This window comes from Mesoplodon mirus (genome assembly GCF_964341445.2).
Source record: "Mesoplodon mirus genome assembly, chromosome: 4".
NCBI classification, from domain to species: domain Eukaryota; kingdom Metazoa; phylum Chordata; class Mammalia; order Artiodactyla; family Ziphiidae; genus Mesoplodon; species Mesoplodon mirus.
In genome coordinates, this window is record NC_138979.1 from 51,783,257 (window position 1) to 51,855,345 (window position 72,089).

General features: G+C 43.3%; 1 protein-coding gene across 1 annotated transcript; it reads right to left on the reverse strand.

The window, feature by feature from the left end:
- Positions 1-1,758: 1,758 nt before the first annotated feature.
- Positions 1,759-48,248, reverse strand: LOC309803509 (nuclear receptor ROR-alpha-like). Its single transcript, XM_082619830.1, has 3 exons — positions 48,081-48,248; positions 28,410-28,469; positions 1,759-2,011 (listed from the first exon to the last, which is right to left on the reverse strand). The coding sequence occupies exons 1-3, from the start codon at positions 48,244-48,246 to the stop codon at positions 1,998-2,000; spliced, it is 240 nt and encodes a 79-aa protein (XP_082475956.1). The 5' UTR covers positions 48,247-48,248; the 3' UTR covers positions 1,759-1,997.
- Positions 48,249-72,089: the final 23,841 nt, after the last annotated feature.

Consider the following 72,089-nt stretch of genomic DNA (forward strand, 5'->3'; position numbering starts at 1 on the left):
AATCAGACTCCCTGACTTCAGACTATACAACAAAGCTACAGTAATCAAGACAACATGGTACTGGCACAAAAACAGAAACATAGATCAATGGAACAGGATAGAGAGCCCAGAGATAAACCCACACAACTATGGTCAACTAATCTATGACAGAGGAGGCAAGGATATACAATAGAGAAAAGACAGTCTCTTCAATAAGTGGTGCTGGGAAAACTGGACAGCTACATGTAAAAGAATGAAATTAGAACCCTCCCTAACACCATTCACAAAAATAAACTCAAAATGAATTAGAGACCTAAATGTAAGACCTGACACTATAAAACTCTTAGAGGAAAACATAGGAAGAACACTCTTTGACATAAATCACAGCAAGATCTTTTTGATCCACCTCCTAGAGTAATGGAAATAAAAACAAAAATAAACAAATGGGACCTAATGAAACTTAAAAGATTTTGCACAGCAAAGGAAACCATAAACAAGACCAAAAGACAACCCTCAGAATGGGAGAATGATGAATCAACGGACAAAGGATTAATCTCCAAAATATACAAACAGCTCATGCAGCTCAATATTAAAAAAAACAAACAACCCAATCCAAAAATGGGCAGAAGACCTAAATAGACATTTCTCCAAAGAAGACATACAGATGGCCAAGAAGCACATGAAAAGCTGCTCAACATCACTAATTATTAGAGAAATGCAAATCAAAACTACAATGAGGTATCACCTCACACCAGTTAGAATGGGCATCATCAGAAAATCTACAAACAATGAATGCTGGAGAGGTTGTGGAGAAAAGGGAACCCTCTTGCACTGCTGGTGGGAATGTAAATTGATACAGCCACTACGGAGAACAGTATGGAGGTTCCTTAAAAAACTAAAAATAGAATTACCATATGACCCAGCAATCCCACTCCTGGGCATATACCCAGAGAAAACCATAATTCAAAAATTATGCACCCCTATGTTCACTGCAGCACTATTTACAATAGCCAGGATGGGGAAGCAACCTAACTGCCCATAGACAGACTAATGGATAAAGAAGATGTGGTACATATATACAATGGAATATTACTCAGCCATAAAAAGGAATGAAATTGGGTCATTTGTAGAGATGTGGACGGATCTAGAGTCTGTCATACAGAGTGAAGTAAGTCAGAAAGAGAAAAACAATATTGTATATTAATGCATATATGTGGAACCTAGAAAAATGGTACAGATGAACTGGTTTGCAGGGCAGAAATAGAGACACAGCTGTAGAGAACAAACGTATGGACACCAAGGGGGGAAAGTGGTGGCAGGGGTGGTGGTAGTGGTGTGATGAATTGGGAGATTGGGATTGACATGTATACACTAATATGTATAAAATGTATAACTAATAAGAATCTGCTGTATAAAAAAATTAAATTAAATTAAAAAAATTTTAAATGCTTTTACAGTAGCATTGGAAAGCTTCTTGATATTTTGATTAATTTAACTCTAAAATAAACCATCACCCCAAAATGTTCCTTAAAGATATAAGATACCCTCTAAGAAGAAACTACCAATGATGACACCCCTTTTACCAATACGCACACACCACCAGACAGGAGAAAATGGTTTATGAATTAGTTTAAATGGAAAACAACCCCACATATAACTGACAAACAGAAAACTGCCAAGAGACATCTGATAAACAGAAACATCACACCAATGGCACAGTCTTGAATAGCTAACTGCATAGAATACATGCAACTTCTGAAATATCTTTTGATGGGATGAAAATATTTTCGTATATCTGGCCCATTATTTAATGTTTTTCCATGACCCTCCCTCATCCATATACTTTGGCACAAAGAAAACCTAAATACAGGAGGTCTCTTTTCTTTTGTGGACTTAAACCCAGAGAAACACAGTCTCATGAAATATCCGTGGACTCCTCTTTTGACGTGTAGCGTAGGCTGGAGGCCACCAGTCTGCATTCGGCTTCCTCTGGTTCCTTTCAAGCCACCTCCAGTGTTTCAGCATCTCCACTCTAGGGAGAGTAAGGGCATCATTTAGCACAGCAGTTCCCACAGATACGGTCCTTGGACCCCTGTAGGTCCCCAAGAATGTTTCAAGGAAACCAATGAGGTCATAACTGTTTTCGTAATAATACTTATCACAAGAAGTAGAGTTTTCCAGAGGCTACATGATGTGTATGGCAACAGATTGAATGCAGAAGCAGAGTTGAGAATCCAGCTATCTTCTGCTAAGCCAGACATAAAAGAGATTATTTAAAAGAATGCCATTCTTCTGTTTTCGTTTTGGAAAATAGTTATTTTTACTATAATACGTTATTTATGGTAGGATACAATGGGTTTGTTTCTATTTTTAAATAAATGTATTTTTAAAACTTTCTCTATTTTCAGTTCTAATATGGCAAATATCATTCACATAAACAAAAGCTCTTGAAGGTCCTCAATAATTTTTAAGAGAGTAAATGGATACTGAAACCAAACAGTTTGACAACCAGTTATTAGCACGGTTCTTGACTTACAGTAAAGGCTCAATACATAAATGTGTGGCAAATTGACTGATTAAAGGGCATTAATTATTTTTAAATGGACAAGAGACTCCAGAGTTCAATACATGGATATGGCCAGTAAAGACCCTGGGATGACCATGTTCAGGCCTCTGTACCTGCTCACAACGTGATTTTTTTAAAAGATGGTAAGAACACAAAAGTGTAGAGCCAAAACAGAGACAGAAGATGCCTGGTAAGTACAGGCTAAAGACAGGTAAAGGCAAGTAAAGGAGTGTAGGTACTGGTGGCAATGGGTTCTGATTATCAGTGGATTTCCTTTATCCATCCTATCACCAGTTATTTCTCATTTCAGAGAAACAGTATGTTCTCTGAATTCAGAGAGCATGTCCTTCCAAAGGGGTTTATGAGGACTTTATACACAGGCTAATTAAACTATGTAACATCCTGAATGATTCAAGTGCTAAGAAGACCATGAAGTCATAGGGTAATCTGTGTGGACCAATTAGTTAACTTTCTTGGGTTCCATGGTGTTCATGTGCTTCTTCTAATCTTTCTTCTTGGAAATGTCTTCTTTATCTTGTAAAATCCATTTTGGACAATACCTCCTCCAAAAAGCTTTCCTTGCCTTCTTTCCCAGAAAAAATTAAAAATTCCTTCTTCTGACTTACCTCTGTACCTTGTACATACGTCTGTGGCAGCATGTAGCACATGATATTGAAATTCTTCATTTCCACTATCTCCTTAGTAGACCCTGAGCCACTTGCGGGCAGGGCCCACGCACTGCCTACCTTTGTGTTCCAGTACCTATCAGCACCAAAACACTGTAGGCATTTTAAAAACCCACACAAACTCTAGTCAGTCACCTTACAGACGCATAAGACAACTATGAGAATTAAGTACAATGCAAAAGAATAATAAGGAAGTTACTACTTGAAATTCTGCTTGTTTCCAGCCGGCTAGAAATCCAGTATGTGTGTCTTAGTGATGATGAGTTAGTCTTGCCATGTTTGAGAATGAAAAGCAGCCCACTTAAAGAAAGCCATCTCCTAAAAACGTATCTCCTGGAAGAAGCTTTAGCTTTTCATCCTTCTGAAAGGATACAAATTGCAAATGGTAGAGGCAAGTATTTCAAATGATAAATCAAACCAAGGTAAAAACTTCACAAGGCAAAAAACTGTAGTGAAGTGACAAACAGTCCATTAGCAGAAAAGGACTGGAGAAGAGGGGAAATCTAACTATCTGAATGCTTATATGACATCAAAGAAAGCTGGAAAGTCATGCTCTAAGATCAATCAGGCTTTGTTGCCACCTTTCAAGTGACATGCCCATCAGCAAAGAACGTACATTTGCATTAGGACAGCAAAGGAAGAATTTGTATGCCTAGGGTTAGTGTTGGCAAAGAAATGGGTAAAGTAGGTCGTTTCCATGTTTACCTTTAAGAATGTGGCCATATGGTAAGAATTAAGATGCTGCCCAGAATCTAATATGGAAGAGATGTCCACATGCCTCCAAAAGATGACAGCAATACCAGTAACACTCAAGTGGAAATTTGAGATAGGGTAACTAAAGGCCATCTAATCTTGTGAAAAGCTACAGAGAGCAAAGGTCTTGAAGCATAAAAGAGCTTGTCCATCCTCACAACGACCCTGTATAATTGGATTTGTATCCTTTTGTTAGACTTTGAAAATAGAAATTTATTTCTCATTCATTAGTCTGATTTCAAACCACCCTTTTTGGATGTCTCAATTATCCGAGACTCCAAGGTCAACTAACACCCAGACACGCTCCGTATCTCTTTTCTTTACTCCATTATAACTCAGTTTTCCTCGTTAGAGCTAGAGTCTTAGCCCAGGGGAAAATCTCATTGCAGAACCACAGAGTGTTAGAGGTGAAAGTCACCCCAGGAAGTGACTAATCTAACCCTATCCACTTTAGGAAAACTGAGGCCCAGAGAACTCAAATCCCTTACCTGGGGTCACACAGCTAAGGATTGTCAGAAACAGACAGCGCCTCAAGTTTCCTTTCCTGCAGTACAGTGCTGTTTCCATCATACCAAAGCAAAGAAGTACAGATACTCGTTTGGAAATGTGTGTTTGGACAAATCGCTAGTCCTGAGCGCCACTTCCTCCCTACATCAATAAAAGCAATGCTTTCCACCTGCCACCGCTACCCCGGGAATGTACACAGCATGTGTGTTTATTACCTCGAGCTGACTGAGGGATGATGGAAGACAGACTATCACCGTGAAGCAGCAGAGCTGATCCTACAAGGAGGCAGCGAGAGGGAGCTCAGGCCCAGGCTTGAAGAGCGGCCCACACTTCTGTATGTTTAAGAAGATGGGCTGTTTGCCTAGCCTCAAAGTGTCTCCCTGAAGTGTTCGTTGATTTCAAAGGGAAAAAGAGTGACTTTACAGTGGAGAAGCCTATTACACACCACCTTCACTAAGGGATGGAGGTCTACATCCCCCAAAATGGGAAACAGTGGGGTCCTGTTTCCCTGACATGATGTGCTGGGAAGGGCACTGCACCACTGTGGGCTTCCCCAGCAGCCCTGGCCTCCACTTAGCCATGAGGAAACACCAGATCACCCAACCTGGGGGACATTCTAGAAGGTACCTGACTAAAGCTCTTCACAAGGCTCAAGACTGTGAAAAACAAGGAAAAACCAAGGAACTGTCCTTGTTGCGGGAGACTAAGGAGACAAGACAACTCAATGCGATGTGGGATCCTGGATTCAATTTTGGAACAGAAAAAGGACACTGGTGGAAAGCCAGTGTGAAATCCAAATAAGGTGTGTAGTTTAGATGGTGGCATCTTGCTAAGGCTCATTTCTTAGTTTTGGTAACTGCAGCATGGGGATGCTGTGGAGGACACTAACTTTGGGTAGGCTGGTTGAGAAGTGGGCAGGAGTTCTTTGTACTGTCTTTGCAACAGTTCTGCATATCTAAAATTATTTCAAATTTTAAAAGTTAAAAAAAAGTCTCTCCTCCATCCTGAGGCAGGGCTCAAATCCCAGCCTCCGTCATCTCTTGCTTAGTCTGGGACAAGGGCCTCACTGGTTTCCCTACAGACCACCGCGACCTTAGGCAGAACAAAGATCTCAGCTCCTCCCATGGCTCTGGTGGCCTCACCAGAAGATGGTCTGCAGTCACCTTCCCCCTCTGGTCTCTTACCACACAAGCTCCGTGAAACACCGAGAGACTGAGACCTGCTCTGCTACCACTCGCCTTTCCTGGGATGCTCCACTCTCTTTCTCTAAGTAAAAAGCTCCTATACATCCTTTGCTGCCCAGCTCTAAAGTGCTCTGGTTAACCTTCACCCCAGGGAAGACACAACCACACTGAATTACTCAGTACTCCACACTGAAGCTCTCCCTGTGGCCGGACCCACCACACTGTGAAGAATGGCACATCTATGAATTGTCTACGGAATACAATTTGTCTGTTGCATTTAATCGCTTAACTCTTTGTCACTGATGTTTTCATGTGCACATGTGTTGTGTCTCTGACGAGACGGTGAGCTCCTCCCTCCCTCATATCTCCCAGCACAGCACTCAGCCTACATGGGTCATTTAAAAAGATGTGTTGGGGTGGTGAGTGACTGAAAAACCATCCTGTACCAGGAGAGGAAAGAATCTGGGATTATACCTGTGGTCCTCAGCCCCTGTGTGCATCGGAAGCAGCTGGGAAGCTTGTTAAAAATGCAAATGCTTTAGCACAGCACAGCCTCTGCAGATTTTGACTCAGAGGACTGGAGAGGGTTCTAGAAATCGGTATTTTCCACTAGGTCCTCCACCCCTGCTAGTTGACTGTGCTGCTCCCCAAACATGAGAACCACTCACTCTTTCACAGTGTGGGTTTGATGAGCTCAGGTCACCCGCTTGCCCTTCAAACTCCCTCCCTCTTGGGTCCGAGGTCAGAGGTGAAGTCAGAAGGAGTCACTAAAGGAGAGAAAGTTCGGGCCCTCTGTGCCAGCTTCCCTCAGGAACTGGCTCCTCATCTCGGAGGCAGCCGAGAGGTGACTGTATCTAGAGACCACACAAACTACTTCTCTGCTCTCTCCGAAATGCCAGCGAGTTTGAAAGGCACTTTGTCCAATTAGAAGTGTGGAGAAATATTCATCCTGTCCATGACAGAGATGAAGTGCCTCTTTCAAAAGCAGCAGTGGCAGCCTGCCAGGTTTAAGAAGTCCAACTCTTCCACACTGAGCCAGCAGTTATTAATTAGTTTTATTAGTGGCAGGTCTTTAATGCAAAATGACAGAGGGAGAGCACGAAGATCCCCGTTGCTACTAAAATACAAATTGTCCGGATTTAGGTTGTGTTGTTCCCCAACATGTATAGGCGGCCAGCCAGGCCCAAGTGGGGAATGGAGGATGCAGCCAAATGCCTTTCTGCAGAGTTCCGGACTATTAATGGCATGACAAAGAGGCTCAGACGCTTACCTCAGGTAGCTCTCTCGGGGAAAATCCACCACTTTGAACATTCAAGGAGGAAGAGCCTCCTAGGAGAGGACAGGGGCATCTGAGGGGAAAACCAGGAATGGGAGGATGGGGTGGGCACAGGCCGGGGGCCTGCGTCATCCACGCTGCTCAATGTGCCCCTGTAAGAAATGAGCACTTCCAGAGAACAGTGCGGGGGGACTTTGCGGAGAATTAGACTTACACTGTCAACCTGTTTTTTATGACCATTAATCACATTCGTATTTATAAGCGCTAAGACAGGATAATCAAATCTCATGCTTCAAAGCATATGTTTATCACCACAGGCATAGAAAGGAAGGAGAAAGAGTTTACGAGCCTGCACTGTTGGCAAGAGCTGCTGTTTATCTGGTCGCTTCCCCAGAAGCCCCCTGGGGGGCTCTGGAGAACATTCTGTGAGGGAGAAGACGGAACTGCCCAGTGTCTCGCTTTGTCAGTGTTTCTACTTCCCTCTCTGCTGGCCCTAAGGCAGGAATTTAAAGGCAGTCCCCTAACATCCTCTCCCGTGATTGATGCTCGCCTAATACAGCCCTGAGCTCTTTGCCTCGGGCCTTCCAGACCTTCCTCCTTTGCCCCATGAGAGGGAGGGTCCTGACAGGCTCTGGGCGGTGCCCTTCTCTGCCACACCTTTTCTTTTAACATCTTGTACATTCCCTGTGGTCCCCCCAACTAGCCTCGAGCTGCCTATGCTTTGAAGAGGATTCACATACCACCTACCTCAGTAGCCTTCCTCTAGACCAGGCCAGAGATGTGAGAACTTTTTCTGTCAAGGGCCAGATAGTAAATATTTTAGTCTTTTTAAAATTTTTTTTTTAATTGCGGTACACAGGCCTCTCACTGTTGTGGCCTCTCCTGTTGCGGAGCACAGGCTCCGGACACGCAGGCTCAGCGGCCATGGCTCACGGGCCCAGCCGCTCTGCGGCACGTGGGATCCTCCCAGACGGGGGCACGAACCCGTGTCCCCTGCATCGGCAGGCGGACTCTCAACCACTGCGCCACCAGGGAAGCCCCTCCCTTTTTTTTTAATTTAGAAAAGATATATTTTAAAAAATTTTATTGGAGTATAGTTGATTTACAATGTTGTGTTAGTTTCAGGTGTACAGCAAAGTGATTAAGTTATACACATACATATATTCGTTCTTTTTCAGATTCTTTTCCCATATAGGTTATTGCAGAATACTGAGTAGAGTTCCCTGTGTAATACAGTAGGTCCTTGTTGGTTATCTATCTTATATATAGTACTGTGGGCATGTTAATCCCAAGCTCCTAATTTATCCCTCCCCCCCAATATTTCAGTCTTTGCAGGCCCTACAGTGTCTGTGGCAACTACTCAACTTTGCCCTTGTAGTCTGAAAGCACATGTAGACGATATATATATAATGGGTACGGCTGTGTGCCAATAAAACTTTATTGCACAACTGAGCAGTACGTGGGCCGGGTTTCATCTGTGGATTGTAAGCTGTCTGGCTTTTACTCTAGAGCAGCAGTGCCCGATCCAGGGATCCAGGTGCTAAAGAGTTATGCAAAACTGGATGGAATAGTTCCAAAATTCTGACAGAAAAGGTGTATATGCGTTTGCAATACTAGCACAGACTAACCCAGATCTCCCGGCTGGAACTGTAGTAGCTACTTACTTTGATAATACATGCCTCCCATTGTCTGACTAACGAAAATTGGGCAATAACCATTAAATAGTTAGATGATCAAAATCTTTCAAAGCTTGAGGTCCGTGATTGGAAGAGGGCAGGTAATAAAAGTGGTCTTACTGCTTATACACAAACGGGGCATCTCAAAAGCATCTAAGGCCACATGTTTCTCTAGGAGATTCCCTCAAGTAGCTCAAAACACTTTTAATGAAGGAGGACATAGTCTCCTAACACATGAATAACACAAGTCAGTGTGAAAAAGCCTTACCACCGTTATCAATATTAAGAAGGAATATCTGGAGGACTCACTGAGAAAGGAAACATTTTACAAGCCTGTCAGAACCAAAGGCACTACAAACCCAGGCCCAGATTTTCTAGGACCGAATGGAAAATGAAAAAATACACAGCTCTGGGGAAAGAAAACAAGAGTAAAGAGACCTTGCGGGCTTTCCTGGTGGCGCAGTGGTTGAGAGTCTGCCTGCCGATGCAGGAGACACGGGTTCGTGCCCCGGTCCGGGAGGATCCCGCATGCCGCGGAGCGGCTGGGCCCGTGAGCCATGGCCGCTGAGCCTGAGCGTCCGGAGCCTGTGCTCCTCGACAGGAGAGGCCACAACAGTGAGAGGCCCGCATACCGCAAAAAAAAAAAAAAGAGACCTTGCTTCTCTTGATGACTTGGCTGGGTGATAAGTAGCAACTCACTGAGGATAAAAACCACGTCTTCGTCTTTGACTCTTCAGTGTTAACACAGTACGTAAATGTTTCTTGAATGAATGAATTTTTACCTCTATGCTTGATGTTATAAAAGATTCAGAATTGAATATGAGATGACCTTTGACCTCCCAGGGTTAATGGTCTAATAACAGAGAACATAAAAGGATGAAGACATAAATAATATACAGCATCTATATGTAGGCACTGTGTTTGCAGGTTCCTACTCAGCATCCTTGGCCTCTTGTCTTAGAAAAGATCTACTAGCCTTCTTACCTAGCTTCCCAGTTCCTAGTCGATCCAGAGTAGATGATTTAAAGGATGGTAGAAGAAGGAGCCATATGAGGCCAGTACAATATCAATGTCCCAGCAAGAAGGAGAGCAACAGCCTAAAAGGGGCCCCAGATGCTAAAGATAGAACTAATATCTGTACTTATTCCAGCATTGAGTGAAATGAAAAAAAAAGAAAAAAAAACACAACCCCCCCCCCACTGCAAACAATATACATATTCATCAACAGGGATGAATAAATTAACATGTGTCTACACTATGGGAAATTTTGCAATTCTTAATAAAAGGAATAAATTAGATTTGTATACAGTGACTTGAAGTCCATGATACATTTTGAAGTTTATCTGTTCCTCACTCCAAAAGCCTGTTGAAGCAAATTCTCATGTATATAAATAAGTTATTTTCTCCATCAGTTAGTACGTTGGCCAGAAAAAAAAAAATCAATGTGTCCTGCATTAAGAACATCAGTGTGCTCAGACCTAAAATGAGGAAACACACACAAAAAAGCTTTAACTCCTCAGTTTACAAAGGGTGGCCACTAATAAAAGGGACTCTAATAGGTTCCCTAAAATTGAGTATTTTACAGGGTGCATGGAAAGCATGATGTCTCGTGAAAATTAAACTGACTAAACTTTACAAAGACATCTTCTACATAAGGTAAAGCCTACCTTTAAATATCAGAAGAGGCTTTTGCTAAAAAATAAAGCCATGAAAAATAGGTTACATAAAGAATTCAAGGAAGAATCTATATGTCACCCAATGGATATATTAAAGAATGCTTGCAAATATGTATATATGTGTATATATATGTATAATTTCATATATTTTTCATATAAAGCATAAATACTTTTGTTTATATATAAGAATTCTATTTTTCTACTGTCTTCCTTTAAAAATACAAACACCCAATTGATCTTCAACAGCTCATAACAGCATAGTTTTGAGATTCCTAGCCTTTCAGCTGAGAACTTAATGGTCTATAAACAAAGACTAAATGCATCAGGGAGATATTTTGTATATTTGGGTTTTCACTGGGGAAGCAGTGTTGTGTAGTAGAAGGAACATAATCTTTAGAGTCGAAGAGAGGCTGGCCCCACTGCTGTGGCTTCGGGCAAAGCTCTGAACCTCTGTTTCCTCATCTAAAATTAGGAACAGCAGCCCTTCCCTTGCACAATCATCATGCAGGATGGAAACACTACAAACGAAGCCTGTGGTACCACTCCCAGCCGAGAGTACGCACTCCGTAACTGTTACCTACATTATTATTTAACAAATTGCTATTTGTGATATCATCATCAGAAAAAAAAAGAGAAATCCACTCTGATCAGGGTACACCTAACAGGTGAGAGTGAAAAGTGAAATGGGAAGTTGATACCACCACCCAGCCCCTTTCAAGTTCATGCTGATGTGCACCAGGACACTAAAAGGCTGGCTACTGGGTTTCTCAGGCTGTGTCCAAACCACTTTAGTCAAAACCAGAGCTTCGCAGATGAACACACTGTCAAGCTTTAAAATATTCATCTTCCCCTTCTACCCTTCCTTCCAGTGGAATAGAGAGAGTGACTGCAGATCTAGGCTCTCTCTCTCTAAATGATAAACACAATAAAGTGGCACTCAGGCAACCAAAACCCATGCACTAACCCAAGGACACACCCTCATAACCTCAAGTACAGTTCTGTCCATCAAGGCACCTTCAGCAAGACCCAAGCTGCCAATGGGCTCATCCTTGAATTCTGCTTCCCTGCGTTCTGTAGTCTGGCTTCTGTTCTGAAAACCTGGTGGCAACAGGAATATTTAAAAATCAGGTCTGCAGAGTGCTATAAGGTCTGAATGCCAACGACTATTGCCATTCAAGCTTCACTTCTCACAGAAAAGGCTGCCCGGAATGAAGATGACAACTGCAGGCCAGGTTCAATCTCAACCTTGTTTAATGGTGCACAAGGTACTTAGGTGGACAGCCAAGGGAGATGCGCAGCTTTTGTGGGGGGTAGCTCTCCATAAAGCATGTTGTGTGCAGACGACACCAGTCGTCCCTAACCAACACATGGCTATTTAAGTTAAGTGCTAATCTGTGGTTTCGGCCATGGTGATTTATTGAGGAGGATGGTGTGAATAATGCAGAGGACCTGACCGTTGGCCCTTAATTTCCCTCATTTAGGCAGGCTGCTCTTCACCATAAAATAGTCATCCTGTAAATTAATGTGTTTTATTTCAAAAGTGACATGTTGTATGGCTTGTGCTTCAAAGCAAATTACTCTGGATTGCTGGTTTCCCAACCAGGGTACAAGGGTTCCAGCCCACTCGACCCATGGTCCAAGAGAAAATCTAAATGGGAGGGAAAGGATGACAGATCTACCATTCCTACCAGGGGCCTACAGATATTCCATTCACCAGCAAAGGCAGACGTGCTACAAAATATGGGGAACCGTGCTCGGAAACCGGGCCTCATCTGCAGCTCTGGGCTGGGCCCAGTCTCAGCTACCTGGAAGCATCCCAAATACAGGTGCCTGCAGGACCCAAGGTGGCTCTTCACTTTGCTAAGACTCAAAGCCAGTTGGGCAGTGAGTCAGTCTATTGCTTTTCCTTGCTTAGCACTCAACAGTGAGTCAGGGAATGAATGAATGATTGACACCTGCGGCTCCCAGTTTACATCCAAACGCACTGTGTCCCTCACCCGGGACACGTGATTTGGTGAGCAGAGCACCTCCCAGCTCCGAGCCTCTGGCTCTCAGAGAGCTCCAGCAAGCCCCTTAATATCTCAGAGTACTTACTTTCTCATCTGTAAAAGAGACACAGCCTCCCAGGGCTGCTGTGAGGTCCAACAGACAAGGTATGTATGGCAGTGACTGGTAAATGCAGAAGAAGTGTCTGCAAATATTAGTTGTTGTTATTACTATTATAACTCCTTAGTGCTGAAACCTTCAGCAACTCTCTTTCACCAAGAGAATAACAAAAACCCCAGAAGTCAAGACCCACTGCAGCCCATATTCCCTCTCCCACCTTACATCTCCCTCCCTTCCAGGATAAACCATCTATTCCAAACATAACGTCTTTTGATTAATCCTGCCACACATGATGTCAGTTCCCATCCCTTTTACTTTTGTTGGTATCATCCTGAAATACTCCTGTCTTTCTCTCAGCTCAGCCTAGCTAAATTCTATCCTCTCATCAAACAATAATGTATTTGTAGAATCCACTGTGCTCTCCACAAGGCCAGGCACAAGATTCAGGATGGCCGTGGAGGGTCATACAGCCCTGACTAGAGGTGGTTAAGGGTGCAGGGTGGGGTCACATGACCCAGCCTGAGCCAATGAGTATGTTTTTAAGGATTCACATAGCCCCAAGGGGAGAAGACAATTGTACTTTTCCCTTGGATCTCTTACTGGAGAAGAAATGCCTGAGAACAGAGAAAGGCCAACTCAGAAGCTCTTTGGCTGTCCGGACCTTCCCCTTAAACTTTCTAGTTACATGAGCCCATTCATTTCCTCTTTTGGCTAGTCTGAGTTTGGTTTTTCTCATTTGAACTCAGAAGAATTGTGACCAATACCAATATCAATAGTAGCTCCATTTGAATGTGAAAAACATTATGTGAATTGCTTTACATGTACGATAGCTTTTAAATTCTCCACTTTTACAGTGGTAGATCTGCTGAGAACCAGAGAGGTTTGATAATTTTCCCAGGATCACACAATAGTGCCAGTATCAAAGGCCAAGACTCCCGGCTTAATGCTCCATTACCACCATAAGCCACCGGAGGCACTCACCTAAGTGGATGGCTCTGAGGCATAGGAAGGGTTACTGGTCTTCTAAGGCCCCATTTTCAAGAACTGCCTTAGTTGAAAGGGGCTCCATAGCAATTCTCTACAGCCCCGAGGAGGGCACTGTTACAAAGCTCACCTCCTGCTGCCCTTCACTCACCCTTGCAGCCAGGCCAGACGCATAATGAATGGCCAGTGAGAAGTACACTGAAGTCCAACATGAATCAATAAGAGCACTAATGAAATTGCTTCAAGTTCTAGAGCAGAAGGTAAGTTGAATGCCTTTCAGAGATGTACGACCCTGCGCCCTTCCAAGTTCCCAGAGAAGAAAAGAAAATGCGCATGGTGGGGGCAGGGGGAGTAGGCACAAAGCAACACATAGTTCTTACCTTGACTTAAAATGTGTGATACTCTCTCAGACCGTATTGTTGGAGAAAGCAACAGAACTGATTTCATAGATAACAGAAACTCAGTTTATTTTTTCACTGTTCGTATTTTTGAATGAAACACTGGACATTTCAGTGTGCTATTAAAAGAGTTTCCTGAATATTATTTTAAAATGACTAAAGGTTTGGAGGTTATTAGGAAGTAGAGAGTCTTTGTTAAAAACATAGGTAGAGCCACACTGCCTGGGTTTGTATCCTAGTTATACAATTTTCCAACTGTTGTGACCTTGGGCAAGTTAATTAACCTCTCTAAGCTCCATTTTCCACATCTGTAACACAGGACCATTCTCATTTAAGTGCCGTGAGAATTAAGTAAGTAAAATGCTTAGCACTGTGCCAGTAAAAAAAAAAAAAAAGCCCTTTTTTTGTCATTATAAGTAACATTGTTAAGGTTGTTACTTTATGTCATCAATTATTTTTTTTTTGTAAAGCAGTGGTTTCTTTACGATCAACAGTGGTATACAGGTGGGTTTGTGCCATCCCTAAATGATCCCAGGCTGTTTTATAATTTTTTTCTCTGCCTTCTGTAGTTCTTTTGACACTGTGAGATTTCAGACTGTGAGCCATTACTGCTGTCAGCCTGGATATTATTTACACTCTGCTTCCAACTTACAATATAGCCAAGCTTGTGAAAATTACACGTGAAGCAAGATTCGTATCTTTAGACTTTGCAGTAACTCTCTCAGCCACTAGAGGTCTACTTGCCATCCCGTGGTTCACTGCCCTGTTGGGTTTCCCAGAGGTCTGCTGGTCTATCCTGAGTTCCATGGTTAAACAAGCCAAACCACATTAGATAATGCAATGATTTCCTTGGTATTCAGAGCTCTCCACAGTGGGGTTCAGATCTACATTTCTTACCTCCTACTCCACTGTTTACCATATACAAACCATCGCTCCCAGACAAAGCATATTCTACTGTTTCCCATATCGACCTTGGGCCTCTTCATCACTGTGCATTTTCACACACTATTCGCCCCCGCTGATAAGCAACTGAAACCCCCTACACACACACACACACACACACACACACACACACACACACACAATCCCCAGTGAGCTTTCCATCTACCTAAATTCTTTTCGTCCCTCAAAGACTCATCAAGGTACACCTGCACTTCAACTTCCTAGTGATCTAGCCCCTCCTTTAGGTGAACTTTAGGTCTATACCAATCCCTAGCCAATGAGTCCCAGACTATTTGTGACGGATCTCTAACGATTACTTTGTACCTTGATTTAACTCAGTACACATTGATGCTTTGCCTCTCCAAGGAGACAATAATCTCCTGAGGCCACAGATGTCTTTCTATTCCACATGAGTGTCCAAGAGCAATAAAAGGAAGGTCTGACCATTTAGTGAGCATCTCATATGCGCCAAGCACATTGCTGGCCGTTTTATAATCTTGATCGGTATGCTATTAGATGGATATTTCTACTGCCTTTGTAGAAACTGAGCCTTAAGGACATAAAATTACTTGTCCAAGGCCACACTGTAGGTAAGCCAAAAGCCAGAATTCAAAGCCAGGTCTGACCCTGAAAGCCATGTATTTTTGCCCCATCAAATCATGTCTATTTAGCATCGCGAGCAGTACCTCCTCAATAAATATTTAGGGCTTGCTTGAATAGCTAAGGAGCAGCTTGTGCTGAATACCTGGCAAGATTAGACCATCAACCAACCAGTAACATGTGTCACCAGTCCTCAGACCCCCGAGTCTCTGTGTGACAACTCAAGCAGCTCAGCAGTCCCCCAACAAGCCAAGGCTGCTTCAAGATGGAAAAGCCTCCTTTTCTGGCTGCAGCAGCTCTTAAGACACTATGCCTGGCCCACCGGCCCACTACAGGTTGCAAGGGATCTAATGATCTTCTCAGAGGAAAAGTGGGGAGGTGAGAGCCACAGAGAAGTAACACAACAGCACACAAGGCTATGATCAAAGAGTACATGGGGGCTCGCATGCACATTTTCCCTGAGAGGAGCCTCACAATTCCAGCAGCACTCCTATTCAGTTAGCCATAATATTATGAAAGACGCTGCAAACAACTGGATTTCATTTCAAACAGCATAAATTAACAAATTGCACATGTGCACACAGCATCTGCTAACCTAATAATTAAGATATTTTAAAAAGTCACCTAATGGCACCCAAGTCAGGATAATGGGATAATTGTTACAGTGTTTAAAAAAATTCAAAGACGTATAAGCCAGTCACCCATGGAGCGCACCAAACGGAAGGCTGCGTTTTCATGGTCTCTTTGAGCCCCATGTTTGGATTAGCACGATGTGAAAGGCAGCAACTGCTGTTATGTAACTAAACCCTGCATATACAGTTGTCAGTCGGGGTAAATTTAACTCTGCAGGTTTAAGGCAGAGCTGGCTTGCCAGAGCAGAACTTAGGAAACAACGAAAATTTAAAGCCACACTGCCCCGTGGACCACAGGCGCTGGTTCAGGAGCTGCTGGAGAAGGCCAGACCGGCCAGCCTGTGCCACGTTAGGGCACTAGCCCCCTGTAATAGCTGCTTGGACGACACCAAGGGCTGACAAGAGCATGGTTGTTCAACTACCAAGCTGTCTGCATTTTCTCTCTCCCCACATGGCAATAAAGGCACTTAGGGGGCCTAATGCAGTCCGGAAGGAAAGGCACTGAAACCTAGAATCAGGGCAAGGCTTTAATAACCAGTTGCTTTCCAGCGAGAACAAAGTGGATCCCCATGCCCAGGAGAGGGCTCCACCATGGCCACAGCGTGGCGAAGGCTACCCGGGGAGGAACTGTGGCCTGGGTTCTAGGCCTGGCCCTGCACTGCCAGCCGCGGGGCTAAGGAGGAGCCCCATCACGTCCCTGTGCCTCAGGTTTGTCAACTGCAAAATAAGGACGAGGGTTAACTCTCCAGGAGGCCCGCCCAAGTCTATCATTTCTCCCTCTGGTTTTATTGGCAAATCTTTGTTCATTTCAGACAAGGAGTAACTCTGCAGGGAACCTCTCATTCTAAACTGGGTTATGTCAGGTAAGGCCAAGAGAAGGACATTCACTGTCAAAATGTCAAAAGAGATAAATCCACTGGACCATGTTGCCCATCCTCTTCACTCCCCAGCAGAACTCATTATGAAGTGGGTTTGTCCTGGACCCCATCCAAAGAGCCCTGGTGAACTCAATCTCGACAAAGAGGTGTCCATGGATAAGATGTTCTTCCCCTGCATATCTCAAAACCTGATGGGGAGGAGGGGTGGCCAGGAAAGAAGCCATCACCACTAGAGACCCCCAGGGAGTTCATGGAGGCTGGAGAGCTGTGTTGGTTTATTTGTTGTTTGTTTCGTGTGGTGTGAGGGGCATATTTTACAAGGACAGAGCAGACTGGAAGAGATGCTGAAAAAAATTCGCAGCATGGAGAAGATTTTCCACTCTGTTTTGTAAACTCAATGGGGCCAGACTAAGCAAGCAAGCGAGATACCTCAGACACAAAATTTAAAGGGGGCCAAAAAACTCAGGGATCAAGATAAATAATATTTTAATACACCACTTTAAAAGTTAACATTCATGAAAAGAAATCATGATGAGCAAAAGAACAGAATCTTGAACAGAAAGCGGAGCAGTCCAGTAATGACCAGACAGCCAGATTCTTCTAAAAGAGAAAGTCTAGCTTGTGTGAAATAAACCATCATAACGTCTTCCCATCCCGCTTTAAATTTAGATCTAAGAAAATAACCAGGGGAAATTACCGCCGATGACTGATCCACATTTTCATCCTTGTCACATCCACATCTGCACTTGCTAAACATTCTGATCATGGATATTTGGGAATGAGTACTATTCTGCAGAATCACACTGGTGGGATATGCCAATGAGTGGGATCTGGCTTCTGTGTGCTAAGACCAGACTGCAGAAATTCTCAAGGATGACTCCCAGGAAAGTTTGTGTCCTGGAAGGAAATATTCTCCAAAAAAGGTTTATGCTAGAATGACAGTTCTTTAAAATAATTACTATTCAAGCATTGATAAAGCTTTGGCCTGCATTATATTTTCCTCTAAAAGGAAAAGACAACTCTGTATGCAGCTGTTATGTTTACTTTGCTGGAAGCATAATTCTGATGATGCCACCCCTCGCTCAAAAACCTTCCATGTCTCCCAAGTGCCCACAGACTTAAATTCAAACTCCAAAGCCCAAAGTAATCAAGAACCTTACTCTCTTTGCTAATTCCTATGACTCGCCTTTATTCCCCCTTCCTCCACCCACATACCAGGAGGCCTGTCCCTTTCCCCACCCTGGCTTTCCAGCTTTCCTGCCTTTGCTGAGGGTGTGGCCCCCTAGAAGCAGAAACACCTGTCTCTCACCTGCCCAACCACCAGTCCTTCTCTAAATCTTATTCATTCTTCCAATCTCAATTCTACAACTACCTTCTCCATGAAGCCTTAGAGCTCTTCTGGGTGCTAAATTGTAGGACAAATTAATGTTAGTAAGAAAGATTTCCAAGTAGCTTCTGTATTTCAGATTAACCCCATAATTAACCAAAACACTTAACTGACCAAAAATGCCCCATTGTCAAAGCATACTGATTCCTCCTTCTTTGCCCTCAGGAGCAGCACCACTGGGGGGGAGGGGAGAAAAGAAAAAGAGAAAAATGGAAAAAATAAAGCTCCTTTTCCTCACTGTTCCTCCTGGAACAAAAAATAAAACCAAACACATCCAACTTCTAAGAAAGATGAAGTATGGAAAAGAGGTCTGTCCAGTGGTCCCAGGTACAGATACAACATGAATATTCTCTGGATGCTGAAGAACACACACACAGAAACACACACCACTGTTGGCCCGAGCAGGGGAGGAAAGAAAATTCCATTTCGAGTCCTGAAGCTTAACCGAAGCCCCCAGCTATCCCAGGCCTGTGCCACCTGCCCCAGGTGATTTGCTTCCGCAGCTAAGGGCCTGGTGCTCGAAGCCTGATTTTCCCTGAGCAGAGCAATTGAAAACCATCTTAGTCACACAGATAGAAGGTGAAAGTATATTCCAAGCAAACTACTGGACTGAGGTTGAGTTTACCCAACCAATTACACTGAGATGTTATGGGAAGGGGGGGAATGTAATCAAATATGACAGGGATGATCAAAACTGCTTACACAGTAAATCAGGAAACTGATAATGGGCTGACAACGGCATATACCTGACTGAGGAGTTTCAGGCTCAGATTCCCCAGGCTTGTAAAACAGAAATAACAACACTGAACCAGCTGTGCAGCACTGCTGGGCACCTGGGCGCCTCTGGGGTGAAGGATGGAGGGTGAGGAAGGCCTGGTACTGGGGGTGGGGATGGGCAAAGGAGCCCCTCTGATAGGCCCACCTCCAAGACCGTGGTTTGCAGGAAGCAATTTCTCTCGTTGCCCTACTCAAAAACATCTTAATGGGTCCTGACCTTGGACACCACAGAAACACAGCACTAAGTCAAGGGACTCTTTGGGGAGCGGAAAGAGACAGAGAGAAGTCAAAGTTGTCCATTGCGGTGAGGACTGGAGACTGCCGAGCGCCACCCGGCAGAAGTCAGGGAGAAGAATCACTCTGCACAGTTTCTGGCCTAAGCTGACTTGCTGAGGAATGGCCTAGAAAGCTATGTGGGCCTTCTCGACGACATAAGGAAGCACCCCACCCGCTGGGAAGGTCTCTCTCCTTTTGAGACCCTGCCTCTCAGGTGTTTAGAGAGCCATCCAGGGTAGGCAAGGCATGGAGAGTGGGGTCATTGTGCATCCCAAATAAAATAGTAATAAATTAACTTTGGGGAACACAGAGTCACTGCAGGGTCCGCGGGGCCCAGAGCAAAAGCCAACTGCAAGAGATACCTAATGAATCACTGACAGGACACCAAAACAGAGGCCTAAATAAAGGAACTGACCTGGAAAAGGAAATAAATACCTGCATTTTAAAGGAGGGGCCTCATATTCCTCTGTGCATCACTGGGCTTTGTTTTCCATTCACAATATGGTGCCTTGAAACACCCTAACAAGTTTGGCTGACTCAGGGCATGGGCTTAAACTTTATCAACGCCTGCAACAGTCGTGATCTGCATCAAGCTCAATGCTGTCCTTTTGGCAGTTGTTGCACATAATTGAGTGAAAAAAGCTGTCAGTCTAAAGCCCCAATCCCAAGGTAAATTCACTCTGAACTAACCATCTGCCAGGGCTTCTCCCACGGTAGTCAACACGTATGATCCAGAGGACTGGATTCACTTCCTCATAATTAGATCATTCCTGAATTAAATTGACAGTCCCAGGGGAAACAAAAAAAAATGCAAAGCGTGTTTTGAGACCAGAAAGCAGAAGCCGGCTGGTTTTAACAAATGCAAGAAGCTACATATTTTTTCACAGCGATAGAGCAGCACAATAAACGGTTTTTCTAAATCAGTCTTCATAACAATTATTATCTTCCATGCCACCCTCGTAATTTACATTTGGGTTTTTGTTTTGGAAGTTGAGGCATTTCTTGGAGGTACCATGCACAAACCCAAAGGATGGGTAGCTATTGTTTTCAGACCCAGGTGCCCAAGCAAGATCAGACCAGGTTGACCAATCTTACTAAATGTTGTGAATGTCAAAGTCTCTGTGAATTTGTTGCCACACCCATGAACCTGCTGCTTCTTCAAAATAAAGGGAAAGAATTACAGGTGGTTTCTTATATCGCACAGTAGCCATGGTGGCTGGTAAGAGAGGCGGGTAGAATAATCCACTAAGAAATATATCTGGAATCAGGCCCCCAAAACAATGCAATCATGCTGTGAGCCAAAAAAAATGGTGAAGAGATGAAACAGGGGCAGGTGGGATTCTGAAGGTTTCTCTGTAAACATGATTTCATTCCCTGCCAGTAATTGGGTGATTTGCCTCTAGTCAGATTCAGTCCTGTGGGTACTTAACTGCACAAGTATCTTCAAACCCTGCATATTAACTCAAATTTTTCCAGGAAATATTTCTGAATTAACTAAAGTATTTAGTAATTCTATTGTTCTTCAAAAGTTTGCACACCACTGGGTTATCATGACATTTCTGATGAGACAGAGACAGAAAATAGTGAACCACTGTCTCACAGGGCCTCCTCCAGCCATGGGCCAGGGAAGATTAATGTAACTCAAAATAGAATGAGACCAACTCATTTTTGCCTGAATATCCAGATTAGACATTTCAATGCCCACTTTTGTAGGGATGTGACGTGAGAGGTAAGATAAAGGAGGATGGACAGAAACAGAGAAAGAAACATTAGGTCCTCGTAACATCACAGACTAAACAGAACCTAAGAGATTACCATATGTAACATGCCTCACACTTGCCTGATTTTAATAGCCACCTGGGGCATTTCCTAAACACACAGGGTTTTTATGTCCTCCTTCTAAAGATCTGGATTCAGGAGATCTGGGTGGGTCTCCATAATGTATTCTGTTATACAAGCTTACCAGAAGCAAAACTTAGGATGAAACACAGAGGCCAGAAACAAAGCAAAAATGTTAGAGCCAGAAAAGTAATGACGTCATGATGCAGCGATGGCCTGGGTTGGGGGCAGGGGGGACACATCCCTATATGTACACACCTTGGGGAGGGCACATAGGGGCCAGGGTCCTAACACTCTCACAGCGATGGGAGACGTGACCTTGTACCCTTGCTAGGCCAAAAGTTAGAACTGAGATCTCTACTAAAACAGAGATCCATAAAATATTTCCCCCTTCATGAAAGAAACACTACAAAAACTCTACCTCTGACCAAAGGAAGTGAAAAAGAAACTCGCCACCTACTGAGAATTCCAGGTGGGTAATAAAAAAAAAAATCTCCTATAAGAAGTTGAAATCCTAAACCAATGTAATATGTAACTGTATCCGGGTTCTGAATTTATACTACTCTTGTGCTGTAAGATAGGAACACTTCTACAGCTCCATATCTACAGGACTCTCTGATGAAAAATTCTGATCGAAGATGAATCTGCAATCAAAAACTACATAAGGAAAAGATCCATTATACATCAGATACAAATTTAAAAATTAGCACCATAAAAACTTGACATAATAGAATATTATAGTAGGTTCTATAGAATAAACTACTCTGAAATTATTAAAGAGGTTAAAAAAAAAAGAAAGGATAAACAATGAAGCAACAGAACACTATGGCAAAAAATAGACAAATTTGAAAAAAATTTCTAGATAGGACAAATATTAGTCATTTAAAATTAAAAACTCAAAGAACGTGACACAAAAGAATATGTTTGCTATGTTTCCACTCATATGAAACCCAGTACAAGCAAAACTAATCTATGACAATGGAAGTCGAAAGAACATTTAGCTTTGGGAACAGGCAATGTCCTCTATCTTGATCTGGGTGACAATTACAGAAGAGTATTCACAGGTAATGCCACGATTATTTCCTTGTATGCATATTAAACAACCATGTAAAAAATTCAATGGGCAGTTTAGACGCAAATTAGACATAGAAGGTTAGTGAACTCAAAGAAAAAAGCAAGGAGATTGCCCAGAATGTTGAACAGAGAGAAACAGAGATAAAAGGTATGAAAGAGAAGAGAAACAGAAGATGAAATGAGATCTCACATACATCTAAAAGGAGTTTCAGAAAGAGAGAGAAAAGAGACAAGATCTGAGAATTTTCCAGAAGGAAAGCATTATCAGAATGAATAAGCACACCGAATCCTGAGCAGAATGAACACATAAATCCACAAATAAACATATCATAGCGACCCTGCAGAACAGCAAAGACAGAGAAAAGGTTAAAAGCAACCAGGAAGACAAATTACCTATAAAGAAGCAACAATTTGACTGACAGTCAAAACATCATCTACACAATTGGTTCCTCCTATTGGTCAAAGGCCACTGCCAACTTGTTGACAACGTGGAGAATGCATTTTGTTTGAAATGACTGCAGGGAGAACATTTTTCTCACTAAGAGCCTTCCATGTTAAATGCATCCTTCATTCACTTCTTCAACAGGTTTTTACTGAGCACCTACTATGTGCCACCCTGGTCAAGGAACTTCCCCGCTCTCAAAGAGCTCAAAACTCTGGATTCAGATACTTTGACAGTAGAAATACAGGTGATCTAAAAGGCCAAGGAAATATATCTAACCCAGAGGAGAGAGGTCAGGGAAAGCCTCCAGGAACAAGCAAATCCAAGCTGAGATCCATCAGATGAACAGGATTAGCAAGGGAGGACTTCAATCTGTGAGAGCAAGGGAAGACTGTCGGCACTGCTGTATCCCTAGGATTCAGAACAGTACCTGGCACCGGGGAGGTGCTCTGTAATTGCTTACTGAATGAATGAGTGACGGGCAAATCAGTGGAGTGAATAGGACACAGGTATAAGGGAAAGCAGGTGAAGGCGAAAAAGTATTGCATGTTTGAGCACCAAAGTTCAGTACGGCTAGAGAACAGAGTATGTATGTGAGTGCGGGGAAGATGGGGTGATGAGGAGACAGGTGCAGGATGAGGCTTGAAAGCTAGACAGGGACCAGTTTAGGCTATGTTAAAGGGTGTGGATTTTATTTTAAGAGCAATAGGAATTCAATGAAGGGTTTTAAGCAAGGGAGAGGTATATTAGATTTGCATTTGCAAAAATCACTTGGGTCCTAGTGTCAATGTCAGGCAAGTTAGCACTGTTCTATAAGGAGAAAGAATACTTCCTCACCAGTAAAATGAGGAGCAGCTTTCAGATTTCACCCAAAAGAGCTTGAGAGAGAAGATGGGAGGGAGGGAGAGAAAGAGGAGAGGGAAGCAGGGGGAGAGGGGCAGCAGGGTGGAGGAGGGAGGGAAGGAGAGAGACCGAGAGACCGTGCACTGAGCAGGTCTAAGAAATAAACATAAAATCCTGGCTATCCACATCCTGCGGCGGGTGTGTTTTCCAATCAGCCCCGAGGCTTATGGCAGAGATAAAATAGGAAAGGAATATGTCCCCAGCTCCAGCTGAACATTCTGTTCAGGCTTTTCAATCTAAAAACTTCAGTGTGCTGGTCGGCACCGTTGCTGTTCTCACGTTGTTTGCCCTGCACCGGGCCAAACCCTGCCTCGAAATACCAACGTGTCACATGTGGGCCCAGGCAAGTCTCACTAACTTTATGAAGTTTGGGTTTCCCCCCTTCTTGTGAAAGCAGTGAACCAGAGAAGGGTCCATGGTAATAATTATGACTTTCCTTGTACGGACGGCTTCCATACCAGGGGCGGCAAGCCCACAAGAGTCTGGCTGAATAAAACCATGCCCCAGCCAATGCCAAGTTCAGCAACTTCTCTGTTGGCAGCTCCTGTTAGGGCTGCAAAGCGCTGAAGGAGCTGGGGGAGGTTCTGAGGATATGTTCACGGGCCCTGGCACGTGGTAAACTCGGCATCTTTAATAGTCACAGTCCATGGCACATGCAGCTGCCAAGCCGCAATCACAGGTTGCTCTGAACAGTCGGTTAAAGTTACTTGTCAGGACTGTATGCAGGAATCGGGGTTTCGCTTTGTCTAGTCAGCCGGAAGTCGGCCAGGGCAGTGAGGAAGAGTTAAATCTCAAGGAGTTCTCTGGCAGGACCACCTCCAGCCCGGGAAGGGCAACAGGATACCTAAGGAATGAAAGGAAAACCTGCAACCGGAATGATGAAGAAGCTGCCACAGGAACAGCCAGAGGGCAAGAGAGAGTAAAGAACCATCTCGCGGGGAGGCTGTGGTCAGCTGACTTGGCTGAACCCTGCACAACTCCAAGGAGCTCCATCCACTGAGACTGCAACCTCCCACCTCTGCAGATGGAAAGGAGCATAAACAGAGACAAAAAGGCCCCCGGGGCCCCAGGGCTGCTGTCTAGACACCGTTATCACAGTCAGGGGAAGGGGAAGAGGACGTGAGCTGTGGTAGGAGAGGTCCATGTCCTGGGCTCTGACTAAGCCACTTGCAAGAGGCCTCCGTCTTCTATCTGCAAGATGGGGACATAATAACTTGCCTCATAGGGAGGTAGAGAGAATTTTAAGAGCTGAGCTCAGTGTGCTCAGGGCCTGGAGCAGAGTAAGTAACCAATAAGTAGGAGCTCGTAACTATTAGGAACTCTTATCAAATCACACATGAAGGTAACTGTTCTTGCAAACTCACTGAAGATACAGATAATAATATCTGTAACCTAAATGCCTAGTACAGGGTAATATTTTATTTCATATCTATAACCTAAATGCCTAGTACAGGGCCTGGTAAGCATAAGAACTGAATACATGGTTGTGGAAGGTAGAAGAGGGGAGGAGGGAGGGAGGTAGAGAGGGAGAGAGCCAGGGACTGGGTCCTTTATTTCTCTATCTTTGGCTCCCAGCAACAGTAGCAGGCCCTACAGTGAATGCTAACATTGTCACAGATACCATTTGTTATATGGAAAGTATCTACTCATCATCTACTTATTCACAAAACGATAGTTGAGTGCCTGATGTATGCAAAGCCCTGTGTTGGGATCACTGGAAAACACAGAGGTAATTCTACTGCATCTCTATCCTCAAGGATCTCACGATTTAGGCAGAGACTCATACATAAATACTTCTAGTAATGATCAACTGTGATAATACTGTAACATGGGTCCAAATAAGACAGGCCACTGGCCTTCCCTCCCTCACCCCACCCACAAAGTGACATGACACTTTTCTCCTAACTGCTTCCTTCCTGCATGAGAGGAGGAAATTTTTTCCCTCTTTAAAGCCATGGGAGAGAAGGGTAAGAATGTGATCATGCCTGGATGCAGCCTGCTCATCCTTAGGAAGGCCTGGAAGCACCCAGCCCTGGGCAGGCTTCTCTGCCCACAGCTACCATAGCTCAGGCTCTGCACAAAGGAGGGTCTGAGGTTTACTAAAGAATGTCCTGGGGGCCTCCCTGGTGGCGCAGTGGTTGAGAGTCCGCCTGCCGATGCAGGGGATACGGGTTCGTGCCCCGGTCTGGGAGGATCCCATATGCCGCGGAGCGGCTGGGCCCGTGAGCCACGGCCGCTGGGCCTGCGCATCCGGAGCCTGTGCTCCGCAACGGGAGAGGCCACAACAGTGAGAGGCCCGCATACCGCAAAAAGAATAGGAAAAAAAAAAAAAAAAAAAGAATGTCCTGGTTTATCTTTCTCTACAGTAACCTACCATATGGATTCAACCAAGGCAAAGCTTTCCCAGGATCCAAGAGGCAGGGTGTGATGCTCTAAACATCACCTCCACCACTGGGAATAGTAAACAGTCTAACATCTAAATTCCAAAAGATATTACTGATGCTGTTTATAATTAGCATGCTAAATAAAACGGAGTCAAGCTGCTGGCTTACAGAAGCCTAGCCGTATTATGTAGTTGGAAGAATATACATGTGTGTGAATCTATGTGTGTACATAAACGTATGTACATACATACACACACACATGCATGTGCACGCACACACATTCACACACACTACTTATGGGTCCAATTTCTGAGATTTAGACTAGAGCATGGCTACAAAACATACTGAACCCATGGAGGTGAGAAAGACAAAGGGAGTAGCCTTTCTCCTTCATCCTTCATGACACACAAGCCAAGAAAATTGAATGGACCTGGGAACAGATGAAGATAGAAACATATTGCAGATTAGCCACAATTAGCCACAAGGAAGAGGTAAACTCCAAACTGGAGAACCATTTGAGAAGCATCAAGAGTACTGAATTGCTATCCTCCATTAGCTAAGAGCCTACCACATGGCCTACACATCTCATTTTCACTCACAACACAAAAAGAACACCAAATATCGAAATCCCTAGAGTCTAGCCTATGGCATCTCTTTCAAGAAATCAATGGCCCGAATACTTAATCAAGCTTCTCTCAATCTATCCACCTTTTCTTCACAATTATATTCAGTGGTCTTTGTGATTCATAGCTGAAAAGTGAAGCATGAATTTCTCTGCAAGTATTTCCCTCTCTGGATTTGTTGTTGCTCATAATAACTCTGATGACTTTCAGAGGAAAATGCTGAAAAGTAACATTATTATGTCAGAGTAATGGCCAGTATCCTTAACACTTGCTTCCAAGTATTTCATCACCCAATGTGTAAAACAACAAACAACATTGGTAAAGCTTTTGAGTCAAGTTCATTTATGGGGAAACCTCACATTTACATTAATTGTATATCATGGAGAAGGGTCCACAGCTAGTGTTTTCCCATTTACTGATAGTTACTACATGGTTGTTTGATCACATTTTCAATGACCCAGACAGCTCAGTCCACTAACTTGGAAGATTTTAAGTGGTTTAAACACAAAATTCTGGCCTCTTCTACTAAAGAAGATATGAGATCAAGAATTAGCATTTCTCTAAGAGAGATCTGTTCTTTCCCCATATGGAGCAGGCTACAGTGAGAATAAGTGCCCCACAGGACAAAAAAGGAAGAAAAAGGGAACTATCAACGAATGAATGGATAAAGCAAATGTGGTATGTCCATACAATGGAATAGGATTCAGCAATAAAAAGGACCCATATACCAATACCTGCTATAACATAGATGAACTCCAAAACCATGATACTAAGTAAAATAGGTCAGACACAAAAGACCACATATTATATGATTACATTTAAATAAACATCCAGAAAAGGCAAATCTCCAGGGACAGAAAGTAGATGAATGACCCTTAGACTGGGCCATAGGAGGGTGTAGTGACAACAAATGAGCATGAGGGATCTTTTGGGGGTGACAGAAGGTGTTCCACAACTGGATTGTGGTGGTGGTTATACAACTGTATAAATTTACTAAAAATCATTGACTTGTACACTTCAGAAGGGTGAATTTTATGATATGTAAATTATACCTCTTTTTTTTAAAAAAGGGAGAAAAAAATAAGGAATGTATATTCATTGTTGCATTTAAAACTTGGGTCTTAGTCACAAGGTCACAGAAGGTCAGAGATGGCAGAACTTGTAGCTCAGTGCCTCCGTAAGCTACACCTGGGACTCACCTGAAGAAGGTGGGGCTGGGGAGCTGGGGGAGGGTGGGAGGAGGTGGTGGTGGTGAAAGCCAGTTGCTCAAAGCCACTTCCATGATGAATGGTCAAGCTGGGATGAGAACCCAGGTCTCTTGATTACTGGTTTAGTGCACTACTCACAACTTATCTTTATTATTTTGCTTCATGCAAACTCCCAAGGCATTAATCATACAGATAACCATTCACAAACAGATGTGCTTGAGGCAAAGGTCAACGTTTTGGGGAATATAGAACATACTGGATAACCTATGAATTAGTTATTCTCTGCTTGCATTAGTGCTTGTATACTTCATTTTCTTGTCTTCTCAATATTTGTTTCTATGTGAAACCTATGCCTGTTTATGACCTTTAGATTGAAAACTCTTTCCTTACCCAAAAGAGTCACAGATGCGTTTTTTTTAGAAGTTGAATCGACTCTAAAAGGCTCACTGCTTCAGTACCACCAACAGCAAACATCCAAATTCAGACCTAGCCACAGGGGCTTGTCTTTCTAATAGAAATGTAAAATAGATCTTTATTTGCCACAAAATTAACATGTGATCCAATTATGCAGAATAGGAAGGAATTTGTCATTGAATTACATTAAAAAAATCACCCACACTAATTTAAAACAATGATACCACAGCCTTAATTACCTTGGGCTTTACTACTGTAGCTTTCAAACAGTACAGGAATATGATGAGACACAGCCATGCCTACGATAAAACATACACAGAAAAATCGGATTCTGTTTAAACAAACAAATGAGCAAGTTAAGAATTTTAAACAACTTTTTGGAGACAAATTGACCACCCTGAAAATTATTCGAAAGCGTTAAGTGTCAACCAACATTATAGACTATATGTATGTGTCCCTGCCCCCTCCCAAATTCATATGTTGAAGCCATAACTGCTGCCCCCTGTAATGATATTAGGAGGTGAGATCTTTGGGAGGTAAACAGGTTTAGATGAGGTCATGAGGGTGGGGTCCCCATTGGGATTAGTGCCTTTATAAGAAGAGGAAGAGACACCAGACTTCTCTCCATCATGTGAGGATAGAGTAAAAAGACGCCCATCGGTAAGCCAGGAAGAGGCCCCTCGTTAAGAACCAAATCTGCCAGCACCTGGGTCTGAACTTCCCAGGCTCCAGAACCATGAGAAAATAAACGTGGTTTAAGCCACCCAGTCTATGGTATTTTGTCACTGCAGCCTAAGCTAAGACAACCAAATACTTCCATTACAGTTGTGCAGACCGCTGTGCAATTCATTACAGTGATCAAGGTTAAGTGGTTACACAACATCCCTTTCTCGGGAACTCAATCAGAGGTTAGTCATACATGTGCATTAAAGTATGTGAGAAAATATTTAGCCTTCCTAAATCTGCATTTTGCAAGGGGCTATTCTTGCAGTGACTTACTTATACATTTATAGCCTATCTACCAATGCTTTCGCCTTGGCATAAAGTGAAAATTAAAATAGAACTGCATATTTAGCTCAACTTCCCTGTCACAGAACCAGTCCTTAACTTTCTGAAATATATGACTTTAGCTTTAAAACAATGCCCATCTCCAAACTGCTTCACTTTTCAGTTGTCTGTATACACAGGGGCCAGCTGGATGGACACTCCCAGGATGCTGGGGTTTCCCAGACAGGCAGGTGTCTCCTCCTCTGGAAACACAGAGGAAAATATACAGTTAATGAGGAGGGACAGAGCTTCACTGACCAGTACGAGTGGAAGCTCAGAATTTAAATATACCAATGACCTCATGCTCAAGAAGGTTCCAAACTGCCCCGAGGGATCAAACTTGTCTAGCCAGTCTTTCTCTAACAAAGCCCAAAACTCTTCCCCTATTCCACCTGATTGACCCATGCGATACCTAAAGTGGAAAGAAAAATTCCAAAACTGAAGGCAGTACTTGTGCAATGAGGTCTGTGAGCCCTAAACCAGAGGATCTTTGGGGCAGGAATAAAGATTCTGTTTCAAATCACAGAGCCTAACCTCACACCTGTTATAACAGAAGCAAATAAAATAACCTCAAACTGCACAACCTCTAAACTATCAAATCCTGTATATGCCCTAATTTTCTCAAATGACTCAGTTTACCTAATTTGTGAAAGAAAAAGGCAGAACTGGGAATAACAGAAATATGTGAGGTGGGCTAAAGCTATGGATACTTTTTTCTCTGGAAAGAAAAAGTAAGTAAATGGAATAAAATGAGCTCCCTGAAAGCTTGAGCAATAAAGGGAAAAAACTGCACCACTCTAAGACAACTAAGCTAATGATCATAAATATCTACTCTGAGCTACTTCCTCTCAGGATCCTTACAGAGCCTCAACCTTCTGCAGGCCGACACTGGACCCTTTAAAACATAACCCAACCTATGCTTCTTCACTAGGAGCCGGAACCCTCTTCCTGCATCTCTGCACAGAAAGGCTGTGACCCTCAGCTTTCCCTGGCTCTTGGGATGGTGGCCAAAGCAAGAAGTCAGGCTGGAGAACTCCCCAAGGTGGTTCTCAGGTAACCAGCTGGTTAGATTTCATCTTGTGTGGGTTAGCTTAGCCTCGCTAAGCAAAGGAGACACTTGGCCCGGGCTGAGAATGATTTCTGTTTAGATTTCTTCAGGCCTTGATTCTAAACAGCCCAAAGAAAGGCTCCGCTGTCCCAAAGGGCACCTTTCAAGAGCAACAAAAATAGGACGCTCACTGAACAAAAGGGGACTGTTTGGCCACCAACGTCCTGAACAGGGTCTGACCGTAGAACTGGAAGGGCTTTCTGCAAAGTTAAAAAGACCGAGAAGAAAACAGCAGCAAGAAAAGAATCATCACAGAATCACCCACTCCAAACCTTCCTTCCCCTCCTCAGAAGTGCCAACGGATAAAATTTAAACCTCTTTGAAGAAAACTCCAGCCGGAGCTCAGCTTTCGGGTCTTAGAAGACACTGGCGTCCCAAGGCCTCCCCACTGTCAGATCAAACACACACAAAACAGTTCCCTGATATGTGCCTGGTTTCCCCCATACCATACAAAACAGGCTTTCGTGTTAATCTGCGCATCGCACTGTGGGGAGAGGCCTCTAATTTCACAGCACGGAGATAACACAAATAATTCATGTGACATATTAGTGGCGTACCTGCGGGGAAAGTGTTTAGTCAGGGCTCACTGAAAACAATAAGAGCTCGGCCACCACATCAGAAGGCAAAGAGAGGGTCCTTCCAACAGGCTAAGCCCCTCCTGTCACACTCACTGGAGTTGTTTCAAGTCAACAGGTCCCCCTAATTACACACGTCTTTATTCTTCAGTCACTCTGTGGCCTGCGACATTATCAACTTCCTTCCAGGGCCTCCGGAGGCTACTGAATACTGGAAAGCTCCTTGCAAACAGTAAGTGCTGCAAACATGCAGAATAGCGATCCCACTAGAGTCAGTATCAACATTATCACCACCAGCCCACCAACAAACACTTGTGCATTTCTTTGTCTCTTCCTGGTCAATTTAAAAAAAAGTTTTTTCTTTTAGTTTCCCATGGCTAAACCCATCCTTTGAAGATCTCACACCCTTTCTCAAGACCCTCTTTCAACCTTCTCTCCCACAAAGGCTTTCTCCCTGGGCAATGTGGCTCTCCACAGCTACTATGCATTCCACTTCTCCCAACCCTGAGGTTCTGTCAAGTGTGAGGCAGATTCCCTTTAGAGACAGGATAAATCAATGCTGGACTGTGTAGAAAGTTTAAAAAAAAAAAAAAAAGCAACAACTCTACAATCACCAATTAGACATGTTGGGAACAAGACCACCATCCAAGCAGATAAAACTCAAATGCAACCCGAAGCAGCAAAGTGTATTAAAACCTCACTCTGAATTTAAAGACATTCTTGGTTTGTTCTGTGTGTGTGTGCCTCTAGTAAATACAAAATTTCCAGGTCCAAAGCCAGTTTTCCGAGATACTTTTCTCTGTCACTGCACCAATCCATCCTCTTAACTTTCTTAGCCAGAACCACCTGGACCTTAGGCTTATTTTCTCCTGATTTCACTTCAAAATCCAGAAACATGTCCTGTGTAAAAATTTCACCTGCCAGTCCCCTGTCATAAATGCTGCTTCGTAATATCTCCAGCCCGGCGGTCCCTGCTGAGCTCCAGGCCCTGGTTAAAAGACTGGTTTTCCTAATCCCAAAGGTGCCATACTGTCACACGCTCCCTGCCAGACCTACACTTCCAGATACTTCGCCGGCACCTCCAACTCAGCCCATCCAAAATGGAACCCCTGCCGTCTCCCCTCTTCACATCACACCCCAAACCGTCCCAGCCAATAATTCCACCCAACTCTGGGGCTGACTCCTGTCGGAACGTCTACCATGCACCTCCAATTCCACCCCCTGGGAAATGCTCCCTCAGAGCCCACCTCCGCACCCCGTTCCGGTCCCAGCCTGCAGCACGTCTCTCCAGAAGCACCACAGAGGTCTCCTAACTTGGCTCCTTATCACCGGCAATCCTCCACCCCAACCTCAACATACTTAGGCTTAAGTACTTTACCAAAAAGAAATCAGATATTTTTCACTTGCTCAAAATTTTTTCCTAGGAAAAGGTCCAAAATGCTTTGCCTGGCCCCCGTCTTCTTTCTCCAGCTTCATCTCCTAGTCCTGCCCACACAGTCTATGCTTAGGCCAGGCTCCACCTCATTCACCCTACCTGAATGTGCCATGAACTTGCACTTCATGAACCCTGGCCCAGAATGCCCTCTCACTTTTTGCCCTCTAAGCAAATCACTCCCCATTCTTCCAAAAATTAGGCAGAGATGCCCACTCAGTAAGCTTTCCCTGACTCCTCGTGAAATGTTTCCTCCCACTTCTGTGCACTATACATTTTGTAAATATCTCTATTATAGCACGCTCCATGTTTTTTTGAAATTACTAGTTAATAGGTCTTTCCTGCCTATCGATTCTTCCCTTAATTTAACTCTGTACCTCCACTGACCAACAGGGGATGTGGCACATAGTAAGTGCTCAATTAATACCTGATGTATCAATGAAAGGAGGCAATATATTGCATCACCTTTAAATATCTGAAGCTTTCGAAGAATATTAGATTTTCTTGCCTCATCCCAGTTTTCCCTCAGCTGGCTCATCTTTCACATATTGATTCTAACCTGTACCGTCACTGGCATCCTGAGGGCATTCACTGAACGACAAAGTAAGAGGCAGAGATGTGGGACAGAAAACTCAAGGCAATTTACAACGCTGCCCTCCAGGAACTGAGACCAATAAGAAGGTAAACAGAGCTGAAGCAGCAAAATGTGACTTCAGTAAAGACTGTAACTAATGAGCGATAAAACCAGAGTGTGTTTGCTATTAAGAAATAATAATGGACAAGACCAATTAATACCAGGATGTTGTCAAACACCACGGTAATTTTCATTATAATGTTTTATTGGGCACAATGTGATATTGATATTTTTTCACCGAGGTTTGCAATAAAATTTCTCCACTAAATATATTCTTAATCCAGATGCCAGGCATGGATGCTGTGTACTCTTTCCTCAAATGCTCACAGAGTTTAAAAAATCAACATTGTTGACCTGAGATACAGAAAGCGCAGTTGTTTATGAAGAAAATTTGCTTTTGATATTCTGGTCATCAGAGCCAGCATTATATATATATATGAAAGTTAGATATATTCTAAAGTACATAAAATCTCAACTCTTTGGACGAGGTCTTTCTGGGGTTTCAGATTACCAGGTGGTGGTACTGACTGACAATGCTGCAGAAGCAAGATCCTGGAGTGAGGGCAGGTGAGAGATGGAGATGACCAACAAAATCCCTTCCAGATGGCCTCTGCACGAAAACATAGAGAGGAGGTCTTGGAGGCGGCAATCCAGCCTAGAGATTAACCAGGTAAGTCTTCAGGACCTCCCTGGAAATGGCTGGAAATCCATGCACATTTACTGCCAAACTACCCAACTGATGCCAATTCTCCTGAAGGTTCAGGGATAAAGTCACTGGAACCAAAGCAAAGTGTAATTCATCCTGGGACTTCTTAATTCACATGCCCCACTGTGAGCAGCCACATCTGATGCCACTTTCTCAGATCCTGTTTCTGCTCTAGGGTTAGCTTATGACTTAAGGCGTAAAAATATGCCTCTCTCTTTCTGCTGTGGTAGAAGTTGTTTGGCCAATGTCCTTCCTTGGGAGACAAATGACAAAATAAAATGACCAGAGTTCCTGGGCCATTAATGCTTCTTTCCCAACTTGAGACATGTCAATTCATAGAGGCTCCCAGATATAATAAGGATGAAAAGGTTGAAACAAATACATGAAGCCTTGTTTTCAAACCCTACCCTTGATACTATTATTGACTTGGCCTGCCGTAACTGATACCTGTCCCCAGGCAGGCCAGCCAATTTGCTAAAAAGGCAACACAGGCAAGCACTTTAATGCTAGTCATATATCTTCTTCTTGATCTGCCCGACTGGTACAATATTTGTGTGCCTGTGTGTGTTTATGTGTTTGTACTTGTATATATGTGTGTATACATATATAAATTTATATTTAAATACATAAAAATTCACTTTTTCACTGAACAATGGTTTATTTTCATTCACTGACTGTTCAATATTATATAGCATTGGGGCTTCTCAGCTAGAGTCTGTTTCTTAAAGACCAGCTACTCTAAGTCTGCATGTGTGTGTATCACTCACACCATCACAATACAAGTTAGACAAAATAGATGCTTAATGGTGTAATTCACTTTACAATGGTACTATTATTACAGCATTACTCTATTTTCATTACTACTGCATATTAGGATCGGCTTCCAACATGTTTGAGGGAAGAAATAAAGCAACCTAATCACAGTGCCAATTAATTCTGTAAAAGTCATACAGTATATCAAAACGAAAACATTTTCACAGCATCCCAGGAAGATGGGATTCCATGCCTAGCTCACTTCCTCTAGCTTCCTTTGCTTCTATTCCTACAATACTTTGACCTAGCCTAGTCCAATTACAAGCCAAAAAGCAATCAAAGACCCTTAGCAAGCTTAAATGATTCTCTAAGGAAGGATATTATAATCCATCGGCACACCCTCACCTTGGGCGAACATTATTTTCCCAGATTTACCCGATACCATTGTAGTATCAATAACTACTCTTTCTCGTGCTGCTCTCTCATCAGCTCAAATACTGTAACAGCAGAGTGATTTCAAGCAGGTTGTGAGTCTCTGAGAGTATTGCTTGCAAAGTGCATGTAAATTATTAGATTACATTACAAGTGAAAGACTCAGCGGTGGGTCACCATAGTGGAGCATTAATGTAGAGCAAGTTGAATGGAACCCTCGAAGACAAGCTTCTCCACTGTGATTTTTTTTGGCAGGGAGGAGAAAGTGACTAAGGGGGGAGGGAGGGCAAGCAAAGACGGGTTGCTGAGAAATGAGGCATGAGAGAGCACCCAGCAGAGTGGGAAGGAGGGCACTCCCCCAGCCTAGATGGCTGGAGGGGGCAGCCAGCGGTACTACAGGACTAGTGAGGGCGGGGGAAGGGAGCAGGCAGACATGAGGCCCTCCTCTGGTTCAGTTGAAGGTGTGGGGTGTAACCTCAGGGAAGCCCAACAAGGGGCTGACGGGGTTGAACTTAAGTGATTCGCCTGCACTTGGCAGGATCTAGCCTGTGGCAGCGGAGCTGAGGGACTGGGATAGGATCCAGTTCAGGAAAGAGAACTGGTAGTTAAACGGAAAGACTCAGATGCCCTAGGACTCTTGCTTATTTCACAGAGCAACCAATCAGAACCAGGGAGGAATGCTGGAAGCAAAGGGAGCTGCAGACCTGAAGAGGAGACAGGGGAGAAATGGCCAGAGGGCCCCCTGCTCCCGGGTGTGCTCCGCCATCACCAACAACACTGGAGCGACACTGAATGTGTGCTGGGCATCCCGCCAGCTGCTGCACAGGCATCCTCGCAGGTGAGCTTCTCAAGTACCGTGGGAAGCCAGCATCATAAACATCCCCGGTTTTCAGATGACATAAGAAACAGACTGAGTGGTGAATGAACTTACCTAAGGTCACACAGCTAGCACACAGCACACCTGGGCCTCACTCCCAGCAGGCTTGTACCAGCCACGTATGCTGTTTCCCAACACATCTAGCCTTGGTCTGAGTTGCTCAAGACTGGAGCAGGCCTGAACCTGCTACGGAGGGGAGGATTGGTGGATCCAAGAGAGACAGAAGTGGGACAAACAAGGGTGGCTGGGTCCAAACCCAAGGCCCAGTTGGAAGTAGAAGCAACTAGAAGCTGCACTTGCAGAGTTGGGAGGTGCAGAGCTGAGTCTTTTGAGGCAGCAAACAGCTCTGCAGGGCAACGTGGGAGAGACAATCTGCACAGTTAATGAGCACCAACTTTTTGCAAGGTGCTGTGCAGGGGTGAAAGAATAAACCATGGAGCTCATCTTCTTGCGGGGACTAGACTCCTGCCCAGGAAATAACACTAGAAGATAGTGTAAGGGAACCTGGAGAAGGAAGAGGCCACATGCTGACTGAATGAGTAAGGCCCATGTGACTGACCACTGTAAAAGACACAGGGCCTGAGAACTGCAGGAAGGATGGGGTGAGTCTTATCTGAAGCTAAAACGATTGTAGGATCTCAAGAAGCAAAGAGATTGGACCTAAGATGGGAGATGGGATGGGGAAGAAGAGAAGGGGAAGGGGCAGGGCCCATACAAGGAGTAGAGGTAAAAGGAGGCTAAGTTCAAGACACATGTGGAGGAGAACCCTCAGGAGTGTCTGGTCAAAGGCGACCCAGACAACGGGCTACACTGAGATGCCACCACGAGAATGTAGGATCCAGGAAGGCAGGGATCTGACTTCTCTTGTCTGCTGCTTTAACCCCAGAGCCTAGCACAGTGCCCAGCACAGAGAAGGTGCTCAGAAAATATCTGTTGACTGAAACAATGCCACCCTTGTGCCTGTCCACACTGATGACAGCTCCAAGCAAAGGGGATCCCGGAATTTACATGCTAAGCCAAACCAGGCAGATGCATGTCTAAATGGAACAGGATATTAATGAGCATGTGCTAAAAGTGGCATAAAGATACCGAATGATTACAAATAATAAGCATTTACCTTATTTTCCCTCCCCCAACTCTTCCTTGAAACTATAATGAGTAACACCTGGAGTCCGACATCAGTTACTGTGGAAACCCTCCCTCCCTCCCTCCCTCCTCTCCTCCCACCTCCAGGCCACAGCCCACAGAAAGGCTGCTTCTACCTCATGCCCAGGACAGTGGTTTTCAACTTCGAGGAGCAGCCCATAAATAGATCATGAAACCAATCTGGTGGCTCATGACTTGTATTTTGTCTTTAAATAATAGAGCAAAAATAACAGTGCATTGCAGGTAATGGATACTTTATGTGAGAAGTTTACTGTGTGTGTGTACACTGGCTTACAATATATTATGTTTTTCTCATAATAAACCCTTGAAAGACACTGCACTAGAGGGAAAAGAAATTCCAATATTAGGACACTTGTTTTCATATCCAAGCTGAATGACCCTTGTTTTCCTGGCTAAATATGACTGTCAAAGGTACTGCTCTTTGGGCCAGTAAACTTGGCCCATCCTGAAACATCAAGAAATTCTGTGTAACATACTAAGTTCAGATCAGTTCCTTCAAAGTGGCCTCTCAGTTTCACAACACACAATCTCTTTTGAAAAAAAAAAAAGATTTATTTTTTCCAGTTATAAAAATAATACATGCATAAATGCAGGAAACTCAGAAAATACAGAAAGGCACAGAGAAAGAGAAACTCAAAGATAATCCCACCATCCAGAGTTGACCACTTTATCATTTATCATTTAGGTACACGTGGGCCCATGTTAATATATACATACATACATACATACACACACACACACACACACACACACACACTATAGTTTTTATAAAAAATGATTCCATTCCCTGCACACTACTATGAAAGCCATGACTTTTCACTAAGTAGCAGATCCCAAGCATCTTCCACTACATGATTTTTACTGGCTACATACTATTCCATTCACAGACTTGCTCAGGAGCATCCCTATAAAAGACATAGCCTTAAACCGTCTGCCTTGATGAAAGAGGACAGCTGCTGAGAGATAACCCTCCCCCACTGCACAGCTTGAGCTGGCTGCCTCTAGCTTCAGCAAATATAAGGGCTCCAAGTACTGGATGCCCCACTCTATGTCCTGTATTTTACTTTCTACCAAGTCAGAGCGGGAGACACAGGCACAATTTTCACTGTTCTTTCGAATGGCTTTACTGGCAGAGCCTCAAGCTCACCGGCTAATTTTTAATGAATAATAAAAATGCCCAATGGGATTAAAATATAATAATACTGATAATGTTCTACTGTTGACGCACAGCCAAAACAAAGTGACTTTCATACATATCTACCACCTAAGGCTGGGTTAACCTGCGCACATAACGTAATAGCCTTGGGGCGGGGCGGGGGGGTGTCTCCTGGTGGACAAGAACTTGCTGGAACTTCTGAGCATCCTGACATAGCACACAAGTGGAAGGAACATTGTTAGGGAGGGAGAAGACCTGTGTTCTGGTCACAGCCTTGCTACCTACTAGGAATGGGATATTCTCAGGCATATTCTGATCTCTGTGGGTACCAGTTTAAATGGGGGGTGGGGTGTAGGCTAGATGGTTCTTAAGGCCTCTTCTGGCTCTAACAGGCCTTAGTCTAATAAAACATGACCCATGGCAGCCTCATGAGTGAGCCCTACATATCTAATGTACACCCACAAGCTCAAGATTAGAAAGCGAGCTTTTGAATTTTTTAGAGCCCTTTCAGGGGTACCTTCAGTTCTCCTGATTCTTTTGGGGGCCCTCGAGAAAGTTTAGCAGCTCACCACTCTTCATGCACTTTCTGTAGAAACGTGCTCATCCAAAGTGGGTCACAGTGCCAGAAACGGTAAAATACAACTCCAGCAATTTCATCCTTCTCATCATCAGTCAACTAATACAATCACTAGAAGAAGCATCGTCTTTGATTATCAAAGTATTTCATTTGCCTTTGCTTTCCTCCTGCTTCATTACCTGCACAATTGAGAGTTATGGGCAGTTCCCCCTCCCAGGTGCTCTGTACTTCCAGATATAATATCCCCATCACACAAACGTTCCTGGGAGTACGTGCTGTATTGTTACCGTGGCCTTTTTACCATCCACTGGCTTTATAAGTGTACAGTGAAAATGAAAAGCAATGCAGTTTATTGAGAATTGCGAAATGTACCCGTTTTTTCTGCCATTTGTCTGTTGAAAATCCATTAACTTGTAAGCAATCACTCCTCCCCATGACTGGCGTTGATCATACGGGATGATATAGGCCCCTTTGCTTCTGGAAGGGCAGAATCATATCGGGTTGTCTTTTCTCCGTCTTTGTCCATTTCTTCGGGTTTCTTTAAAACTAATTGGAAGAGTCAATAAACACGCCAGCCAATTCCCTTAACACACTAGGCAGCAGATCGGCCTGCCCTTCAGACCTGCTCTTGTTCTGTTTCTCCAAATATTCCCTTACCTGCCTTTGTCAACTGGCATTCTCAACAAGTTCATCATAACTTCTCAAAGTGCCAACTTTTCCTCTGTTCATCGTCCTTGTTAAAGATAATTTAAAATTAGAAAGGCATATTCCCAGCCATTTCAGAGTTACTGCTAATTTCACCCTCTTTTGCATGGGAATCTCCTTCCCTCTAGAGATTCCCTTCCTTCACTCACAGCCCCCGCTCCCCAGCCCTCCACAGGCAGCATCCTTAATCTCTGTATGCACGACCCCCTTCTCCTATTTCACCACTCTTATCTTTCCCCCCCCAATACTTCACTCAGTGAAACACACTTTAGCATGTGGCTCTCCTTCCTTCACTCCACTTCTGAGAGAAATGTCTGTGTCTGGAGATTGTAAAGTCACCTTCAGGAAACAGGCATACAGTCGGCTGTCAATTAATCAGGATGAGATAGAAAAAATTACATGTGCAGCTCTGCTTCTCAGTACATGCCTTTATGCTTTGGGGACCAAGAGGATTTCTCCCACACAACCTAAAATTCATAGTGATGCCTTTTGTTTGGCTATAACGAATTCTCTACCTAGCAGCACAGCTGTTAATAGTCTGGATTATTTAAAACAGTGATTACCATACCTCATTATAAATTCAAGTGTTGGTCCCTCCTGTTTTCCCCCCATTCCGTTTCACCTCTCTTCTTTGCAACCTGCCTGTTTATCCTTGGTAGCATTCTTCGCTTATAAAATAAGTCAAATGACTCTATACACTGTAATTTTTAGTCCCACATTCAGAGTCTGACATATAGATTTTAAGCCAGTTGATTCTCCCCCATTAGGCACCGACCCGAACGTCACCATTCTTGTCACGTATACAAGTCCATCAAGTTTCAGTGTCATTTATACACCATTTTATTGCTTTTTACTTCTTTCACACACGCCTACCACTTACGTACAGCAACTTCACAACATTCATATTTCATAAACTTCATCAGTATTCAGCCAAATCCTCCCCCGAAGTAAGCTAGGTATTTTTAACAGTGCACTGCCTCCTTCACAGGCGTGAGAATCCTGTACCAAGTGGTACCCTTCCTGGTACCCAGGAAGAGTTTCATCTATTATGGTCTGTTCACAGATGTAGGAACTTCCTAATTGTTTCAAAAAACTTTACGATAGTTCATGATCAAAATTCAAACGCCCAACCATGCTGTTAGAGATCATTGGAGGCTGGGTGACTATAAATCCTCTACACCTTGATTATTCCTCTCGGTTTCCAGCCTCTGATTGAGCTCCAGGGAAAGCAGCAAGGGTGCAGAAACTACCTGGGACAGCCTGGAGGCCTCCAGCACCTTCCAGGGTGTGGGAAAACCTGTCCTCTCCACTGTGGTGGGTCCTGCAGACAGGGCCACGACGGGCACATTCTGTGGACAAGACAATCACTGGAAAACCACAGGGCCGTGCCATTGTCAACGTGCCACAGCACGTAATGTGATAAGACAGTTTGTAATAATGATGTGTCAGTGGAGGCCATAAACATCTGTTAGGAAAAGAAAGATTGTTCTTCCACCAACACAAGGGAATTGTTACCTGTAATTCATTTTTACATTAGCATGTAGAAGCCAGAGCCGAAATGGAGCCTGCCTAACCCACGGGCTATGGTACGTTTATTCCTCATCATGCCCTACTCCACTCTTCTAAGGATTTCTTTAGACAATCTCCTTTGTCTTTACTCCAAAAGTAAAATAATGATAATAATAATAATAAGCCTGTCACAAAAGAACACCAAGACTCCCCAGCTGAATTTCCAACACTAGGATATCAAAGATATCATAAGATAACTCAGTTGAGTTATTTGTAGTGAGGTAGATGGACCTAGAGTCTGTCATACAGAGTGAAGTAAGTCAGAAAAAGAAAAACACATAACCGTATGCTAACACATATATATGGAGTCTAAAAAAAAATGGTTCTGAAGAACCTAGGGACAGGACAGGAATAAAGACGCAGATGTAGAGAACAGACTTGAGGACATGGGGAGGGGGAAGGGTAAGCTGGGACGAAGGGAGATAGTGGCATGGACATATACACACTACCAAATGTAAAATAGATAGCTAGTGGGAAGCAGCCACATAGCACAGGGAGACCAGCTCGGTGCTTTGTGACCACCTAGAGGGGTGGGATAGGGAGGGTGGGAGGAAGACGCAAGAGGGAGGAGATATGGGGATATGTGTATATGTAGAGCTGATTCACTTTGTTATAAAGCAGAAACTAACACACCATTGTAAAGCAATAATACTCGAATAAAAATGTTAAAAAAAAAGATATCATAAGATAACCACAGACTACCATTAAATCAGGTGGGATGGTCTTGAGAAAGTCAGCCTCTGATTGTAGTACCTGGGATGCTTTCCACAATGGTCCAGTGAACGAGGGCCTAAGCTTGGAGAGAGAGTCTCCTCTGGAGAAATCTAACTGTTCTTTACTGACATCCTTGAAAGCCTTCCTTCTAACCCTAGAATTTCCTAACTTTCAGGATTGATGAAACCCCTTCAACTCACCTAAAGGAGAGGCAAAAATAGCTGACATTTCTATCTACCACTACACAGGGGAGAAGTTACATAATGCTACGGTAATACAGCATGTAACTTATCTGTAAATACAATAGCCTTCCCACATTCTTAAGGATGATTTTACATCCTCTACGCTGCTAGAGAAAGAATTAAGGTCTAGACTCAGGTTGAAATTTTCCTCTAAAGTAAAAATATCAACTAATCAGAATCAACTAACTGATGTGAATTTCTATTCTGCAACTTGCAACTCAGAGAACAAAGGAGGCAAGTAACAAAACATACCGATATTGAAGATTTAACCAAAAAAAGAAAACAATTTCCAAGCAGGGATCAGGACAGATTAGCCCAATTTCTGATACTGTCTCCATTTACAGTTGTATAATGTACAATCAGAATTCATCCTCAGAACAGTGACACTGTGGTACCCTAAGATCCTTGAACCTCCAAGAAAGATTCAATTACATCCTCGATGTTCTTTCCAGGGCAGGAAAGGGGACCAGCACACTTTAAAAACACATTCAGTAAGGAAAAGACAAAAAATATTTCTGCTCAATCTCCTGTTTAGCCAGAAAAAACTAATTCATCAGTGACACCTTGGTACTCTTATAGAAAAATCATGGTTTATTGTATATTAATCAATGCTCCAACACTGTCTACCTGTAGAGTTTTGGGGAGGTGTAAATTCACAATATTCAACTGTAATTTTCTTAATGTACAGCTTAATAAGATGGATGAACATTTTAACAGCTCATTTCAAACCAACACTTTCCATTCTGAATGAGATACCAAAAAAAAAAACACCCTTGTAAAAAAACATTTTGTTTTAAATGATGGAAGAGAGAACACCTCAGAGAGGCAGAGAGAGAAATAAAGAGGAGGCTGTTCTTAAATTCTCAGCAAGGAAGACAGTCTTCATTTTCAGAAAGGTATTGCACATTCTAGGTTGGTGTTCACTCTGGCACCTCAAGGCCTTTCAAAGCAGACTCTTCTTGCTCTGGAAGAACCTCTTACTAGTCTGGGATGAATGGGTCAGGAATCTCCTTGAGGAGGGGAAGGATGATGTCTACCTCAGAGTTCCAGCACACTGGCTCGTGAAAGACAAAGAGGGCAAGCAGCAGGATACGTCATTTGAGGAGAGTAGCAATCTCTGTGAAAAATTTTGTGCGTGGGGCAATCACATTACAACTCTTTCCCCAGACACCTGAAATGTAGTTAAGTATTTTGCTTCCACAGACACAGAAATACATAGATAAGTATAGAAGCACCATTCATCAAGGAGACCAGGAAGATGGGGGGGGGACACCCTCAGAAAAAGTGGCACATGCTGTTAGGGACCACACCACACCAACGGAATTCGAAGTGACACCCAACTCAGTCTGTCCTTCCAACATCACACCACAACTTCCTAAACGCAAGAATGGGAGAATCGGGAGAAAAACGTGAATCTTAACTCAGAACTGACAAGAGTATGGCCCATTGAGAAGAACCCCGGACTTGTCTCACTCACATTCCAAAGGTTAGCTTTGGACAGGGATCAGTTTGCTTTCAAAAGTGATTCAGCTGTCACCAAAGACCCCAGAACATTTGCATCTGGAGGTAACAGCTATTGCGATTAACATTCCTACACCTCCCTACATCCCACCTAGGAGTCTGATGTGGAACCAGCAGTTCACGCTTGTACCGCCCCCCCCCCACCTCTGCTACCTGGAAAACACAAGCTTAAGGTCTCCTGGTGAGGGGTCTGATCCATGCAGGCTCCATATTTCAGTTTCGAAAACAGAGACGTTTTCTAAAGCCAAGGGCTCCTCTTAACACCGGTAGGTTTTGGAAAATTCCAGCAGGTGACTAACATAAAAAAAGAGTCTGTTGTAAATGTTTTTAGCCACTCAGGATTTGACTTCTGGATTCATATAATTCAATTATTTTTAAGAAAGAAGGAGGAAGCAACAGAAAAGGTTATCATAATCATCATAAAATGCATTTTCTAAAATTATTCTATTACATTTTTAAAGGGTATAATTATAAATGTTTTTATGAGCAATTTACTGGAAAATGAAAGCCCCTTAGTTTAAAAAATAATTATTCCATCCCTCTGGCAAAGAATTTTATCCCAGCCAGTAGCTCCTTCAAACTATGGGGCATCATTTGTTCACTGGGGAGAGCCAGGTCCACATAAGAAAAGCTGATTCAAGAATCAATCTCTAGAAAGTGCTCGAAATTGCCAGGCAAGAAAGCAGACCAGAAAGTGAATCAGCCAAGACTGAGGAGGGGAATGGTGGCAAAGCACTTTGAAAGGCAAAGACTTCTGTAGGTCTAGAAGTCCTCAGGGCTCCATATAAACTACAGGCCTTCTTAACTGATTTTAAGTCAATCTAAGCTGAGCTTCCAGGAGGTTCGATCTCAACCCAACTGAGCTTTTCAGTGTTAATCCCATCTTTTGGCTTCGATTTTTCCCTTAGGTCAGCCTGCCCTAAAAGCCTTCCACCTTCAGCACTGGCGTTCCAGACCAACTGCGGGGCACACAGCTCCGTGAGGTAAACTTTAGGGAGGTAGAATACGTAATTCTGGCATGTGCATAATAATGAGATTCTGAAAGAGGGTTTTTTTGGGGGGGGGTGAATTTTTAAATTTTACTTTATTTATTTATTTTCTTTATAGCAGGTTCTTATTAGTTATCTATTTTATACATATTGGTGTATACATGTCAATCCCAATCTCCCAGTCCCTCCCACCACCCCCTCCTTTCCCCCCTTGGTGTCCATACGTTTGTTCTCTACATCTGTGTCTGTATTTCCGCCTTGCAAACCGGTTCGTCTGTACCATTTTTCTAGAGTCCACATATATGCATTAATATATGATATTTGTTTTTCTCTTTCTGACTTACTTGAAAGAGGGTTTTTAACAACAGTTATGTCACAATGCTCATGGCTCCCTTAAGTCCCTGAAAGCCATGTTATATTAAAGATTCGCTGTAGTTTTTCCACTTCATTCTTACTTCCCACGTTGCCTCTTGCCTTTCTTTCTTCCCTTTCATTGGGCTGAAAAGATGGAACTGAACGACACCAGCCATCATTAATAGCACCCAGAAAACAGAACAGTTCCACTAAAACTGCTAACATTCCCTGCCCAGTTTTCAGAAGAAGGGGAGGCCGTCTTTCAGATTATAAAGTCACACATCTGATTTTGGAAGCTCAGGCACTCATGGTGCATGGCCCATTCACTGGTAGATTCCCAGGTGTTCAGAATCCAGCAACAGCTTCAAGTCTACCTAGGTAATGTCTCATGAGGTCACCTCAATGTCACGAGAATCCTGACCACAATCTCTGTGGACTGCAAACACTGGCTGCCTGGAAGCTAACCCAGCTACCTCTCTGGAAAGCATCTTCCGAATCAGAAAGCACGCACTTCACCCAATGCCAAGGACTCCACTCAACCCTCCTTGAGGTTGAAAATGCTAATTTTAAGGTGATGATGTTTGCTTTTCCTTTTGAGTTGTGTGCCTTTATGTTTTAAGTATTAAAAAGGCATAATCACCTAGTGTGTAGGTTAATTTCTTTCCGATATTGTAATTTATGCAACATTAATACTGGATGCCAGCTCCAATTTTCTTGCTGCTTACACTCTGGGAGCCGACTTGCATATTCTGCCAACTCCATTACATCATCTGAAAACCCAAACATTTCCCATTTTCAAATCACTCTCATCTACCAAGCATACTTACACATTCTCTCTTTTTCTCCCTAGCTCTCACTCTCAAAGATTGGTACCCCTGAGGAGCAGACAGTACATCTGAGGTTAAAGTCTGCAAATGCACATAATTTCTGGAAGCTATTACTACTGCTGTGTTAGCTAAAGGATGCCTCCATCTCTGACCTTCCTTTTTCCATTCAGACTGTTATATAACCTAGTGCCTGCGTGCAGGATGTGAGTTGAGTGTTTGGGCCTTACCTCCTCTCCCTCCCCCCATTAAATCTCTGGAGGGATGGACAAGAGGTTGGTTCAAAGAAGAGAGAGTGGGGGGTGGCCCTCTAGGGGGCAAGGGGATGTGGGTCAGCAGGTCAGCTGTGCAAGATGCATCCTACCCCTACACTGTCCCTCTCCCCTTGTTGCTGAGCCTAGAGGGCTGGTGGTACTGAAAGCCCCATCGTTATATAATTTGCAAGAACAGCCAGTTACGGATTTGCTAGTCGGTTCTGCAGCCTGCCACCCCGATCTCTTGCAAGAACACCTTCTGGCAAGAATGACACCTGAAGATGCTAATAACACACGGGAGGGGGATGCCTAAGACGGAGGGGGGTGGCAGCACAAACCAGAAATTACTGTGGCTTCCTACATACTATATCCCCCATCCTTCCAAAAAAAAAAAAAAAAGCCTCAGAAACACATGAAGGGGATTTTCTCCAGTGTTTCTGATTAACCCTGTTACATAACCCGCTCGCATTCCAAATCCACCGTCTCAGGTCTAAATATACTCTGTGCAGCCAAAAGCTCGCCACACACAAACTCCCCGAGCTAGCTGCAGGTCCCGGCCCCCAGCCCCGATCCCCCTCCCTGTACTCCCGACCCTCGTTGCCCCCTCCCTCCCGCTCAAACCGCAGTTCAATGTGTTCACTCTTTCGAAATCGCCTTTAATTAAATGTTTTTCGCGTGTGTCATCCTGATGGCTTTTACTGTACTCGAATTCCGTGAATGGGAAAGCGCCTGGACAGGGGGTGTGGCTAAGGTGTGTGTGTAGGGGGGGAATACTGTAAAACAGCTAGCACATGATCAGCCATATTCCTACCTCCAACTCTAACATCGAGAAGAAGGGAGCGGCTCCCGGGGGCCCCCACTCGCCTCTCCCGCCCTCCCCAATCGCCGCCAGAAGTCGAGTGGCAAGAAGAGGGGGCCCGCTGGGCCAGTGCCCAAGCCAGGGCTGGAGATCCTCTCTGCCCCCCAGCCCTGGGCGGCTCGCGCGAGTCTGCTTCCTCTAGAGTGACAGGGATGATTTATACATTATTAACAACAGTAATTAAAGCCGTAGCTTCCTCCTGTTGTTTGCAAACTCCAGGCGCATTCAAATAAATAATCCCCCAACCCCAAGAAAAACCCCAAACCAGGTGCCGATACCTTTAAGAAAGGAAGAGGGTGAGCTTTCCCCAACACTTCACTTTAACTAGAAAAAAAGCAAGGAGGCGGCAATGGAGCCCCCCCCAAACAAACACATACACACGCACACACATTCTACAAAATGAAGTGTGTAAATATCGCCCGGGGAGGGGGGAACATCGATCGCACTATCCAACCAGCATTCAACTCGCACTGACCATTCCCAGGTTCTTGCAGAAACGCTTGGAGAGGGAAGGATTTCCCAGGTCAGAAATAAGTTTGGGTGCCTTGGCGATCTTTCTTTTCTGCTTGTTTGCTTTTGCAGACGCTCACTCCGAATGCGCGTGGAGCGCCCCACAAGACCGCCGCCCCGGGCGAGTTGACGCGCACACGCCCCCCGCCAAGATGGGCGTCCGGCTGCGAACCCCGGGTCTGCAAACTTGCGCATCTCCCCTCGCCTCGCCCGCTAGACAACTTGGCGAGCACCTCGCGCGCCCGCACCCTGCTTCCTCCAGCCCAATCTCCAAATCCCAAACCCAACGCCGTGCTCCAGAGAAGGTGCCCACGTCGCCCCCCAAGTCCAGGAGCGCCCCCTCTCCACCCCCGGAGCTGCCCTGGTCACTCACTCCTAACGCCCCCCTCAGCTCTGTGGGGGGCCGAAAACCCACCCCGTCTCGGGCTGCCGGGGCCAAGACTGTCAAGAGGAGAAAAGGTAAAGGGGGAAGAGGGTGGTCATAAACAGAATTTTTTTTCCCTTCCTTTCCTTTTTAAAGGACACTGCCGCTTTAAAAGTTTCTTTCCCGGGCCCCCACTCTCCGGTTCTCCGTATTTTGGGGAGCGTATTTAATTTCGGCAACGCGGCTTTCCTCCTCTCTTTGCAGAAAAATCAAAGCCAGGGGGTGAACCCGCCGGCTGTCAACCCTCCTGCCGCGTCCCCCGCCCCCCTCTCCTCCCGCAACCCGAGAACGGGCTGCAAAAGTTTGCAACATTTCTGGGGGGCCGAGGGGGGAGGGGAAGGGGGTGCTCCGAGCTCGGGGCGCCGGCGCAGGCTCGCGCGCGGCCCCCGACCCCGCGCCCCGGGCGCCCGCTCCCGGCCGCCCCCAGCTCCGCGCCGGGGCTCCCGCCGCCCCCTCCTCAGCCCCTCTCGCAGCCTCCTACCTCTGCTGGTGCTGGAATAGCTCTGTCTGCGCACCGGGGCGGGCGGCTCGCTCTTGCGGGCGGATTCCTGGTTCAGCGGGGTCTCCCTGGAGCCGGCGGCCGCGTCCGCGCCGCTGCTGCCCGGCTCGCTGGCGGCGGGGTCGGGGGCTGCCGGAGCTGACTCCATGTTTTTTCCCAATGTAGAGATCGCTGGAGATGGCGAGCTCCGAGACTCCCTCTATCTTCTGTTTTCGGAGCAACTCTATGGTACCAAAAAAAAAAAAAAAAAAAAAATCGGAGAAGGAGACCGGGGAGAGCAAGAAGGAGAGAGCAGGCGGCGGCGGGCGGGCGGGCGGGCGAGAGCGCAAGGGAGCGCGCGAAGTGTGTCTGGGTGGACGTGTGTGTGCGCCGGAGAGGGGATGGGAGGCGGGTCTGGCCACAGGCAGCGCTAGCGAGAGCTTCTCCAGCCGGTCCCCACACCCACATTCCCCACCCTCCAGACCCCAGACCGAGAGCCACGGACTGGCTGCCAATTTTGGGAGGTGGGGAAAAGAGTGGAGGAGGAGGGGAGAGCCTCACGTGCCCCCCTAGCCCAGGGACAGAAATTAAGATTGGCGACAATGATTCTGTACCTACTTCTGAGACTCTCTCGGGAGCAGAACTTGTCCCCATCCGCAGCCAGCCTGGGAAGAAACAAATGCGGTTATCCACGTTGGGGAATCGCAGGTAGCTCCCTGCCAGCCCAGACCAGGACTGAGGAGAAACTAAAAAGGAGTTAGACCTGGGCTGACACCCCAAGGAAGGCAGAGGATGGGAGGACGGAGGACATGGCACTTCTTACTTTGCGATGGGACGTCCAGTGGGTTCCAGTATTGGATTGATATATGTGTCTAAAACACAATTTGTGAGTCTAGAATTGCCATGGATAGCCAATTTTTGGTATGGTTGAAAGAGGTCGCTTTCAGCTCCTTTGCTGTTTCCTCCGAGAAGGATCCAGAAACCACTTGGCAGGGCAATTTCTACTAAAGAAAACTTTGGCTTGTTTGGTCGAGGACTATCTAAACTGAATGAAATATGCCACACTGCATCTAGTTAATGCATGGCTGCTAATTGTCAATTCCCACTGGTACTATTGCTATAAAATGTACAGTCTCATCCATAAAAGATATACTGGAGAGGCGTTAATAACATCTGGATGATAAAATTCAGGTAATTAACAGCTTTTAATAAGTCACATCATTGTAGGCATCATTCCGCACTCCCCCCTTCCACTGAAACACGCCCATCAGGTGCTTAATGAAACCCAAGGGTAGTGAAGAATTGCATCAGTGTTACTTTGATCTGGAACTCCACTATGAAGGAAAAATACAAATTGGATGAGTGGAAAATATTCAGGTGGTAGTAGCCTGATTTCCCTGCCTCAATACTCAATCCACCATTTCCTCTTGCCTGCCGAGACACTGATGAAATCAGTACATTTTTAACACACGCCCACCTTCCTTTCAGAAGACTTGCAAATTTTGACAACAAAAAATATTGTTATATACCAGAAGGTGGCATAAATATGAGTATTTAGGGGGTGGAGAGGGAATTGGGGAACATTTTGCTTTTGCTAACTTCCTGGTTTGGAAAAATGCTTTTGAAAAATAAGAGGAAAAAAACCTAGTTAGATAATAGCTTAAGAGGAACCTCCATATGCCAAACTTCACACATGGTTTGTGTTACTGTTACTGATCTTGGTCTGATTTCAAATACACAATGCTATTTGCCATGGTCTGTGTGTTAATCAGCAAAACCTGTGGTCCACTCTTCGGAGTGATACAAATGAGATGTGAACAGTTCTGATACCTTAATCCAGTCTCTGCAAGGATCCCTGGCTTTTGCCTGTCTGTTGGCGCCTACAAACAATGCCATGATTGTCTCCTCCCTCCCAAATCAGATGTGTTGGTTTCCCCATACATCAAAGCACAGATTTCCAGAGCAGCCTTCACGCCATTTACAATGGGTCAGCCTGTTAATAACGTTCTTGATGCAATTGACCTAGCTTGTCACACTTGACTTTTCTAAGTAAACAAATATATCAAAGTGCATGGTTTAATAAACAAGTTCCTCTGGGACAGCAAGTATGTCAAAATACATCCACTGCTCCATATTTATTTTAGAATATTTGGGAGAAAAGAAACTTTTCATATTAAATTTCACCAATGATTCTATTTGGGATGCAAGCAGCTTAAAAAATATCTCTGGCTCATTTTAGGTACCAATAGCAACTTATTAATATTTTGGGTGAAATCTATTCCCCTGGGCCTTTATGGGTTCTTTTGCTGTTTTCCTTCGACTAAACTGGTATTTGTTTACCCAGGAAAGACCATCCTGAATATGGCCCCAGTGACCTTAGTTAAGATAGACTCCATATTCCCCTCAGGGTACCAAAAAGCCATTTCTCTTGCCTTCCTAAAACAATTACTGCTTCTGCAATTTAAAACAATTGGGAACTCAAGTGCTTTCCCTAAGGGAAAAATAAAAGTGAGTTAGATACATTCCTTGACTGTCAATCATTGTTACTAAAGTGTAAATTACTTCGATGGGGAAGCGTTTGAAACCTGAGAAGCACAGTGATTAAGTTTATATTTCTTTCCTTCCCTCATGTCCCTTTCCTGATTACTAATTATAAGGCTTTCCAATTTTCCAAATATTTGGAAAGATGGGAGCCTTCCTTAGACTCTGTTCATTGTGAAAGGCAATAGTGTTTGCTTAAAAATGGTTATTGTACTTTGCAGTACTGAGTTCTGAGACAGACAATGGCTTAGAAAAACCTATGCTTTGTAGAAGACGGAAACCTAAAAACCATCTTCTGTAGACTCCTCTTGCCCTCCCCAAACTCACCAGAACTCCCCTACCTCCTCTTCAATCACAGGCTCCCCTCTTAATGGTGACTCCAGTTTTTTCTTATTCCAAGGTCATTACTAGGAAGCTCAGAGTTGGCTTTGACTCCCCTCTCTCACTCCTGCACCTCGCTCTCCACAGCTGGCCAGACTCGCCAGTTGCTTTCAATTCTACCTCTGTGACATCTGCCCCTCCTTTCTGCAGCTAACACTCCAATTCCAGACATTATTGCTCGTCTAAACCATAACCTTCCAAATAACTGGCCTTTGGTCTTATAACCATGCTAATCCATCCCAGGAAGCATTGCCAAGTTCATTATCCTGAACTACAGTTCTCATTTCCCACCATGTCACTCCCCTGCTTACAAGACTTTAATGGCTCCCTATCGCCTATCCAATTAACTACTAACTAGTCAACTCGGTATTCAAGGCTCTACCTCACTTATCCCTGCACTTATGCACCAGGGATGGCAAATTGATCTCATCTCATGAAGGAACTCCTGAGGCTGTTTGGAAAGGTGTGGGCGGTGATTGATGAATGCTGTCTCCCATGGGTGGAGGGTTGGGAGCGGGACACTGGCGCCAGGAGTTTGCTAAACGGCCTGACATCCTTACATAATTCCTGCAATCCATGTGTAATCCTCAGACCAGGCCACGTGCTGCTCTCTACTCTTCCTGCTTGTAGTGCAGGACACAGGCACAGTTGCCTCTGCCTCTTCTGAAATGCCTTTTCTGCCTTCTCTGTTAATTGAATCCCTACCTTTCTTTAGAGGTCCATTCTAAAAGCCAACTCTTCTGTACAACCACCCCGGTTTACCCCAAACCAAATATTTGAACTGCCTTAGTACTGTGCACCCCTCTTAAGGCATCTGGTCTGCCTTGTGCTGTGGTTGGTTGAACATTTGCCTTACCCTTCCTGGTGGAAGATCCATTCCTAGAAAACAGGGGCTTTGCCCTTGCACACAGTAGGAACTTATTAGAGTTAGTGGATTTGAGGAATGGAATTGATGATCTAATCATAAGGTAGCATGTCCACACAGTGATTCCATTACACAACAAGAATGAAAACCAAAGTGTTTCAATTTTCAATCACTTGAAATAAGCTTTTCCTTCCTAGATAAAAGATTAGTTGACATGTATGGGCTGTTAAAATTTACATATGCAAAAAAATGTTGACAGTTATTTTCTTTGCATTTCTGGGAGAGGGAGAGAAGGAAAATTATGGAAATATATAGTAGAATTTCCTTGGGAGAGGGGAGCTTTCTACAACATACCTAAGAACAAAGAAGACAGAAAATTAAAACCAAGTGCCCAGGCAAGAAGTTTCTTTTCTTTCAAAAAAGCATCAAGAAACTGCAGCTGGACAATATGCTGAAAATAGAAGAAACTCAAACAAATATGCAGCACCACTCTTGGGCATGGGAGGGGCTCTCCATCCTGCTGCAAGTTTATAGGTTTATGGTCAGAGCAGCCCCAACCAGAAAAGTCCAGGTTAAGAACAGCACTTTGTTCAAATCAGAGGAGGACCGGTATAAATCTGAAGTCCTCATGGGTGGAACAGGAGATCCAGGCTTGCCAGATGCTTCAAAATAAAAAGGAAGATGAAGGCATGCAATGTCCACTTTGGATGATCCACTCCACCCCTCTTCCTATTTTGTAGAAGAGGAAACTAAAGTGACGTGCTCAAGACACCCAATTAATCCAGGGCAGGGTGTGGAATCTTCCTATTACCTGAATTCAAGATCCAACTCTGCCACGTACTAGCAGTGTGGTCAAGGATGAGCCACTAACCATTTCTACGCCTGTGTTTCCTCATCTATAGATGAGGGTAATTAGGAGGGTTAGATAAGATGAGCCTTCTAAAATGCTTACCACTCAAAATTTTGCTATTATTGTTATGCATCTTTAATAAAATACTGTAAAAAACTGTACTGTCCAATGCAGTAACCACTAGCTGCATGTGGCTACTGACTACTTGAAATGTGGCTAATCCAAACTGAAATATGTGATAAATGTTTAAAATCCACATTAGATTTTGAAGACAGTACAAAAAAATGTAGAGTGTCTCATTAATAATTTTATATTGAGTGCATGTTGAAATGACAATAGGTTGGATATATTGGGTTAAATAAAATATATTATTTAAATAATTTCATCTATTTTAACTTTTAAAAATCTGGCTACTGAAAATATAAAATTACTGTGTACTTTACATTATACATCTATTAGGGCTGGTATGGAATGTATCTGGTACATAGTAGGTATTCTAATGATTTAACTAGAGTAATTGCTAGGGTTCAGCTGGGGGGCACCACTGGGTCAAGAGTTAACATCCATCTTGTCATTTTACAAAATCTTAATTGCGTGCCTACTTTTTGCAGGGCATTAAGCTGGGTGCTAAGGAAAAGAGAAGCAAAACTATTGTGTTTTACAGAGAAAGTAAGATGTGCTCACCAAAACTAAGTGGCATTCAGTGATGAGGCTTCAGCTGCCCTAGAGACTACCACAAAAGGAACTAAGAATCTCCCTCAGGGAATGGAGCAGGAAGGGCTCTGCCCTGGGAAGCTAATGTTCCCTTCCTTCACTTCTGGACCTGAGGCCGTGGACTTTGATAAGAAAAACGGCATGTGACAACATGCAATTGCCAGGGAACCTAAGAACAGGTGTCCTGCAGTCCAGTGTTTCCAACCTGAAACACCTAAGCTTCACCTGGGTGAGGTGAGGTGATGTATTGGGTCAGTGTTTGTTAAAGAACCATCATGATGAGCCCACTGGTATTGAGCTCACTAACGTCTTTGGCTGACTTTGGAATACACAAAGGGAAAGAAGGCTAGACTGTAAGCTCCTTGAAGACAGGGAGTGTGTCTCACTCTTCTTCACCTGTGCATCCTCAGTGCTGAGCTCTGTGTCTAACACATTGATAAACGCAGGTATGGTTTAGAAATAAAGGAAGCGGGCTTCCCTGGTGGCACAGTGGTTGAGAGTCCGCCTGCCGATGCAGGGAACACGGGTTCGTGCCCCGGTCTGGGGGGATCCCACATGCCGCGGAGCAGCTGGGCCCGTGAGCCATGGCCGCTGAGCCTGCGCTCCGGGGCCTGTGCTCCGCAGTGGGAGAGGCCAGAGCAGTGAGAGGCCTGCGTACCGTAAAAAAATAAATAACTAAAAAATAAAGGAAGCTGTGAATACATCAACAAATAAAGGAGTGCAATTTATTGAATACCTATTAGATTCTAGATACTCTCTCATGTCTCATAGTTATTCTATAGGTTAGGCTCCTCCACTTTGCCATGAAGCAATTCACTTAACTTCTCTAAAGATCCATCTTTCCATTTATAAAATGGGTTTGATCACCTTTTTTTTCAACCACTTACAGCAGAGTTGGTGAGGGTCTGATAATATAGATGAAAGTGACTTGGGAATTCTTAGAGGAGTCTCTCCAATAGAACCATATTTGTGTTATCCAGTATGATTGCCACTAGCCATATGTGGCTATTGAGCACTTCAGATAAGGTTGATGTGACTGAATTTTTTCCTTTTAAATAGACTCTATTTTTTTAGAGCAGTTTTAGGTTCAGCAAAATTAAGCAAGAAGTGCACAGATTTCCATATGCCTCCTGCCTCCACACGCTCACTGCCTCCCCCATAATAACATCCCCCACCAGAGTGGTACATTTGTTACAGTCAATGAACCTACACTGACACATAATTATCACCCAAAGTCCATAGTTTACATTAGGGTTCACTCTTGGTGCTGTACATTCTATGGGTTTTGACAAATGTATAATGACATGTGTCCACCATTATAGTATCATACAGAGTAGTTCCACTGCCCTAAAAATCCTCTGTGCTCCACCTATTCATCCCTCTCTCCTCCCAACCCCTAGCCACCACTGATCTTTTTACTGTCTCCATAGTTTTGCCTTTTCAAGAATGTCACGCAGTATGCAGCCTTTTCAGATGGGCTTCTTTCACTGAGTAATATGCATTTAAGTTTCCTCCATGTCATTTCATGGCTTAATAGCTGATTTCTTTTTAGCACCAAATAATATTCCATGTCTGGGTATACCACAGTTTATTTATCGATTCACCAACTGAAGGACATCTTGGTTGCTTCCAAGTTATGGCAATTCTAAAGCTGCTATAAACATCCATGTGCAGGTTTTTGTTTGGACATAAGTTTTCAATTCCTTTGGGTAAATACCAAGGAGCCCAGTTGCTGGGTCATATGGTAAGAGTATGTTGAATTTTGTAAGAAACTACCAGACTGTGTCCCAAAGTTCTGTTATCATTTTGCATTCCCACCAGCAATGAATGGAAGTTCCTGTTTCTCTACATCCTCTGCAGCATTTGGTGTTCTTGTTCTGAAGTTTGGCCATTCTAAGAGGCTTGTAGTAGTATCTCGTTGTTTTAATTTACATTTCCCTAATGACATATGATGTGGAGCATCTTTTCATATGCTTATTTGCCATCTGTGTACCTTCTTTGGTGAGGTATCTTTTCAGATCTTTTACTGGTTTTTAAGTGGGCTGTTTGTGCTGTTTGTTGTCTTATTATTGATTTTTAAGCTATTTGTTTAGTTTAGATACCATTCTTTGATCAGATATGTCTTTTGGAAATATTTTCTCCTGGTCTATGGCTTGTCTTCTCACTCTCCTGACACTGTCTTTCAGAGAGCAGAAATGATTAATTTTAATGAAATCCAGCTTATCAATTCTTTCTTTCATGGATCATGCCTGTGACGTTGTATCTAAAAAGTCATCACTGTGTCCAAGGTCATCTAGATTTTCTCCTATGTTACCGTCTAAGAGTTTTATAGTTTTGTGTTATGCATTTAGGAATATGATTCATTTTGAGTTAATATTTATGAAAAGTTGTAAGGTCTGTGTCTAGGTTCATTTTTTTGCATGTAAATGTCCAATTGTTCCAGCACCATTTATTAAAAAGACTACATTTTCTCCATTGTATTGTCTTTACTCCTTTGTTAAAGATCAGTTGACTGTATTTATGTGGGTCTATTTCTGGGCTCTCTATTATGTTCCATTGGTCTGTTTGTCTGTTCTTTCACCAATACCACACTGTCCTGATTACTGTAGCTTGGAAGTGGATTTTTAATTTTATTTAACGTCAATTAACTTAAATAGCCACGTGTAGCTAGTGGTCATTGTAATGGATGGTGCAGGCTTTTTATTTCAAGTTTTAATCTTTTGAACTTCTGCGCCACCTTCACATAGATATTCACTAACAGGTTTTAGATTCTATAAATTTTTATTTTGCACCCTCTATGGAAAGATGCTATAAGGGATTCTGATATGAATCAAGTAGATTGTATATCTTCTATGAGGGGCTAAGACAAGTCCGTCAGCACCTGTACTCTAAGCTATGTAGTATTAAATGCCATGGGACAGGTTCAGATAAAGTACTAGGATTGTAAAGAAAGAGCCAGTGTTCCCTGTTGGAGAAATCAAGGAAGGCATCCTTGTAAAGAGAACTTTTCACGAGTTGTTTTTCCTGGAGTCAGGACTAAAGATACACATTTAGGAAGCGATTGTGGGAATAGATGAGCTTTTTGCAAAGAGATTTGAGGCTGCTGACTCCATTTCTGTTCTCCAGGTGGACCAACTCTTAATGTTATATACAGGCATTTTTCCACTGAGGAAATATGTAAGAATCTTCCTTGTGCAAGGCAATGTCCCAAAGAGAATACACCTCAAACATACATACTTTGTACTCAGTCAGTGGTTCTCAAAGGGTGGTCCAAAGACCAGCAACATCAGAGTCACCTGGGAACTTGTTAGAAATACAAATTTTCTAAACTTAAAAGCTTTTGCACAGCAAAGGAAACCATAAACAAAACGAAAAGACAACCCACAAAATGGGAGAAAATACTTGCAAACGATCTGACCAACAAGGGATTAATCTCCAAAATATACAAACAGCTCATGCAGCTCAATATCAAAAAACCAAACAACCCAATCAAAAAACGGGCAGAAGACCTAAATAGACATTTCTCCAACGAGGACATTGAGATGGCCAAAAAGCATATGAAAAGATGTTCAACATGACTAATTATTAGATAAATGCAAATCAAAACTACAGTGAAGTATCACCTCACACGGTCAGAATGGCCATCATCAAAAAGTCTACAAACAATAAATGCTGGAGAGGGCGTGGAGAAAAAAGAACGCTCCTACACTGTTGGTGGGAATGTAAATTGCTACAACCATTATAGAGAACAGTATGGAGGTTCCTTAAAAAACTAAAAATAGAGCTACCTTATAATCCAACAATCCCACTCCTGGGCATGTATCTGGAGAAAACCATAATTCAAAAAGATACATGCACCCCAATGTTCATTGCAGCACTATTTACAATAGTCAAGTCATGGAAGCAACCTAAATGCCCCTCGATAGACGAATGGATAAAGAAGATGTGGTACATATATACAATGGAATATTACTCAGCCATAAAAAAGAATGAAATAATGCCATTTGCAGCAGTATGGATGGACCTAGAGATTATCATACTAAGTGATAAGTCAGACAGAGAAAGACAAATATCATATATCACTTATATGTGGAATCTAAAAAAATGATACAAATGACCTTATTTACAAAACAGAAACAGACTCAGACTTAGAAAACAAACTTATGGTTACCAAAGGAGGAAGGTTGGGGGGAGGGATAAATTAGGAGTTTGGGATTAATATATACACACTACTATATATAAAAAATTGGGGCTTCCCTGGTGGCGCAGTGGTTGAGAGTCCGCCTGCCGATGCAGGGGACACGGGTTCGTGCCCTGGTCCAGGAGGATCCTACATGCCGCGGAGCGGCTGGGCCCGTGAGCCATGGCCACTGGGCCTGCGCGTCCGGAGCCTGTGGTCTGCAACGGGAGAGGCCACAACAGTGAGAGGCCCACATACAGCAGAAAAAAAAAAAAAAAGATAATCGACAAGGACCTATTGTATAGCATAGGGGACTCTACTCAATATTCTGTAATAACCTAAATGGGGAAAGAATCTGAAAAAGAATAGATACATGTATATGTATAACTGAATCACTTTGCTGTACACCTGAAACTAACACAACATTGTAAATCAACTACACTCCAATATAAAAGTTTAAAAAATACAGATTTTTCTGGTCTCACATCAGACTTGCTAAGTCAGAAACTCTGGGGGTGGGGTCCAGCAATCTGTGTTGTAAAAAGCCATCCTTGTGATTCTAATGCACACTCAGGTTTGAAGACCACTGTCCTAAATCCAAGACCACCTAAATTATAAATGCACATATATGAAAAACTATGAATCCTAAGGAGGACTCTTATTATGAGAGAAAAGATCCATGCCTCTGTGGACTTAACTTGGCCTACATCTGCAGCACGACCACTGACCACCCCCCCAACCTGGTCCCTGTAAGGAACCTTACCATAACTAAGTCTATACTGGGCTCATATCTTGGTGGTAGTTACATAGAGAGGGCTTTTTTCCCATTTTTCCACAAAAACTTGGATAGAGCTTAAATTTTAAAATTAAAAAAAAAAAAAAAAAGAAGGCAAAAGAAAAAAAACCTGTTAAACTAGCCTGGGGCACTGATGATTCAGAATGCCAGTTCTGCCCTGGTGAAGATAAATGTTTAGATGGAGGGCCTGTGTGAAACTGAGTAAGAAATCAGCAGGAAATATTTTCTGCTTAACAGATCAGAAGGGTGACAAAGACAGTAGCACTGTTCCAAAAAGCTACATCATAGTAGATATTATGGGTCAAACTTTCCTCTAGAAATAGTTCTAAGTTGCTCCTCTCTTTCATGCCAAAAGAAATGTAGTTGGCCATCTCACTAAATAATTTTTAAAAATTTTACATATGTCAGTTACTTTATACAACAGTGCTGCATAACAAAGCATCCCCAAACTCAGTGGCTTACAAAAATAAGCACTTCTTTCTCATTCTTATGTCTGTAGGCAGGTTAGGGTTCAGCTGGGCTTGGCTCCTAGTGGCTGACTGGATTTAGGTCTGCTCTGTGCATCTCTCATTGTTCTTGGGACAGTGGTTGACTGAGGCCTGCTTTGTTCATGGCCAAAGGCAAGTGCACAAGAGAGCAAGCCCACCAAACAAGCACAGGTCAAGCCTTTGCATGCATCACATGAGCTAACAGCCCATTGGCCAAAACAAGTCACATGGCCAAATCCAAAGTCAAGGGGTTGGGGAGACACCCTCAGCCCACCAAGAGGCCAGGGCAAGGGTATGAATGTGTAGCACTACATACCACAGGAGAGTGAACAATTCCGGCCAATAATCCAATCATCAGAGATGGCTTATCTGTAGACCAGAGGTTCTCAAGCTTGGTTGCACATTGTAGTCACCTGAAAGTTTTAAAAACTACTGATGCCTGGGTCCCACCCTCAGAGATTCTGGTTTAATTGGTTTGGGGTGCAGCCCAGGCTGGGAGCGGTAAAAGCTCCATGGGTGACTCTAATGAACAGCCGAGTCTGCTCAGCCGAGTCTGCGAACCACTGATGTGAAACCAAATGCCATCAATAAAATAAGCCAAAAAATTTTGACCACTGCTTTGGGGAGGTCCCTTTCCTATTCATTTTGGGAACTCCCTATCTTTTAGGACCTTTTACAGTTAAAGCACATTATTGTGTCAGATGCAATTTCTGTTCCCTCTAGTGAGCAGCCTCAGGTCAGATTCATAAAAAGGTATCATCAGAGATTTTCTTAGGGTTGAATTCTAATGAATTGCTGGTGAGCCTGTTACTTATCTATCGTTAAAGTGAAAACACTGGTGTGGGTGCTAATTGCTAAATGTCTATATTTCTGGAGAACCTGTGTATAAGAGTATAGAATCCTGCTCTTATTAGAAGTTAGGATCTATAGTCTCAAGGCATAGGATGCTTATGTAGATAATGTATGTATTTATTTTGCTTTTCATATCTTTTCATATTTTCAGTATGTATGTACACTAAGATATTTTTTTCTTTCTCTCGCTTTCTTCCTTTTTGTGCCTTCTGGCATTCAAAATTCTGTAAATACGTGGAAGTTATAAAAGACCTTATAACTGATCTTATAAAGATCTGTTCTAAGGGAGCTGTTTTCTGCCATACATTTTGGAAAAGGGATACCCGGGGCTAATTAAAATCAGCAGCTTTAGTCTTCTGTAAACCACGCTTCTTCCCAGCAGTTTTCGCCACTTAAGGGTCTCAGTGTATATTTAGTCTTAAAGCTCTCATGTCATTTATTTCATCACTAATTTTATTTCACAGTTTTCAGTTTGGGATCTTTCTGAACCTCTTTATGACACTGTGAAAATAAAAATATTACACTGTATTCCCCTTTCTGATTTTTTTTTTTTTTTTACAGTAAGAAAGCTAATATTTCAAGGACCAACCTGAGTTTTAGAAAACCCTTCATATCTTTCAGGGATCATCCAGATATAGTGATCAAGCAAATCATCCTCCCATAATTTCCCAACATATTGTCTGGCTCATAGACTGGCTCATAGACAGGCTCATTTGTTGGAAAAAGAAGAAGATAAATCATCAGTTTACATATTATTTTCCCCCTCAATTGATTGCTGGCTGTCAAGATGCTTGAGATTTTGAATAACCAATCAAATTATTAATTTTTGGATGAAATTCCATAGTGCTGTGGCTAATTGTGGATATGCAGATTTGGGGAGGGGGAGCGCTGTGTAGAACTACAAAAACGTCAGTGTCAAAGGAGAAGAAAAAAAGATACATCCGCCCTGCAGATGAGTCACTGGGAACATACTGGATACATTTATCAGAGAAGGAAGCACTAAAGAGTCAATAACATTTCAGTTTGACACTTGCTTCACATCCAAAAGTTAGATCCGCAAATATTTTCTTCCTGGGGACATGTTGTCACAACAAAGAAAATAAAGCCTTGGGTCTACACAGCTGTTACCCTTCTTACTTATTCCATGATGATATGACCAAAAAGGATACATCATCATGCACCAACCACTGTGTCACTGCAGGAGGCTGAAGGCAGGAGTCATAGAACAGCTGCCAAAAGGCTGTGTGGCTTTGGAGAAGTTGCTCAACATCTCTGGGTTTCAGTTTTCTCATCTGATGGAACCAGATGATTTCCAAGGCCCCTCTGCAATTCCATTTAATTGCCAAAAGAATTCTTGGCACTACAAAAGACACAGTGTTGGAGGGAGCTGTGTTACAAGAGATGGAATAAAGCAGATGTTCAATATGGAAGATGTTACGGATGGAATGTTCTGGTGCTGAGGAAGTTCATCAAATGGAGAAATAACACTGTGGACCCAGAGAACAGGAAGGGTTCTTAAGTGTCAGCAAGGAAACTAGAGAGGTCAGTGCGGACTTGGCCGAAGTCACTCACAGAGCTGGTGGCCGAGTGAAAGGAGGATCCAGGACCCCCATCTCCCCGTTTACCACCCCTCCCCCATCTGCCTCAGGCTGCTTCATGGGCCCAAGTTTAGCAAACCAAACTTTACTGGCAGCTGTCCTCATTTGGCTGACAGAAAGGTCGCTTGAGAGCACCATTTGTTTTACTGTGAGCAGTAGGACCTTTGAGGACAGACAGAGCCTTTAAGATAGGAGACACGTGATCCCCATGACTGTGGCCCCAAATGGGGTCAATAGTTTACGTTCATTGTCAGCCACACCTTAACCATGTGACTCTACAAGGTCACCAGTCAGCCTCAGCTTTAACCAAACGATCAGGCTGGATTCGAGTTAATTTGGGCTTGGCCCATTTGGGCAAATAGTTCCACTCTTCAATTTTGGGGGTGCCCCAGAGAAAATATAGTTATGACTTGGAATCCTTACCTGCATGCTTACTGGGTTGTGGCTTCAGGGAAAAGTCAACATGTTTTGAACCATACAAGGAGTGTTACTTACGTTATCACAGTGCTAGGAACTGCGTGATGGAATCCCTGCTTTACAAAGAAACTTAGCCCAGATTCTTAGGGAGTTTGACCAGAGCTCCATAGTTAATATTCAGTGAATATAGGCTCTCAATCTAGGTCTGTTTAATTGCAGTGCCCATGTTCTTTCTATGACAACATTTTCTTTCTAATGCAAACAATAATAAAGTGAAAAACAAAACTAAAGCTTAAATCTCAAACTAGGGAAATGAAGAAGAAAAGGGGCAGATGGATGAATCAGTGGAAATAAATAAGAATTACGAAACCTGGGTCCAAATTCCAGGTCTTTCTTCTTGATCATTGTCTCATCCTCCTCATCAGCACATATTAGATATTATTATACAACTAACAGCTACTGAGCACTCAGCCTTCAAGTTCTTTAAACATATTTCCTTCACTTTACACATATTTCCCAGACAATGACACAATAAACAGCTAAAGCTGTCATTGCCCTGTTATATCTGAGGAAACTGAAGCACAGAGAGAAGTAACACGACCAAGATCATACAACTCATGGATGGCAGATCTGAGGGTGACAACCCTGCCCCACTTCTGCCCCCTTCCCAACTTCAGACGGCACCAGACCTGCCCATCACTGCCCAATGCAGGCTTTAGAACTGTTCAGATTTCCTGGACAAATCACTTTCCTCTCCTCTCCCCAGACATCCGCTTCCTCATCAATCAAACAAGGAGGCTAGACTAGATGAGTTGTAGGGTCCTTTCCAAATCTAACATCTGCTGACTCTATGTAAGACAGGAAGACTTAAAAAAAAAAACCACATGATTGCAGAGAAACAAGAGTAAGAAGGGAAAGGAGGGGGAAAAGAAGAAGGAGAAGGAGGGAGAGCAGGAAGGGGAGGGGAAGGAGGATGAGAGGAGGGGGAGGAAGAGGGTAGACCAGGGGAGTGGTGGCAGCCTCCCTCCCACTGGTCCTTCCCCCAGAGGAGTCCTCTATACTTTGGTCAGCAGAATCCTCTCAAAGCAAAGGGCTCTGGTTTTTGAAGGCGCTGAGAGGCATTTGAGAGCCAGAAGTTCAAGCCCTGTGTTCTGGACACAGAGAAAACAGGCTTCAGTTTGGGTTTGGCTCCAACCAGCTCTGTTTCCTCAGGTGAGTCACTGCTTCTCCTGGACCTCAGTTTCCTTATTTCCAAAATGATGGTCTCAGTAACCACAAATTCCCCTTTTGCTCTTATGGGCAGTGATTCTCTCAAAAGAATAAGCCTCCCTCCTCTCCGGTACTTCCTCCACTGAACTCTGACATTTTTTACAGTGAGAGCTTGTCTGGGTTTAAACATGTAGGACTACCATTAAACTGACTTTTATAGAGCGGGAGTACCTTAAATGTATATATATATATATATATATATATATATATATATATATATATATATGCCATCCACCCCTCAATAGTCACTCATGTGTTTATTTGGCCATTCCCTCCATTGACAAACATTTTTTAGGGCATTGTGAAAGTAATATTAGTTTCCATTTATTGTGGGCCTGGCATTTTGCTAGGTACTGGAGATAAAGATATGATAGTCTAGAATTTCAGCTCAAGAAACTAGCTGATGGGGTGGGTGGTGGGAGTGGTATGGAATGCAGTATGAGGTATGTGTGTGAATTACAGTATTAATTTTGCCCCATCTATCAGAACCATCAGCCATCAGGATCCATCCTTCAGCAAGTTATGTTATGGAGAGAGCAGAGGTTTAAGACCTCTGAACATGAGTTCAGATGGCTAGCTCTGTTACCCTTGGCCAGTCTTTTTCCATGTGGGACTTTATTGGGTTGTGGAAAACTCACTCAAAATGTCTTAAGGATAAAAATGTGTCAGAGTACAAGAGGTCCTATGATAGGATGGATCCTGGGGTTGGCTAATTCTGCCTTCAGTGAGATCAACAAGGGCTTTTCCACCTCCCAACTTTGCATTCTCTGAATGTTGGCTTGGGCCTCATGCTACCTCCCTCTTGATGACAACATGACTGCTGCTGCACCAGGTATCATGTCCAGCAGGAGAAGAGGGCCATCTTGTCCTTGTGCTTTTTTTTAAAGAGAGAAAACAAGCCTCAGGAGCTCCTCAATATATCTTCATTCATGCCTGTTGGCTAGACTGAGTCACAAATCCACTCCTAAGCCAACCACTGAAAAAGAGATTGGGAGTACCAGAATTGGCTTAGGCTAACTGAGATTCATTCTAAATTGTTGAAAGGTCACCTTCCCTGAGGGATGGATACCCAAGCACAAATGCAGTCCTGTTAGTGAGCCAGCCATTTCTGCTACAGAAACTTCCATTCCTCAGTTGGAAATAGGAAAAATAACCATTGCTTCTTTGCAGGACTGTTACCAGTATTAAAAGCATGTAGCAACATTTTCTATAGTTTAAGCACTCTGCAGATATAAGATACTAGTATTCCTCTAATATAAAGCAGAGGCTCTCAAACTGAGTGAGGGTCAGAGTCCCCTGGAGGGCATGTTAAAAAGACTGCTGGATCTGTATATGTGTGTGTAATTGAGTCACTTTGCTGTACAGCAGAAATTAACACAACTTTGTAAATCAACTATATGTCAATAAAATAAATTTTAAAAATAAACAAAGAAAAAACAAAAGAAGACTGCTGGGCTCTAGAGTTTCTGATTCAGTAAGTCTGGGTGGGGTCTGAGAATGCATCTATTCAACAAGTTCCCAGGTGATGCTGCTGATGTTGGTCCCGGACCACACTTCAAGAATCATAGCTCTAGACTATGAGTGTCTTGAGTGTAAGAAACAGGTTCTTGTTATATTTATATCTCTAGTACTTCAGTGCCTGGCACATACAGTAGATGGTAAGTAAGTATAATAAGTAATGTTTATTCTGTGCTCAGCACTATTAAACCTTTCAGAAACATTGATTCATTTAATCCTTACCGTAACACCATGAAGGAGGCACTTTTATTACCCCTAATTTACAGATGGGTAAAGTGAGGCATAGAGGCAGGAGGCCAATAAGTAGTGGAGTCTAAATTTAAACCCATATCCACCTAAATCAGAAACTGTGCGATTAACTAAGACTTTATCCTGAATATACTAAGCAGTTGGTAATTGTTTGTTGAATGAATGTATATATGAATTCAATATCCTCAAAGAAGGAAAAATAACAGGGTTATATGTTTATGAGGCAAGAGAGAAGGTAGGACAAAAGCATGGACATCTTCCTGGGACTGTGGTCCAGGAAAAACCCTTGACATTTGGGATCCTGGGCAACACAGCAGGCCCCTCAGGGAGGGATGATCCCCAGGGAGGAGGTGTCTCTAACCAAAGGGAAATGGCATATACTCAGGAGCTGAGTCCCCTCCTTCACTAATTCACCTTGGCTTATCTTCCACTGACACAGCAGCCCAGCGTGAGAGTGTGATGGGAATAGAAGAGGAGCTAGGGGGGCTTGCTCTTCCCATTTTCCACCCTAGGCTGTCCATGCATTGCAGGGAGAATTCTGAGAGTGCATCTCTGGATGCGAAGGAAGCCCTGTTATAGATGTGCACTCACTAACCAAGTCACCAGGGTACCGTGTGGTAAATTGCTTCTGCAAAGCACTGAATGGTACCCTAGTGGCCTCACAGACTGAATGTATCCCTAAAAGTGTTTAATTTATCTCTGGGGGGAATTTACACCCTGGGAAAAATCTGGTTAAACATATAAATGAATCTTCTAAACAGCCAAGATAGAAGATATGAAATCATAAAGCCAGAAGGCACTCCTCAAGAGCAGCAGTTTCACCCACCCTCCCGGCACACTATCACCACCCAGTCTCAGGCAAGGTTGACATCTTTGTTGATTTCAGAAGAGAATCAGGAAGGAGATTCCAGAACATTATTCCACCCATTGACCTTCAGAATATTTCTGTTCATCTAACTTAAACCCCTTCAGCTTGGGCTCATTGCAACCTTCCCAGCCTCCTATGGAGATGGAGGACACTCCATTGGCCGCACACTCTGAATCAGAACTTTCTGCAGCTTGATGACAGTCATTAAACTTCCAGTAGGTCTAAAGCTTTGGGGGTTAAGCCTCAGCTTAATGACTCTCCTTCTAATTCCTCAATGCAAAATAAAAATGCCAAGAATAACTCCACTGGAGACTTTCAAGAGTGCCACAGTCAGGATAGACTGTTATATGGTGGATGCAATCAAGCGCCCAGTCTTAATAGCTTATAACGACCAACGATTGTGTCTTGCTCACCCTAATGTTCATTGCAGGTCAGAGGTGGGGATCTGCTCTTTGTAGTCCTATTTCAAATACTGCTGGTCAACGGACCAGTGGGAAATCACATAAGGGCTCTTCAAGCTTTCGCCTGGAGGTAACATTTGGCACCCTGTCCAGACTACATGGTCCAAAGCAAGTCACACAGGCTCGCCTTACTCAAGGCCGCAGGGAAGGGAAATCCCAACACATTCCCAGAAGGGAGCCTGGGAAATATTTGGTGAATCAGCTAATGACGACCAGACCATAGGGGACATTCCTGTGTGGGAACTTCCTTGAAAGATATTTTTCATCACGTATCTGGAAGTACCTGGAGAAAAGTTCAGCCAAGTTGTAAGTATGTGTATGCCACAGGAAGATGAATCCACAGTTCTCTATTTTTTTTTTTTTTTTTTTTTTTTTGCGGTATGAGGGCCTCTTACTGTTGTGGCCTCTCCCATTGCGGAGCACAGGCTCCGGACGCGCAGGCTCAGTGGCCATGGCTCCCGGGCCCAGCCGCTCCGCTGCATGTGGGATCTTCCCAGACCGGGGCACGAACCCGTGTCCCCTGCATCGGCAGGCGGACTCTCAACCACTGCGCCACCACGGAAGCCCCACAGTTCTCTATTTTTGATGGGATGTGCACTTTTGGGGGAACTATGTCCATTCCCACAAATTAACATTCCTACTTCCTACAGTGGTAATCCATTCAAGGGCTGACAGAGAGGGAGATTTAAATCAGATGAGCTAGTGCTTGTTCTGTGTCATCCTGTACTACGTACTGAGAGTACAGAGTGAATACAAACTGTCCCTGGTCTTAAGGAACGTAGAGTCCATGAGGGACAGCTTCAAATGAACAAATTAATTCATTGTAGTACAGTACACCATAATGGTTAAGTGCACAGGCTCCAGAATCAAAAAGACCTGAATTTGCACCCCTGGTTCTTTTTATTCAAGATTCATCTTCAGCGACTGTCCACAATCATAGTCACCTCCCCAAGAAGGCTTGTGAGAATTGAAGTAGGTAAGCCATGCAAAACACTTACAGCACATAGTAAATGCAGTGCTCAAAATAAACATTTTATTGGAATAAAGATGCAGATCGTTGCAGGAGCACAGAGAGAGCCTCAGTCCTGGCATTAGGGATCACATCCTGAGAAAGCAACACCTGTGCTGTGTTTTGAACGGTGAAAAGGAGTTCATTAAGAAAAGAAGGAAGGTAAAAACTTTCTTAACAGTAAAGGTAACATAACCATGGTCTGGGGCCTAAATGAGAACCAGGGCAGAGCTGGGCGCAAACCCTTGCTTTGCCACTTGTTAGCTGTGTGGCCCTGGGTGAGTAGCTTCACCTCTCTAAGCCCCACTTTCCTGACATCTTTCTCCCTGGGCTGTTCTGGGTGTTACATCCCAAGCCGGTACTTGATAAATTGTAGATTAAATAAAGGAAGATCTGAGCACGTGCAAGAAAATGGAGTGTGAGATGCCAGTACTTTTGTCTACCCTCCGTTTTTACTGATGCCTCAAATCTACAACAGAAAGCTGGAGATGCTCGCTCTCATTATTCCACAAACAGCAGGTGAAAAACAGCAGTTTCATTGGCTGAGGTGGAGGACAAGGGCAAGAATAGAGCTCTGTGTTTGTTTTTAGTTCTAAGTGGTAGCCACTTTGGTAGCAGAGGAAGGTAATTGACTTACAGGTCCCACTAAACTTGAGAGCTTTAGTTTGTGCCAGACGAAAATTAAATAATTAGCAAGGAATGTTCACTTCCAACATCCTTGGACAACTGCCTATTTCTCCATAAAGATGGGCCCCCAGGGAATGCAGAAGGATGTAACTACAATTAAATAGGTGCATAAACCTTGCAGAGAGCTGTCACCACAGTGTCAGAGCTTAGTTGGGCTCTATTCTAGATAACTTACCATCCCCCATTCATAGTACGCTCCAAGGGAAAATGTATCAAAATGGTGGCTAGCACTCCTGGATTTGCCCATTCTTAAGAAATAAAAGTTAGGTCTTCTCTGGTGACACAGTGGTTAGGAATCTGCCTGCCAATGCAGGGGACACGGGTTTGAGCCCTGCTTGGGGAGGATCCCACGTGCCGCGGAGTGACTAAGCCCATGTGCCACAATTACAGAGCCTGCGCTCTAGAGCCCGCGAGCCACAACTACCAAGCCCAAGTGCCACAACTACTGAAGCCCGCACACCTAGAGCCCGTGCTCTGCAACAAGAGAAGCCATCCAACGAAAAGCCCGCGCACCGCAACGAAGAGTAGCCCCCGCTCGCCACAACTAGAGAAAAGCCCGTGCGCAGCAACAAAGACCCAAGACAGCCAAAAATAAAAATAAATAAATAAATTTATTTAAAAAAAAGAAATAAAAGTCAAACAAAAGAGGGTCTCCTAAAGAGTTGCCTGTGAAAGATGACAATTATGAAAATATGGCTATGGGGATATAATGTTTTCTTTAAAGTTTCAAAGTCATAGGCCCAAATATGAAAGATGAGATGTGAAATGTATATATATAAACCTTCCTGAAATTCTCAGAATCACTACTATCTTGCCTATAAATGGAAATATGTGCCTCCTACAAACATTTGTTGAGCATTTACTATGTTCTAGGCCCAGTGTCAAGTCCTGTGACTATAATGCTGAATAACACATAAGCCCTCTCTGTGTTTCTATATCATTCAGGATTAAGTTCAGCTACACATAACAGAAATCTAATCCAAAACAACGTTTTACCCTAGTTAGGAGTTAATTTTGTTTCTTGGGTAAAAAAAGAGAAGGAGCAGGCAGTCCAGGACTAAAATGCCAGCTCAACAAATTCAGGGACCTAGGCTACTTCTGTCTCACTGCTCTGGGCTCTTTAACATGATTCCACAGAGTCCAACATTTTTGCTTTAGCTCTGGCCATCATGCCACATCCTAGCCAGCAATAAAGAAGCAGAGGTAAGAAAGGTCATGCCTCCTACCTTTAAAGACATTTCATAAAAATCAGATACTTCCCAGCTTTCAGGAAGTTAGTAATTATATATAGTCATGTTGGTTGGTCATGTACTTAGCTAAGAATTGGGAGTTCTGTTACTAAGGAGGAAGGCAAGAACTGATTTTGAGGGATAAATAACAGCTTTTGCCACAGAATTAAAGAGCTTGCTTTCTCTCTTTTCTCCATTGTCTTATTTATAACCAAAGCATCGAAGTAGCACCATTCTCCTCTAAGAAGAAGGAAAAGCCCTGGGCACAAGTATGTTACAGGAAAAATATGTCTTGATTTTTTCCTATCTTTCAGATTATTAAGTCTTATATAAAAAACAGAACAGGAAAATATAAAAATATCAGAGAACTTTTAAGGGTGTCCCTCCAGGAAATAATAGTTTAAGCTCTTGAGGAAAAACAAACTTTGATGCTTACCTCATGCTGTAGATATAAAAAGGAATTTCATAAAGACTAAAAATTCAAATATGAAAAATGGAAGTACTCTACAATTAAATTGAGGATGTTACATACTTAATTTAGTAGTGGGGAGGGCCATAAACAGAACATACACACACAAACATACAAACACACACATGCCATACCATGCACAGAGATGGCATATTAGGAAACATATTCAAACTATACACATAATAAAACATAATAACATCCTTAACATAAGAAAAAAATGAATGCTCCAAATTAAAATATGACAAAAGCAATGAACAAAACAATTATAATACAGTCAAAAACAAATAAAAAGATATAAAGGGAGAGAAAAATCACAATGAAAGCTATTGGGGTTATTTGGCTCACATTCCACTCAATGAACCTGGCTGCACTTGAGATAAGAGATGTTGGCCCTATCTCTCTATACTGCATGGACAATGTAAGGGATCTTCAAGAGTCATTTGGACTGTATCTGATTTTCTGTATTAAGTGCTATCTTAAGAATACAAGCATCATATGAAATGCAGCTTCTCTTTACCCAGAGTTGGTGAAGAGTTGGGGAAACAGACTTTCTCACACACAGCTGGTGGGAAATATAAGTTGATAGATGCTTTCTGGATGGGAATTTGGCAATGTATGAAGCTCAGCGGCCTGGGAGGTGTTTAAGAACTATAGCTTGTTCAACAAGCAAGGGGAACAGACTGTTAGCAAAGTTGGGTAACAACTTAGTGAAGCAGTTCAAGAAGACAGGCTTGGTAGTTGGCCACGTTTAAACATTCTGGTTATGTGTCTCAATAGAGAAGTAAGTCTATAAACCAGTATTTTTCAGGTGGGTCTTGGGCATCTTGGTTGTCCCTGGTAATCTAGCAAACGTTCTCCAGGTCTTTTGAGGTTTCACAGGAAAAGGTTTTTAAAAATTCTGTTTATAGACATTTGAAATATGAGCTTAATTAAGATTTTCTAGAAATTGAGTTATATTCTGAATCACTATATTCTTAAATGTTGGTTATGCACTACTAGAATTATATTAGTTATTCTGTCTTGGCTAATTTCAGGTAATTGGTATAGTTAATATTGGCTAAAACATTTTTTATGTCTCTTGTATGTTATCATTTTGTTTGTGAAATATGCATTTATTACTGTTACTCTATTATTATAGTTCCAATAAATTGAAATGATCACTAATTCAGAAGTCACTGACTGAAGCACACGAGTAGTGATAAAATAACAAATACAATTCAAAATAATGTCTGAAACATGAAGAGTGGACAGCCCCAGTGCAAACAGAAGCTGTGCATCTGTGTGCTGGGACAACATGTAGTTACAAGTGTGATGATTTTTCACACACATTCAAAAAAGGAAAAAGATAATAGAAAGAATCATGATGAATCTGAAAATTAGATTTTGTTGAGCCAGCCAGTCACTCACTTTCAATTCTGAATGTTTTTTCTGATATGAAATTGTCAAATAGTGGTATGAAACTGCCACATAAAAAATCTCTCTAGGGCTTCCCTGGTGGCGCAGTGGTCGGGAGTCCGCCTGCTGATGTAGGGGACGCGGGTTCGTGCCCCGGTCGGGGAGGATCCCACATGCCGCGGAACGGCTGGGCCTGTGAGCCATGGCCGCTGGGCCTGTGCATCTGGAGCCTGTGCTCCGCAACGGGAGAGGCCACAACGGTGAGAGGCCCGCGTATCGCAAAAAAAAAAAAAAAAAAAAAAAAAAAAAATCTCTCTAAACACACTGACTTCTCTAGTAAATACATTAAGATTTTCCATAGTAAACACAAAATAATCTTTCCTAAACACAGAACTGATGTACATTGTTGCTAAAGGCAAAGAAGAATCCAAAATTACAGAAGCATCCTTCAAAGTCACATTCTTTATAGCATAACAAGGAGCAAGTGTCACTCCTGAAAGAAAAGCTTATAAAGTAATCCCCAAAATAACAAATACTATACTTAGAAAGAACAAGCTATTGGTGAAATTCCTTTATCAAAGGATAAAGATGGACATGGCAAAACCACAGTGGCATACAATGTAAAAGAACAATTATTCTCTCACAATTGGAAAAGAAAGAGCAATATGTAGCATACAAATCAGGTCATGACATATTATGGTATACGTATGAGAAAGAAGTGCTTGATAAGCTTTTGTTTGTGAATCATTAAAAAGCTCATGTATAGGCGTTTAGGTAATGGCATTTTCCGAACTAAGATTAAACTGGAAAAGGTACATTGTAAAAAATACTGATGGAACAACAGGCATGTATGCAACAAGATGTATTTCCACAGACACACAAAGATATTTTACCTGAACACCAGTCCACAGACTGATTTATTCAAAAAAGGCAACTGGGAGTGAACAATGCTCCTTCTGATCTTGATTAAATACTGAAGGAAATATTGACCTCTGTGAATATAAGCAAATCAGAGCCACCAAGCACATTTTTTTTTCAATTTGCTGTGCAAAGAAATGGGCAGTAGATACAAGAATGTTCTCCTACGCTGATATATGTTTGCTATGAAAGGGAAAGGCATGCACCTGAGTTTTTAAAAGCAAGGGTTATACAACCTATCCAATGCCATCTTGAAAA

Excerpts from the sequence above, each read along its gene's own strand:
- LOC309803509 (XM_082619830.1), bottom strand. The coding sequence starts at position 48,246 with ATGGAGTCAGCTCCGGCAGCCCCCGACCCCGCCGCCAGCGAGCCGGGC. Across the intron at positions 28,470-48,080 it reads CTATTCCAGCACCAGCAGAG|GCATGGCTGTGTCTCATCAT; the intron begins GTAGGAGGCTGC and ends GTTTTATCGTAG.